Here is a 69,266-nt window from a genome sequence, read left to right as displayed (position 1 = left end):
ACAGTGAGAGGAATTATGGAGAAAAAGCAAAAAACAGAACAAAACCTCGGAACCTACCTGCTTCATTTTTCTATGTTAAAGTCAATCGCTTGTTTTAATGTGTTTAATGCAGAGCTTTTCCTGGACATTTTTTCATGTTTAAACTCTATAATACGACATTGTTGTAAAATAAGGTATAATAAAACATTAAATTATTTTTATCTGCCGAAATAGTAGAGCTAGTTATCAAACCATTGTCGTGATGTCAACAGAGGGAATACAAAAGTACAGATAGAGGTTATGAAACTGCGCCGAAATTAAGACTGCATTCCATGCACGGTTTTCTTAAGTCCAATAATGATGTTAGAGAAACTGGATCTAGTCTTTCTCATTCGCAAAATGAGCCCACCCCACTTAATTTTGCTCAGATTGCTTTCAAGTTTGGTGTATCGATGCAACTTTGAATTGTGATTACGATCAACCAATGAAATGGCTACATTCAGGTTTGTCAACCTCTTGTGTTTGTTAGGATTAACAGACTTCTGAAACGTTACATCTCGGTGGTTGTCGCGCAGAAAGATGGGTAACAAATACTACGTGTGCTTCAATAGAGTTTCCGCCTACCAAGTTCATCCACCAAGCCCTGATCGCCTCAGAGCTTTAGTAGAAGACACTTGTCTAGGGGGCCGCGCAGTGGGATTGGGCCTCAACCATGTGGCTGCGAAGCGAACTTCTTAACCAGCCACACCTCTGTTTTCATATCTTTTCTAATACAGGCACAAAGCCTGGAATTTGTTGGGGAAACGAACTGGTCGATTGCATTGATACAGGACGTAGCTGATATTTTTATCGACCGCGAAAGGATGAAAGGCAAAGTCGACCTCGGCGGAATTTAAACTCAGAACGTCAAAATGGATGAAATGCCAGCGTACTAATGACTGCCAGCTCGCAGCTTTCTGGTTATTTTCATATCGGAATATGATTTTGTGGAATATTCTGTAAAGAACAGTGTTATTCCCAAGAACATTGTTGTTAACTTGTCTTGTTTTGTGCTGTATGGTATAGAGTATATTAAGATGGCCAGCGTCTGACGCGTTTTCATTTGGAGTCGTGCAAAGAAAATGTTGAAAACAACTACGATAAAGCAAACTATCTGTGTGAGTTATTTAAAGGAGTGTAGGAGATTAACGGCAACAGATTACAATTATTTCCTTTCAGATTTCACAAAATATTTATAGCTATGGGATGCAAGTTTATACTTTCTAAATCATTTGACACGAGTCGTGTTTATTTTTTTTGCATTTGTCTCATAATGCTTAACGAAATAGTTTTCTAAAGTTGATAAAGGACTCTGCCTAAATCATCTTTCCTCCCCACTCGCAGCAAAGATATCTCTAAAAAGGCTTGTCAGTCCCCCTCATGGCTTGAACCGACAAATTAGAAAAGGTGTTGAATCGGAGGATGGCAAGGGAGATGAGCTGGAGTAGCCACTCCGATTCACAATTTACAGTAAGAAGATGGGGTGAGGAAGCAACGAAATTAACCAGTAAATTGTTGGCACTCCGTCGCTTACGACGTCGAGGGTTCCTGTCGATCTGATCAACAGAACAGCCTGCACATGAAATTAGCGTGCAAGTGGCTGAGCACTCCACAGACACGTGTACCCTTAACGTAGTTCTCGGGGATATTCAGCGTGACACAGTGTGACAAGGCTGGCCCTTTGAAATACAGGCACAACAGAAACAGGAAGTAAGAGTGAGAGAAAGTTGTGGTGAAAGAGTACAGCAGGGTTCGCCACCATCCCCTGCCGGAGCCTCGTGGAGCTTTAGGTGTTTTCGCTCAATAAACACTCACAACGCCCAGCCTGGGAATCGAAACCGCGAGTCCGCTGCCCTAACCACTGGGTCATTGCGCCTCCACTTAACCAGTAAATAACTAAAATAAAAAGGCGTGTACACTCCTTTATTTATAGATCATGCCAGAGGACACTGGTGTTACCCTCTAAAAATTGTTGAGACCACACCATCATTATCGTGGATGATTGTGAGGCTGAGGCACTGTAATTACCGAGGAACTTTCCGAGTATCAACTAATACTTCAGTGAAATGGTGCGCTAACGAAGTTAAAAAACAACCTTCCTTGTAAGCGGTCCATCTTCCTTGAACATCTCAAAAGCCACAGGTTAGAAAATGTAATTTTTGTACATACCAAGAGAAAACAGAACTCTTTCAGTTTTTCTAATAAAATAATGCAGTGATGATGGTTTCAAATTTTAGCACAAGGCTAGCAATTTTAGAGCAAGCGTTAAGTCAACACCTGAAATAAATAATGCAGTAATAATAATAATAATAATAATTAATTAATTAATTCTTGTTTTATTAAGGGCTAATATAAAACAAAAACATGTAAGGACAAAGACAAGACGAAGGGTACAAAGAGTTTTGTCCAAAAAGAAAACGTTCGTGTAAACAATAATAACGGCGAAAATATAACAAATAAAAACTCCCAATAGGGGGAGGCCCTTTGAAAGGTTACACGTGGAAAAACCCATAAAAGCCACGGGAGCCTGGTCAGGAGGGGTAGAGATCCCCTTCTCCTTCTATATTACCTTTTTTTTATAGGTGTAACCTCAGAATTGGTCCGTTCATACTTGCCATTTTTCCAACAGTCACCCACCTTTCAACAGATTTACTACGAGACAGCACTTCCCTCTCTACTCTCACCTTCCTTTTCAAATGGAACTTGAAAAAGTTGATGAGGCCTTAGCCAAAGAGGAAAGTGTCTGACTTTAGTCCTTTCAAACGGGTCCACCATACCACCTCTTTCGTTACAGCTACTAGACAAAGGAAAATTGCCTTGCCCTCCCGGTTAAAGAAGGTCGGCGAGTCAATCTTTACTATGGATTCAGCTGATAGCCGGATCCGTTCTACACGTGACAGTAGACGTTCGACATAAACCCGCAGGTCAGCAATACTCGGGCACTGGACGAGTGCGTGCAGAACGGTTTCGTCGTCCTGAGCGCACCTCGGGTAGGCCCGGCTGACGACACTTCCGTGCCGGTAGAGTTTATCTCGAACAGGCAGCGCCCCTCGGTAGCACTGCCAGGCGAGGGACCTTTGGAAGTTATCCATGGGCCCCGGCCCGAAAGTTCTTCCGAACAGACTGTTTAGCTGATTATCGTCGACGCCTAGAGTTTCCCCGAGAACGTCGTCGTACTTTTCCTCCACTCACTCTCTATAGAACGCGAGAATGGAACTACTACCGATCGCATTGCCCGCCTAGCTGAAGGCGGTGAGAGCTTGGCGGCACTCGAGGCGAGCTAGCAGAATCGTTAGCATTTCGTCCGTTTTCACTGGGGTCGCTGTAATCGACTTGCCTCCCCTCCCGAACTTTCTGATCTTGTGCCAAAATTTGAAACCAATATACAAAATCAGTCAAGTCAAAACCGAAACCAATATGTCAGTGGTCGAATAGAGTCAGAGGACATCTAAGTTTGGATGAGGATGGCATAAAGAGCAGTGACCTAGCTAATAGAGGAATAAGGACAGTGAGTGACCACCGCCCTCCTGGAGCACATTTTTCAAAATTGGCGCCTTTTCAACAATTAAAAAAAAAATCTTTAGTTCACTTTTGCGATAAAAGTCGAATCTCTTTTTTTGTTTTCAGTTGCACGGCTTTGGAAGAACTTTCTGGGGTCATTGCTTTATTTGACTAACCCCATGTGTTTTTTAACCGTCTTCTCAATCTCCTGTCACGTGTTGGAGGCTGCTTGGACGATCCCTTGGAGTTTCATCTTTTTCACGTCACACCTATGTCAGTAGTTGTAAGTTTCACACATGACAATATTACTGAAACATGGAATTAATGAACGTAGAATACAATTACGTATATTATAACTAATGAAATATTTCGCATAATATAAAAGAAATGAGTTTAAAATTGTTTAGTATGTGTCACAGTGCCTTTTTTGTGTGCTCGCTGCTAACTGTAGAACATTGCTACACATCACATACGGAGTTCTTTACAGGTGGGAAGACCGTTGAAGAAATTGTATTAGGAATTCGAAAACAATAAAATTGCTTTGTTCACATTAGTTATTGATGCGTAATTCTTTATTTCTGCAATCGCATGCTTATTTTCATTTATTGTCTGCTTAAGATTTTAGCTAGAAAGTAATGAAAGAGACAATAATGGGGTCAAAGGAATTTTTTCTTAATAATGCTTAACTGTTTCTTTTTTTGCTTTCTACCAATTAATAATGAATCATTTTGGAGTGACAGAAATAGTAAAGTGCCAGACAAAATGCCTTGGAGTGGCATCTTCTTGTATTCTATATCCTTTATTTTTTCAGTTGTAATCCCATCCAGGTTAAATTTACAATTCATAGGATTGAAATGACTACATCATACCCCAAATTTATGATCTTCTACTCAAAAGCTATTATTATATTCATTCTGCGCTTGTTTACGAACTGATGGTTTGCACTGGCGCCATGGAGTTAAATACAATCGCTGAAAATTTTTTCTCGTATTTTCTTTGTCAAGATAAGATAATTACATAACTCCTTTCGTTTATTTATTTTTTTCCGTACTCTGTATTTTGTATTCCATATAAATACATGCGATTAAACCTGCTCGTGCTTATTTGCCTTTCTACTGATATATATATATATATATATATATATATATATATGTGTGTGTAGCAGAAGCAACAGAGTGACTCAAGTGCTGAGAGTTCCGTATATTAGCACTTATCAAGCTATTTTTCCTGATTGCATCGCCAAACACACACACTATAACATCTAAAGAGCACATCAGCCAAAAACTTTGAGTTTGGTGTATACCTAAATAATTCATAGTACTGTATACGAGAATTCATTTTTGTTATTTGAATATTAAAATATTCGTTAATTCGAAGCAGGTATATTTTTGCCGATTCCAGTAAAAAAGAATGATTGAAATATTCATAGTAAGTTGAAGCAGTGTGAAAAATATTTTGTCTGGGTATTTTGCTAGCTCTTTTAATTAACGATTGCATAGAGTAAGCTACAATTTATCAAAATGTTAATGAAATAAATTAAATGATAGATAAGAAAAGACTTAAGGCGACAAAGTTTTCCGTTTATCTACATCTTATTTAGACTCTTGCATACAGATCCAACATTTGTGTACTTGGATAAAATTAAGTTTGCTTTTTAAATAAAATGGTGCAGGCGATAACACCTTTATCTAGTTCCATTTCCATTAATATCAACACGAACATTATGCTAACTATATGCTAAAGTGAATTGGTTCATTCCCATTGTGAATAAGATGGTAGAATTCAAGATGTTGATCTAAATGATGTTTCTTTCATATCCAATAAGCAAATCATGATTTGGAATTAAAGCGAATCATTTTTCACTGAAATTAGTTCCTTCGGTTACTGAATTCTAGAAAACTCATACATTTTATTAAAAGCAATTTAACAATCCAGTATTTAAAGGTGGAATAATGTTTGTCCATTTTAGGATGATAGTTTTCGTTATTCTTTTCTACACTAGGCACAAGGCTCGAAATTTTCGGGGAGGGGGCCAGTCGATTAGATCGACCCCAGTGCGCAACTGATACTTAATTTATCGCCCCTGAAAGAATGAAAGGCAAAGTCGATCTCAGCAGAATTTGAACTCAGAACGTAAGGACAGACGAAATACCGCTAAGTATTTCGCCTGGCGTGCTAACGTTTCTTATTTCTTTATTGCCCATAAGGGGCTAAACATAGAGGAGACAAACAAGGACAGACAGAGGGATTAAGTCGATTACATCGACCCCCGTGCGTAACTGGTACTTAATTTATCGACCCCGAAAGGATGAAAGGCAAAGTCGACCTCGGCGGGATTTGAACTCAGAACGTAGCGGCAGACGAAATACTGCTAAACATTTCGCCTGGCGTGCTAACGTTTCTGCCAGCTCGCCGTCTTTTCAGTGAGTAATTATGCAATATTCTTCCACTAATTCCATTAACTTCCAATCTAGCTGGAAGATTGTGCTTCGAATCGCGAAATACAGGATCGATTTCTCTTCGTGGTAGCTAGGGCAAATATTTTTCCATGGGGGTCAATTCAAGCTTCGTGATAGTAATTGGGTAACAGAGTGTTACCCTCTAAAACCTAGTGCATTGAGTTTCTCGGGGCCCTATAAGGCTACGAAGACAATTTTGACTTTATTGCTCCGTCATATGTAGCTTTTTTCTTTTATCCTTCGTGAAATTAAAAGTATTAAAAAAAATTGTTAAACACCGAATTTCAGTTTGCCTGCGACACCAGGAACTGTAGAGTTGGTCCTGTGTATTTGTATGGTGTAACGCTGTTTGCAACTGGGAATTATGCTGAAGGCAAGACGTGTTTCCGGAATAATCAGTCACTTCCAAGTCTATTCAATGAACGGGTAGTTCAGTTAATCGAACAACCAAATATTCATTGTAGAAACCGACAGGGATCCATTTTATGAGAAATGTAAATTGTGAATACTGGACTCAAAGCTTCATATTTTTATCTCCTTACATTTTGAGTCAATGGTTCGATGTTGGTTTTTTCCAAATTTCTTGATTGTATATTTTCTCTACAACCTTGGACGTCGTGCCTTTAGTTCGATGTCAATGTCTTTTCTAATAAAAAATTAACATCACAAGTGTATCTTACAGTTTCAGTCGTGCACCTGAAATAAGTCTTCTCTAGGCCTGTTCATCTTTAAGGTATTCAAGTGCAATATTTGCTCCAACTAGGGCAGGACATTTTACAGGCGAATTACCGGGTACCTGGTACCCACTCATAGAGCAGTAAAGTGTATTAAATTAGTATCACCATCCCGCTTGAGGTTCAGTAAATAAATAAAACGGATAATGAGTAACAATGGAGTGGATTAAGAGAAATATTTGGAACATAATTGACAGATGGTTTTTGTTGACACAGGCTTGTCTCCTCCAATCCTAGGGTTTATATGTGGTCTTGTTGATGAAACTAAGAGGGTAAAAAATGTCACTTGAACCAATTATGGTCAACCTCCCAAGAGAACAGCACGTCTAACGTAAAATTACTTCGAATTTTTTAATAGTGCGCCCTGTTTCTCAAAAACGGTTACCCATGTCTGCTATAAACTATATGTGGTAGTAAGACATTACTTTTGAAATAAGGATGATAGATATGGATTTCTAGGTAAAAACAGATTGAATTCTATCAATCTAAGGTAGAATTTGTGCAAGCCAACGAAGGATTCCTTGTTCGGTAGCCGTGGATGCTAGAAATAGCAGCCAATTCTCTAACTTAATTTAACTTACAGTCTTAAAATTGGTTGAATTAATATGCTAAAAAAGAAGGTAGAACGGTCGTAATTAGAATGCCGGACCGACGAAAATTTCACCCGCCAACTATCAGCGGTGGAGAATTTGGACAAGCAAATTTCATCTGGCTGCAACAGATGGGTAAACAAAAAAAAGCTTAAAAGTTTTAAATATGACAAAACTCAATGAAGAGAGGAAGTTTCTTCTGTCTCTATGCGACGTTTGGTATTTTAGGTATATTTTAGTTAAGTTTAATTAGTAAAATATACTTCTTAAAAATGAAGATGAACTAATCAAACATTACTTAATTTAAAGAAATTATGTGTAAAACAAAACGTTTCCTTAAAATGAACGATGTTTTATTTGTTTACACATAAATACGAATTGAGAGAGTTAACGTGATTTAAATAGGAAGTTGTTTTTACTGAGAACCGGTTAGAAACATTGTAACGCGCGCTTTTTCCATACTGAAATATAAACGGCGAAAACTTCATATTTTACTTAATAAGTAGCTTTGACAGGTCGCAAAAGACCCCAAAAAACATTGAGCACAAACAGAAAACATTTTACTGAGCAAACAGAATACCTCAAAACTATATACATTCATATTTGTATGTATGAACGAAAATTTCGTACACTGCCTTGTGAGCTTCTGTGTGTGTACACACACACACACATATATATTCTTACACACTCACAGAACAGTGTACAGAGTTTTTGTCAATCATAGTGAGTGCATAAATAAATTGATGAAATATTAAGCCGAGAATTAACTTTTGTGAACAGTTTACGAAGAGAAACTATAATATCAGTAGAAACGCGGGAACTCGTAACTCGAGTTGTTCAGCTTTTAGTAAGAGACGTAACTTTGTTAAAACTTTACAAAGAAAGTAAAATGGGGATAAAGAAATCTTTGCTAGATGCATAATTAGTTTAGAATGTATTTTCTTTGAATGAATGGTGAAAGAAAAAGTTAATATAATCTGAATTCTCAAAACGCTCTGAAGATACCCAAATGCTTACAACCGGTGTATGGGTCAACACAAGTTCCTACTAACTTTTGGTGACTTAGTGTAGTTAGGGGGTATATACATTCGATACTTACAAAATAAAGTAATTTAATTTTTTTATGGGGCTAATATGTAAATTTATGCAAATGAGCTTACGTCATACATAAATTATGCTAATGAGACCCGGAAGTGGTCGCTGTCACGTGATCGCACAACCTTCAAAGTTGAAGACGCCATATTTCACATCATAAACGGTGTGGAGAAAAAAGGGGAAAGGCCGAAGTCGTGAGGTAGGAAACAGTTAGAAGATCTATGTACACTATTGTGGTAGGAACAACAATGATATGCGAGAGAGCGCTTGTGCTTAGGCACAAATACTGAATCATTTATCGAACAGCTTACGCCGACATTTATACATATATATACACACACACACACATCGCAGTGCACGAGTTGTGTGTGTGTCTGTGTGTGTGAGTGTTTGTTGGCTTGAACAGACAAGAAACAACAGGAATTCGGTTTAGTAACACGAAGCAAACAACAACAAATAGAGAGGAAATCTAAACCCAAACAGAAATCAGGTATAGTATTGTATTGTTTGATGTATTCGATCGTTGTTTTTCTGTGTTGGATATTTTATGGAGACAAAAAAAAAAAAAATACAGAAAGAGAAATAGTGATGAATTTTTTTGGCAATTGGAGTTGGTCCACTTTTGACGATGTCTCTGTCTCTCTTTCTCCCCGGTCTCTCTACCCCCCTCTCATGCCAACTGGCTGCCTTTTCTCAGCAACTTGCTCTATTGCTTAATTGCTTGCTATTTCATTTTCCTTGCACTTTTGATTTCTTTGCGTTATACATACGTATCCCCTCCCCTCTCTTTCAATATATATATATATCTAGAGAGAGAGAGAGAGGGAGATACATATACATACACATACACACAATCTATACAATGCAAATTGGCTGGAACGAAAAAACCTTCACACAGACACATAAAGATACCAAATACAGTGGTAATCATGTTTGTATGTTCTCATGCCGTATAACTACTACCTCTGCATGTAGCATTCATTCATTGTAATCGTCGGCTTTATTCCTGCTACATATATATCTTCTACACTCTAGCCACATCAGCCTCACTCCACACTGACTTATGAATGAATTTTGCTGCTTTCCGTCTAATTTAGGATGTTAAAAGTGATAGGGATTCAGCTTTCTGTTCCACAGATTCTAAAACCATTCAGTGATGGAGACTTAGTGAGGAGACAGGGATGAAGTAGATAGAATATTCAGAAAAGTTTTCACAATTGATCTTTTCAGAAATGTTGTTAAAAGTGTTTATTTACTGACCACGTTGTCTGCCTGGTGCTAATTATACATTATTATATATCAATTGTTTATTTAGCGAACCATAGAAAAGCATTACTGCTGGGTCTGATGGAGTTTTTGCTGTTTGTTTTTTTGTGTTACAACATGCATTAGTGACCTTACCTGTATTTTCCCCCGATCCTGTATAATATAAATACATCTCTAATTTAGATTTCCTGTTTAAATTTAATCCCTTGTTAACCAACTTTTCAGTATTTCTATAAATCCTGCTCTCCCTAAATAGTCAAATTCATTCTTCTATCTTCCCTATTACTTGGATATTCTTAAGGTATCTCTTGTATATTCGGACAAAAGGAGACGAGAAAATTACCATTTTCTTTACTTCTGCCTCTTTGTTGTTCATCACAATATCAATATTTCGTCTTCGCAATCTCTTTGACAAAAACTTAAGATATCAATTATTTGCAAATTAAACTGATGATCATTGTCACCATTTTCAAATGTTTACAGTCATCATTCTCTCTCTCCTTTACCATCAAGTACAAGTTCGTCCCTGACGAATCTTCAACTTTAATAATCCCTTATTATTTTCACGAAACATTATCCATTGCTTATTTCTCTTTAATTGGTGGTAAAATGCCTTTTCTGAACTTACAAACACAAAGATTACGATAGTCTAAAGATATTAAGATTTGTTTTAGTGGGTCAATCAATCAGCCTAGACATTTTACAGCCAGTCCACCACCATTCTACAGCCTTCGTAAGACAAACTCTCTCTTCCTTGCCCAGAAGCCATGAGACAGCCATGCCGAGAATTATAGATTTTACAGAACTTTTAGCTCATCAAAACACAACAGTAATCATATAGTGATTAGTAAATAACATTGAGTCTATTTAATTAGATTGACTACCAAAAACTTTATAACTTCCTCCTTTTTTATCGGTTCAGTTAATTGATCACCAAATCTTTGTTCTATTAAAAAAGAAAAAGAAAAATTCTCACCGCGCCATATTTTGTTGTTTTTTTTTTAATCGCTGTTTTCTTTGGTGAACTAGATTATTATTATTATCACTATTATACACAAAGGAGATTATTATTGCTCGTAGTTCGGTGAATGCGATTTAGAGGAGACAATAAACGGAAGCATCGCAATGAATCCTTTTTGCGATTTGCGGCTAAAGAAAACAATTATATAAATTAATAAAAAAAAAGAAGGAGCTTCTGACTCTGATATTTGTATGTAATAAGAAACCCCTGACTGAGTGGGCAAGGAGAGGAATTTACTGGATAAAGGGAAATATATATTACTACTTGCATGAAGGCGAAGAAAGAATAAAGAAGACAATGCATAAGCGAGACCATATTCAGGTCGTGTTATATTAATGACCAAGAACGTATTTTAGTACTAAATTTACCAAGACATAATGTGTTTGTACTCTGGTATATGTAACTGAATCTGTCGTTTCATTATTCTTTCTTTCTTTTTTTGTTTATTGGAAAGATTTTTAATAAGAAGAAACAATTTTTAATATTGTCTCTTATTAGATATTAACGATATTTTATAAGTTTCAACGAAAGGTTATTTCGATGGATTGACCAAGTTATTAGTTATGAAATATGGTAGTCTGCATCAGCAGAGGTGGTGTTTTTTTTTCTTCTTTCTGTGGCAATGCCAGTGTTGAGTTTATAAATTTTCTCTGTGACTGTGATGTGAGGTGCAAAATGTGACTTCTTCTTCATTCAAGACTTCAGTATTTCTGATCACTGCCAACTATCATCATCAGAAGATGTAGGAAGCTGAACTCAGCATATCTCTCCGTGGAACACTGCTACTCCGGCATTTATTCATTTAAGCGGGGATTTTTTTTACCCCCACTTCAACTTTTCTCTTATGCTTTTTTTTTTTTTTTCGTGAGGTCTTTGGAATTAAGTTTTGAATATTGGAGAATCAGAATCTGCAAATTTTCTTTTGAAACAAAATTAAACGTATTTTATGAAAAAAAAAAAAGAAAAGAAAAAAAAGATCAAGGAATTTCAATCCGCTGCTTTATAAATGTATTTCTATATTAATTACATAGATAAAGAACAGGAATATTTGAATATTTTGTAATAGCCATTCGTCAAAGAGATCTTCGTGAAACTCCACCAGGTACGAATCTAGTAGAATTTTTTGCTGTCCTTGCCTGCTTCTTGTTGCATCTCTTTTGCAGAATTCCAGGCTGCCTTTCTGTGTGATTGTGCATTCGGCGGGAGTGTCAGGATCGACGAAATTAATGTTTAGTTGACATTGAAGTGTTTGTTGATATTCTAACGGCTGAGCAGACACTACCCAAAGATCGAGTATAACTCTCATCCCTGGCAGGACATAATGTTGCTGTACAAGTCTCGCAATCTCTGGCGATGTCTGGAATCCACTTCGATCAGAAAGCACCGCCCTGGCACCACCAAACACTCACCATGTTCTTAACACGTGTCCAATATATTTTCGTTTAGCGAAAGTAGATTCATCAATTTCAAAGAACTGCCCGACTCTAGCCAGTTGCATTGGATTCAACGAAAATAAAATGTTTTCCACGAACTTCCGGGACAGTAATTCTTTCAGTTACAAAATCGCATCGCCAACAATACGACAATCTCAACAACCTGACTGAAGTATTTTTACAAGATCCCCTAAATAGATCATATTTACCACTTTTATATCAGTAACAGCACAACTATCGAAAGGCATTTAGGTACGGACAACACTCGGATATTACAGGCCCACATGAAACGGTCGACATGTTTCTTCCTAGTGAAAGCTCCACAATCTTAACAAAACACAATGTTTTTATGTACCTGACCATGTGCAACCGATGGACAGCTTTTTGTGGTCTTTTTAATGGAGGGTGTGATGTCATTAATGCTGAAATCAGATACCAATGGATAAATTGAAAGAGTTATTAGTTTACAAAATGATTAGTGAAGCATTAAGTATTGTAGTTGTTTCATAGTGTGACAATTGAAAAATACTGTCTTAATTATTGACGATGAAAGTAAAAATGCAATTATAAATGAAAGCAAAATTTTTAACACACACACACACACATATATATATATATATATATGCATCTTACTCAGAAAAGTACTTTTAATATTCGTAAACTTCTTTTCACTTTAAAAGAAGCGCTTGACAATGTACTCCTAACTGGAATTAGTTTCTCATTAAAAAAAAGATAACGTTTTTGCAGATTCTGAATCTGATATTGAAAATTTAAAAAATAAACCCTACCGGTTTTATATATATATAAAAGCAAAATTAGGTTGTGTTTAAACACTCCGTGCTCAGAGGAATAATTGCCTCTACTGCTATATATCAATCTTACTTCCTTCTTTCATCACTTTATTTCCATTTCACTTGTATCCAGAGATGTTTTTTGTACGTCTTCTTTCTGATTTAAACCCAGTCTATATTTTCTTCCCACGTATATATATATACATACATATATATATTTACCGTACTTGTTACTCTTCAATCTCCCCCCTTCTATTTGTTGACACCAACCAAGTGTTATTATCTAGAATGTTCTAAATCTGTTCTCATTGATCACTTTTACCTGTGATTTTTTTTTACGTTTTGGAGATCTTAGGTGTGTTTATCTATATACTTACACCCCCTCTATGTATCACACACACACACGAATATACAAAGTTGTAAACGTACATTCATATGCTGACAAGCACACAAACAAAAGAATCGCCTCTACACACGAACACGCATTCGAACACACAGACACAGGACATGGATAGTCAGTGTATAAACACACACACACACACACACACGTGTGTATACAGTTGAAGTCCATCTGATGATATAATAACAGTGAAACGTTTCCCATACCATATCGTCTCTGTCATCATCATCATCATGTTTCTAAGCTACTGACCACCTCATTTATTAAATTTCATCCATATTTCACTCCGTGACCCCTTCCTTTTTTCCTTTTGTTATCACTTGTATTGTACCTTGTCTCTTTACACCAATCTTTGTATCATGATCGCTTCTATTGTCTCTCTCTCTCTCTTTCTCCATTCTCCCTCCATCGCATCTCGTCCTAGATAGACATTTCAGCTGACGCTCATTACTTAGCGAAGGCGTGAGCACCAACCATTGTCTTCCCCTCATATACATGACTTCATGCATTTATTAAATAAAAGCACTTGACAACCACAACCACCACCACTACTATTACTACTACTATCATTGCTTAGATGAGCATGTTTCTAAACTGAGTTGCTCGTATTGCCATGTTTTTCCAGTGTTAGTCACCTACTGCTGTCAAAAACACGCACGCAACATAAAAGTATTTATACACGCGTACCAAGCACACACCTCGTATATTCACTAATATCTGGAACTTTATTAACCAAAACCGCACACACACAAAAATCACCGTCTCTTTGTTAGTGATCGTTTGAATTCTCTGAAGAATCTTAAAGAAGACGCATACATACATGTTTTCGTCAAACTACCTTGTTAGAGAGTTGTTTTGTGGTACTGTGGTACATAAACAACATATGTAAAATGTACCAGTTTTCTTTCCAGTTGTGCAAACTATATAAAGTCCTCTGTTTGAGCTACATCCATATACATGCCCTTCTCATTGTAGCTGCTTGCTTTAGATCTTGCGACTACATGTTAATGAATCCATCATTCTGGAGCCACATTATGTTTGTGCATCCTATTACTGCCACGTGTTGTGCATGTGTAGACTTGTATTTGATGTTATGCATCCATCGATACTGAGGGTGGTGTCCGACAACCACCTGTGTAACCACACACACACACACACATAAGGGACGTAATTCGGTGTTTTGTTATCTGGAAGACGTGATTTGTTTTGTTCTGGGAGACCTTTTTGTTTAATTCATGTTTTACACCTGTTTTGAGAAGTGATTTCTTCTATTTTCCTAATCTACCCAGTAAAAGTAGATAGCTGTCATATAAATGTGCATAAGACTCAGTTTCAGTACATCCTTTTCATTTTGAAATAAATGTGTACCTGTATTTGAATGCGTTGCTGATATACGTGGTTTACCTGTGAGCGAAAAACGCAACAAAATGACAAGATGGGGGAAATAATATAACAGATAAAAGATGACTTGTTGCTGGTTTAAGTGTCAAATTCTATAGACAAATAGGAAGGTAGGCGGATGGTTGGATCAGATCTATAGATTCGTACCAATGTGCAATGTTATATATATATATACACACACACATATGTGTGGTAAATATTATTTATAGAAGCTTAACCACAGTGGACAGATGACTCCATCAGCCAAACTTGTATTCTGGTGCGAGTTGTAAACATGTAAACAATCTTGTGTATCATTAAGTAATTAGTGTTGTTGTTGTAGTTAATGACATAATTAAATTTCTGCTCATTATAAATATTTACTTGGGCGAAGATACTCTACAGTGTATGGAAGAAGAATATATTTTCAGCTGTTAGAGCTGTAGCCAGATTTGTTGGAATTTGTCCAGATAGCTTTTTTTTTATCTAAATAGAAAGCACCCACACTCACACACGTACACAGATTTATAGCGAATGTTTATAAATCTGAAATTTCATTCATTTTTCTTATTTTTAGCTTGAACTTAACCCTTTAATGCATAGTGTCCCAGAATTCAGGCCTGTGAGAAAATTATACAATGCAAACTAATATTGTGGAATGAAAATTCAATGTTACACATTAATTACTCGATGAATGGTAGGAACATCAGGTGTGATTGAATTTATAACATACTGCAGGTGTAGCTGTGAAGTAACTGGAGTAATATACCTCAGGTGTGACTGAACTAACATCAGGTGTTAATATATAATTGCTAGATAACACCATACTCAGATTAATTAATGTGAATTATTCAATGTTTCAGACAGCTATTAACCGAGTGGTAGTGATGATGATGATCATCATCATCATCGTTTAACGTCTGCCTTCCATGCTAGCATGGGTTGGACGATTTGAGTGAGGACTGGCGAACCAAATGGCTGCACCAGGCTCCAATCTGATTTGGCAGAGTATGTACAGCTGGATGCCCTTCCTAACACCGACCACTCCGAGAGTGTAGTGGGTGCTTTTACGTGAAGGCCAGTCTGGCGGTACTGGCAGTAGATACAAACTCTTTAGGATAGTAGTTCTTAATCTTTTTAATATCCAGGCCAGATCCAAAATGTAGATTTATATTTTTTAGAGGGACATACCAAAAAAAAAAAAAAAAATGTAAAACAAGTCAATTGAAGGGAATGCCTTCAAGAAATTCAGTCAAACAAATTGACCCCATTACTTGTATCTTTTTTTAAACTTGGTACTTATTTTGTCAATATCCTTTGCTGGACTGTTAAGTTATGGGAATGCAAACATACCAACACCAGTTGTCAGGTGGTGGTGGTGGGGGACAAATGGATACAAAGACACATACACATATATATGTATATACAATGGGCTTCTTTTCAGTTTATGTCTTTGTGTGAGATGTAGCTGGGGTGCTGCTATACATCAGTTACTCTTTGTATGATATGTGTGCATATCCTAGAATCCAACAGAGATGTTGCATGGTACGAGACCAGAGTGATATTAATTAAACCTGTCATCTAATCAATAACTGGCACTATTTCCACAAATGGCCTTTATATGAGCCACTGGTGGAACCGCTACATTGTCACCTGATGGACTAGGAATAGCCAAATCTTCAAATAACATTCCATTGTTTTAGAAAAAGGAAGGATTTGTTAGATAATATCTAAATAAAAAGTTTTGAATATGTTTGTTGTAGCAGTTCTGGCCATGATAAACCATATAAAATCTCATTTGTTTGGATTTAGTATTTTCAGTACCTGTTGATGGAGTATCTTCCATACTCATCATTTTAACGTCTACTTTTTCATGCTTGCATGGATCAGACAGAGTTTATTGAAGCATGTTTTCCACAGCCAGATTCCCTTCCTATCGTCAACCCTCACCTGTTCCCCGTGGCCAGACATGTTTTTGCAGAATATTGAATATTGGGGACGAACCCTACTACTTGTATGCCAGTGACACTCATTTACAAGTATAACACGATGTCAAGACTGGGAGATACAAACATACACTCACACACATGTGATGGGCTTTCAGTTTCCATCTACCTAATCCTCTCAAGGCTTTGCTCAACCCGGAGCTATGGTAGAAGACACTTGTGCAAGGTACATGCAGTGCATCTGAAACCATGTGGTTGAGACACAAACTGTTTAATCATCCAGCCACACCTGTGTTTACCATAATCTGAAATTGGTCTTTGAGAGAGAATTGCTGCTGATTGCATTGACTTCTCTTGGGTTTCCTTTCCTTTATTAATCCACCATTTTACTGACATTGTCTCCCACCTTAGAGCATGGGCCCATAGTTGCAAACATTCAAAGTGTTACACACATACACACACACTTTCTCTCTCTCTTTCTCTGTGTAAATTTCAGAGATTAAAACCACTTACAATCATCATCATCATCATTTAATGTCTCCATTCCCACATGGAAAAATGGAGGTTAAGACAATGGTAATGTTCCATGTTTGCATGGGTCATATGGAATTTGTTGAGGAAGATTTTCTTCAGCTTTGTTCCCTTCCTATTGCTAACTCTTACCTTTTTACAAGCAAAGTAATAGTTCTCTATGACCAGACATGTTTTTCATGAAACAAATATTGTTTGTATGATGATGCTCATTTACAACCATCGCATGATAGACACAAACACTTACATGCACGTGGTAGGCTTCTTTCAGTTTCTGTCTACCAAATCCACTCTAACTAGTCTTCAATTGTCCTGAGGCTATATTATCAACATTTGGTGTTTGTTTTCCATGCTGTCATGGGTTGGATGGTTTGACAGGAGCTGGCAAGGCCAGGGGCTGCACCAAGTTTCATAGTCTTGTTTTGGCATGGTTTCTACGGCTCCCAAAGGTGCTGCACTGCGGGATTGAACCCAAGGCTACATTACTTGGAAGCAAGCTTCTCATCTGCATGGCTGTGTCTGTCCCTACAATCTGCTTTAATAATAATCCTTTCTATAGACAAAGGCCTGAAATTTGGCGGGATGGAACTAGTTGATTACATCAACCCCACTGATTGACTTGTGCTTCATTTATCAACCCTGAAAGGATGAAAGGCAAAGTTGACCTAAGTGGAATTTGAACTCAGAACATAAAGGACAAAATCCTGCCAAACATTTTGCCCTGTATGATAATGATTCTGCTAGCTCGCCACCTTTCTACTTTAATGCTAATAATAATAATAATAATAATAATAACAACAATGGTTTCTTATTGTGGTACATGGCCTTAAATTTTTGGGGAAGGGTTGGTCAGTCATATTAACTTGAGTTCTTAACTAGTCTTTCATTTTATCAACCCTGGAGAAATGAGCAACAAACAGCTGAACTTGGTGGGACTTGAACTCAGAAGGCAAAGAGCCAAAACAAATAATAATGCTCTAACAATTCTGCCAGCATGACTCCTTTATTGACACACTCTTCTAGTTTAAAAACTCCCTTCAGCAAATAAATCAAATATGATTCTAAACTTTCTGAATAGTTTTGGTGAGAAGATAAGTTTGCATATGTGTACACCATTGTAAGTTTCTATTATTTGAGTGGCTCATTCAATTAATGCCATCATTATTCCACTTGATGTTCTTGACAGTAAAGTGATTTATAGAGATACAGTTATCATATGATTCTGCAGTTTTTATGATAGTGTAATGCTATCATTAATCCAATATGTAATATATAAACATGGCAAAATTAAATGAATGGTTCTGCATTTTATTGTTCCTAATAGATTTGTCTTCACAAATATGCTGAATGAAGTTCTGTTGGAAGATTAGTAATTTATCTCCATATTACCGCTACTTAGTGTTTGTCTTTCCTGGAAATGTTGCTCTTCCTGTTTATCTCCCCATTAAAACATCAAAGTTTCCTAAAGTAGGATTTTTAAAAGCAATTTTAATTTTATGTTAATAATCCCAGCTCCCCTAGTTATTGTTGTTGAGCTTCAGTTCACCCTAGATCAGATAGTTTTATGATGAAATACATTCTCACAGGATTGACCATCCTGTTACATGGTAGGCATATGTCTCAGACACCATCCAGCATGTCTTTTTCTCAATTAAAAGGATAGGGAGGATTAGGCTGTTATTTCAAGCAGGTTGATGTTTCTTTAGGTGTATATAACTTAAGGTCACACATTTAAAATATTTTTTGTGGCCTGTGCAGCTTCTCCCAACAGACTTGTGGGTAATATAGTTACAATTCCTCTTAAATATTCACCATTTGATGGCTGCAGGAAATAGAAGTATGAGAGGAATTCCAGAAAGCTGGGGCTCTTGAGGAAGCACTGAATACAATGGTTAATGCTGGGTCTGAAGTAATAAACATTTGTTGAAGAGGAGAGATGACGCAAGAGTGCCTGAGTGAAATTTGTTTAAAATCAGTCAGCTCTTAGTAGAAGTGTAATGGTAGAGAAGCAAGAGAGAGGAGACAGAAGAATGTTTGTGGATCAGACATTGGAGTATGTTGTTGGTAATTTTTTTGACTGAAATATTTTCTGACTCTGAAGAGGGAGGCCAATCTTTACTATGCAGGTGTGTAACGACAGAGAGATGTTCAGTGATGATTGGGTTTGACATTTGTAGTGATTTCAAGGGTTCCAGCTGCTTGTTTCTTGTAAGTGGGTTACAAAATTGGGATCTTTCTGATTTGGCGGACACCATTTGTTTTCTAACGAAACACTTTCAAACTTGGGATACTGGTAGAATGTGTCATATAAAACATCTTTTTCTCTTAGCCTTGTTAAGAAAAGTTTCTATATTCCAAGTTATTTCATGTTAAAAAGTTGTCGTATTTCAGTAATTTCAACCAATCACTGACGTCTATTGAGGTGAAAACAATTACTGCTGTGGATTGTCAACAACACGTTCTGGTGGTGTAATGGGATCTTTTCCCTTGAATAAAATTACTGCCGTTTTGTCAACAACTATTGGCGGTACTGTTATTTATGACATCGTTTGTACTGGTTTTAAGGTCAGGGTTAGGGTTTTAGATAATCTCGTTTCAAACCACTCACCCAATGAGTATTTTTGCCAAATTTGGTGAAAATCTGTTCAACAATTTTTCAGTAATTTTCTATGTACTGTGTACTCAGTAGCACATTTTCTAAAAGATGGTAGAGTTTGATTTGAGGAAGATTTGGCTGCTATTTCTTGGAAATGAAGCAACTGTTTGGAAGCCCTAACTGGTGCTTAATTCAAAAGGATTACCAGGGACTAACAATATATACACCGCCACAAATTATTGTTGACAAAGAACAGCAGTAACTGTATTCAGCTGAATAGACATCAGTGATTGGTTGAAATTACCGAAATACGACAATTTTTAACATGAAATAACTTCGAATATGAAAATTTTTCTCTGTTCTATAAGACAAAATATACAAGTATACGAAGTTTTAAAGTGTTTCGGTAGAAAACACACTAAATAAAAAATGGTGTCCGCCAAATCAGAAAGATCCCCAAATTGTTTTCATGATATATATGTTGTAACTTGGAAGTCTTCTGTATTGAAATACTGCTTGTCTGATATTATGTACATTTGAGAGAATATCCAAAGCATGTCTCTTATGTTCTTCTTTACTTGTTTCAGTCATTAGACTGTGGCCATGCTGGGTCAATGCCATGAAAAATTTTTTCGTTGAACAAATCAACCTCAATACTTAATTTTTTAAAGCCTGGTACTTATTCCATCAGTGACTTTTGCCAAACCGCGAAGTCATGGGGACATAAACACCAAACTGGTTGTCAAGTGGTGGTAGGGGATAATGACATAAACACATGGGCTTCCTTTCAGTTTCCATCTATCGAATCCACTCACGAGGCTTTGGTTGGCTCGAGGCTATAGTAGACGACATTTGCCCAAAGTGCCACACAGTGGGACTGAACTTGGAGCCATGTGGTTGGGAACCAGATTTGTAGAGGAATTGCAAAGATCTGCTTGTGAACAAATGGTGAACATTACTAGAAATGTTAGGAAAGCTTGGATGGGAAGGATTCTGAACAGTCTTTAATCAGTAATGTTGTTGAAGCACCAGGTCATCATTCATTGTCTAGATCAGTGGTTCTCAACCTTTTTGCTTCCAAGGACCCCTTTTATTTAAATGAGTTTTCCCATGGACCCCTTTTATTTAAATGAGTTTTCCCATGGACCCCTTTTATTTAAATGAGTTTTCCCATGGACCCCTTTCAATATGTTTATCCTTATGTGTGTATATTCTTTTTTTCTTATATTTGTTTCAGTCATTTGACCATGGCCATACTGGAGCACTGCCGTTAGTCAAACAAAATGACCCCAAGACTTATTCTTTGTAAGCCTAGTACTTATACTATCGGTCTCTTTTGCCGAACGTCTAAGTCATGGGGACATAAACACACCAGCATCGGTTGTCAAGTGATGGTGCGGGGACAAACACACACACAAACATACACACACCCACACACACACATATATATATATATATATATGACAGTCTTTTTTCAGTTTCCGTCTACCAAATCCACTCACAAGGCTTTGGTTGGCCCGAGGATATAGTAGAAGACACTTGCCCAAGGTGCCACGCAGTGGAACTGAACCCGGAACCATGTTGTTGGTAATCAAGCTACTTACCACATGGCCACTCCTGCGCCTATATATATGAAATTTTGAATTTAGTTCATGGACCCCCAGTACTACCTTTGCAGACCCCAGGTTGGGAACTACTGGTCTAGATCTATGATCATAAATATTCCAGCTGTTACAATTTGTCTTTTTTTCCTCTTGAAACATAAATAGATCACAATAGCCAATATGCCCTCCTTTTAAGACATTAAAAATATTGACTGATATTTCTAGCAAGTTGTATGGTTATAAACAATCTCCCTCATTAACTGTAATCAGTTTTGTATTTATATTGTGATTAATCAAATTCTTGTTCTTGTAATAACACTGGCAAATTTACTGTGTAAAGTAACATTATAAGCTACAAATGTTTTTGTTTACTCTAATTTTGTTAAGATAACTTATAGAAAGCCTCATTTGATATATGTTTTAAACTTTTATATATTCCATCAAAGCCTTCTTTCATTTTTTACATATAAAATACAGAAGCAAATTGTTCATAGGCTTGTGGAATATATGTTATTGAATTTTTATTTCCCTCTTATACTATATAATTGTCAACAATAGTTGGGACTACACCATAGATCTTATTTTAAGGTTAGCTGATATTTTTAGCATCTCATTGTCCACATAGTCTCTTTTATTGGTTTCGGTATATTAAAGGAATTATAGGCTATGATGGTACAATCGTTTGAATCATATCTTTCTCTTATACTGATGGTCAGTTATAATTTAATGGTGGGCAAATTCTTTGTGCTTGTTTATCAAACAGTCCTCTTTCATTCTAAGAATTACAGTTTGCAGTGTATTTTTAATTGTCCTACCTATTGTTTAATTACTTATTAGTTTTATAGGTTTGCTTCTCATTACATTGTCAGTATTTCGTCTTCATATTTAATTTGTTCTAAATTACTGTGTTCCCTTTTCTACAAAGTAACTAGTGTCTTAACCCTTTCGTTACCAATTTGGCTGAAACCGGCTCTGGCTCTGAGCACAAATGTCTTGTTTTCATAAGATTTGAATTAAAACCTTCCACCAAACCTTAGTTATAATTTATGTTCCTAACACTAGCTTAATGATAACTAAGTTATTTTTACTAAATTCTTTGTTATATTTAAAGTAATTGAAAGAAACACAGAACCCCTCAAAATAAATACAGTAACGAAAGGGTTAAGTCATCTGTTGTTACAAACATTTCCAGATGTCCTTAGTTTCTTTTTGAAGCTCAAGTGATTTTGCCTTCACCTAGAGACATAATCAAAAGTGTTCAGGTTGATTTCATGTAGTGTTGGAAGTTACTGACAAGCCAGATGTTATGAATATTAACTAGGACAGTTCTTTGCAAGATATTTTTCTTTATTGGTGAAGAAAGGACCTCTTTGCATAAATGCAGGTAGAAGGGTATGTTACATGTAATTAATGGTTTAAGTACTGAAGATATTGGGTAAACATCTAGTGTTGTGAGGAAAATGATGATGGCAATATTATATCAAGAAGAAAGTTGGTGGAATGTTGGATGCATTCAGTTGCTGTGAGGGGTGGAAAGTCTAATGTTTCAGACTTGTGCCATGAGCAGAGAGTAGAAGATTGCAAAAGAATCATTTACTTGGACAGCACTAATAGGAAATGGTCTTCTGCTGTCTGATAATGGGTTAGAACCTGAGACATTCAACTTTCTATTCCTCAAGGCAATTGAATTTACTAAAAGATGTGAATAAGTACTTTTGTTATTAGGAGTTAAGTGTGAAAGTGGGGCTAAGTTATGTGATTGTTTATTTTTAGAATGACAATTTTTAGGGTAAGCCTGAGAGGCTGGATCTGGCCATTTGAACATAAAACAGGGAGAATATTTGGACCAAATTATAGCAGGTTTAAATGCTAAAGGCTTAAAGAACTATCTCTCAGTCATCATCATCATCATCATCATCATCCAACATTCGTTTTCCATGTTGGCATGAGTTGGGGAGCTTGACCGGAGCTGGCCAGCCAGAGAGCCGCATCAGTCTCCAGTTGTCTGTTTTGGCATGGTTTCTATTTCTTAATGCCAGTCACTTTACAGAGTGCACTCGGTGCTTTTCATGTGGCACCGGCATGGGTGCTTTTCATGTGATGCTCTCTACATGGAACCAGCACTGGTACTTTTTATGTGGCTCTAGCACCCACAAGCTTCATGGCATTTAAACAATAATAATACATGAGAAAACTAAACCTTACATATAGGAGAACATGGAATTGAAAAGAATGAAAATTTCATGTAATGCATTCTCAAGATGATGTGAGTTTTGAACTGATGCTGGTGATAATAATATAACTTACTTTGTACAATTTACTGATCTCAGCAGTTAACTAATTTTGTATTCTTCAAATTCTAATGTTCTGGCTTTTGTTTTATAAAAGATAAAAATATAAATATCATTGTCAAATATAAAATATCCGTTCTGTATCAAGATGCAAAGCCTCATAAAGCAGATGACAAAAGATCTGCCCAGCCTATGCAAACATAGCAAGAATGAATGTGAAATGATGACGTAGTTATATTTGTTGATGAAATCATCAATTATGCATAAAGTGTGCACATGCACATAAATGATTAATTTGTATAACAGCTACATCAAGGGTGTCAGATTTCTTTGTCATTGCAGGCTGGATTGAAGCATAAATAAGACTATGGGTTGGGTAGAGACAATTATTTCTAAAAGATCCTATTCGTAATCTAGGCCAAAATAAATAGGCATAAGGGTCGATGTGAATTAATAAATTTATTAGCAGTAAATAAAAGAAAGAATAGGTGTTAGCAAAGTTTATATCCAGAGATGTGTAGGGGCAAATTTATTGACTTGTGTAATATATATATTGTCCTGTTTAGTCTTTAGAGCAGTGGTTCTTCTCTCAAGGATACATGTGGCCCTCAAGCATCCTTCCAACAGCCCTTGATGGTCTTCCCTCTTATCATCGCCATTTAATGTCTGTTTTCCATGCTGGCATGGGTTGGACAGTTTGACAAGCACTGAAGGGCTGTTCAGACTCCATGTCTTGTTTTGGCATGGTTTCTACAGCTGGATGCCTTGCTTTACACAGCACTGGCATGGGTTCTTTTTACCTGGCACCTGCACTTACGAGTCTGCAAGATTAAAGATGCTCAGCCGGAGAGGGTTGCAAGGGCAACCACACTTTTACTTCGTTTGACATGTCTTTTCGAGCGCAGCAAACCACCAGGAGTCTTGGTCCCCTGTCATCCCACCCCCTCCGAGTCTCAGTATAATAAATTTTTCCCTTAATTGACTTGTGTTTTACTTTTTATGGGTATAGTCTCTAAAAACATCCAGGTTTTGGATCTGGTCTGGATATTGAAAAGGTTAAGAACCACTGCTTTAGAGTGTGGATGAAAATAGAAATTTTGGAAATGAATGCATACAGATCTTGAGAAAACCATTGATTGATAGAAAACTTGCACTGTTTCCGCTGCAAATCTTTTCAATATCATTCGTATTAAGGTGGTGAGCTGGCAGAAATGTTAGCTTGCCAGGCAAAATGCTTAGCAGTATTTCGATGTCTCCTCGGGCTAAATTACAGCAACATTCGTCCTAAACCAGGACTACCATATTATGTTGGCAAACAATCTTTACTCCAAAATACTGTTGCCGAATATCTCGCGTTGTGAGATTTACAAATAGTAATTTTCTAAAACGATACAGTTCAGAAGTGAATGTTTAGTAGATTCAAACTGCTGGGAGCAGATCGAACTGCTTTGTCCCAATCTCTTAAAGATGATCTAGCTCAGAGTGTCAAACAGCAATCTTGTAAATGCAAGAGTATGAGAAACAATTCTCCTGGGGCTAAATTACAGCAACATTCGTCTTAAACCAGGACTGTCATGTTATGTTGGCAAACAATCTATACTGTATAGTTTTAGTTTAACACACAGAAATATAAAATGAAGATTATTGAGGAAATTTTCTACCTTGTTTTTAGAATGCCAGACATTGCCAATGTATAGATTTATTCTGCTTCTTCCTTCAGTTTTGTATTCTTTTGTTTATCTGAGTATTTGACTAACCTTTTTCTTATATTTCTGCTGAAATACATTATCTTTCAATGAATTTGAAAATAATGATAAAGTTAGTACGTAAAATAACCTTGTCATTATTAAGCCTGAGTTTAGAATTAAAATCAATGCTGGGCAAAATATTTAATGGCATTTCATCTGTCTTAATGTTCTGAGTTCAAATTCTGCTGAGGTCAACTCTACCTTTTATGCTTTCAGGGTTGATAAAATGAGTACCAGTTGAGTACTAGGTTGGAGTAATTGACTGACACCCACCTTCTAACTTTGCTGGCTTTGTGCCACAGTTTGAAACCAATAATGGAAGGTAGATTAGTTTAAGAAAAAGTGTGATACAAACTTTTGAACTTTTAAAAAGTTTGTATCACAGAACTAAGAGCATTTTCAGGTGGGTTGGTATCAAAAAGGGTAATAAAGGAATAAATGTTAATTTGAAGATATAGAAATATTCTATAAGCATGCAGTAATTATGTATCATTTAAAAGTTTATCAAGTATCCACACACTGAAATAATACTTTCACATTAACTAATTTTTACTATATTATGGCAGTTAATTTTAAAAAATCAAGTATTTGTAGAGGGTTAGTTTGTAAAAAAAGAAAAGAATGCTGGTGTTTGGAAAATAAAATCCAAAAGGAACAATTTTGTATCATAGTCCAGGTGCAGTTTCAAGTAGGATAATGTCAAAAGGGTTTCATAGTTACTTTGATGTCTGGACATACAGCGATATGCTTTCTTTAGTGTCATCATCTGTAATAATTCTAATTTGTTTTACTTAATATCTTAGTAAAAATTCATCCCAAGGCTTTTGATGCTATAAATCCTCTTCATTTAGCATGTATTTGATATAAACGAACTGCTGTTTGTAATTGCCATAATGTCCATATTTCTGTGCTTGCGTGGCTCAGGCAGAATTCATTGAAGCAGATTTTTCTGTGGCCAGATAATCATCTTCTTGCAGAAGATAGAAAACAAAGGACACTGCTTGTATTGCAATGATGCTCAAACTGTTGTGTGATGTCAAGACATGTACACACAAATGCACATATAACCACATGCATACACATGTGGTCTTCTTTCAGTTTTTGTCTACCAAATCCATTCAAAAGGATTTAGTTGGCTTCAGTCCCACATAGTAGAAAGTACTTACCCAAAGTGCTGTACAAGATTACTGATCTTGAAACTACATGTTAGGAAGTGAATTCCTTCAGCACACAGCTATTCCTGTGCCTCGTGTGAATCAAAAAATTAATCTCTGGTGGATAAATTCACTCTACATTTTAAGCTACATTATAACAACCATTTTATCATTTCTTCCATTTCATCCGATCATTTTAAGTGTGTATTGAGATTGCCCCACTTCTATATAATTTCTTTACATGCTAATCCTTCCTCCCAGCTATTAAATCGTCAGTCACCAAGGTTTTATTCTTAAAATGATCATTGTTGAAACAACACACATATTTAGTTACTGAACATTGAATTTTACATGATTAATCCAAACTGTTCTGTGCAGTAGTTCAATATTTTACCCCACAAAATAATATATGACGTATATATATTTGTTTAAATAATCTAGCCGTCTCCGAACAGCTTGCTCACTGAATCCAACTTAATACTTAATTTAAAAAAAGCCCATTAATGTAATGAAAGTATTGTTAAAACTGTTAAATTTTTAATATTTAACAGTTTCATTGATAGGTAATGCAATAAACCATTAAGTTTTTCATTTTAAAAAAATCATGTTTTCATCTCTCAAAGCAAGCACACATGCACATGAAGAGACATGCATGCATGTATGCACACACATGCAAGTGAGCACACATGCACATAGTTATTCTATTCTTTTCCTTTCTCTCTCCAGGTGTTATCCGTCTCCATGGTTGGACTGTGGATAACATAGATTCTTACATTAACAACTTCAAGTACTTCTAACTAGTACTTAAAGATGTCAACTGCTGTAAGTATCTTTTAGAATTGTTTCTCACACTCTTGCATTGTCTCCAGTGCTTCCAAAGATTTTCTTACTAACATCTGTTAATGACTAACTTTCAGTTCAGTGAGTTGTTAATTCCATTCCGGCTTTATAAATATGTCTTCAGTTATTCCAAATCACTTGGAACAATTTTCTTAATGGTACTGAAAATTTGTACAGAGAGAGAGAACTTTATAGGCTTTAGATATTGGTGTTTTGTATGGTTGTCAGGAAAACAACTTTAGCATTAATCAGTAAAAAAAAAAAAAGTCTGTTTATATATATTTGTGATACAATATGCTGAAAGTTTGTTCATTAGTCTGTTAACAATATGATTTTTTTTCTATATAAATACTTTTGATAAGAACTAAAACATATCTTTAGAGCACAATGATATTTTAGTTTTTAGGATAGCATTTTGATTGAACATTAAAGTATTTTTTAGCTAAAGTTTAGTCACATGTCTACTCGATAATAACTACAATAAAACTAACAAAGGCTTTTAAAATTAGGAAAGCATAGCAAAATTAACCTGTGGTGACTAGTGATGGTAAATAGAGGATGGTGGTGAGATTTTAATGGAAATATTTTGAAGGTTCTTTTTACTTATCTTTACATTTTACAATATTGGATGGTTTCTAAAATGGTTCCTCTATTACACTTCAGTACAAATAAATTTCACATTAAGAAATTTCATGATGAATTTTTATGCACATCTAATGTGGCAATATTGTTTTGGTACAACACTAAACCCTGCCATTTTGTCTAGAGTCACTGTTGACCAAATTCATCACTTCTCATTCAACATGTCTTTACATTGCATTATATTTTTGTTTTAACACTTCTGTTAGCTGTTGAATTCCTCATCCCAAACTTGAAGTGAAACAATGGGCTGTTATTAGTGTGAAATACCTTCCACAATTTAGTTTGTAATTGTTTTAATAAACATTATTTAAGATGTAGCATAAGATTCATGGTCTGAGAACTTTATTGTTTTCTATAATGTTTTGTAGTGAGAGAAATAAACTTTATCCTTGCTGGTTTCATTGAGCAAATGTTTTTACATTTTAATTTACCTATATCTTTAATATCCATATGGTTGTTTCTATTTTAATACAAAATATAGTTTTTCTTAGTTTTATTAATGATCAGTAAGTCTTATCTAAGTGATTTCTTAAACGTTTTGCTCATACCAATATACCTTATTTTATGAAAAACTTTCGGCTAATAGGATTGTCTGCAATTAACTGAGACTTGTGCTGGCGTTCTGATTATCAGTAGACTTCACTGTTGAGAGTTTGGTAGTTATAAACTGTATCTTATCCCTAAGTATATTAAAACTTTTTCACTGTTCCCCTTGTCTCTTTTAGAAATATTTTGAAATGTTGAATTTTATTCTTCTTTCACCAATTCTCTTGAACACTTTGCCAAGAAACAATACTTTGATTCTATTTCTTCAGCAGGTTTTTTTCCTGCTCCTTTTTTCTGATATTTTTTTGCTGTGGTTTAGAATTTATTTATTTCTTTATTCTTAGAATATCTGTGATTCTACTTGGACTAATTGATTCATGGTTTTACAAAAATAAATTAATATTTTTAAAAAAATAGTTTGGGGCCCTTATTAGTAACGAGTAATATGCATATTTTTATTTCTGGAATAATTTTTTGGTTAAACAATCCATTTGCTTCTATTATTACATATAATTTCTTTAGTATTAATGTTTTCTTCTTCATATTTTTTCCCTTTCTCACCTACTAACTATTTTAATAAACTACTCTTTCATATTTTAGTTCTTCTATTTCTTCACTTCTTTTGGTCTTTTTCATTGTTTTGGAACTTCTAATCCTAATATATTGTTTCCTTTTTACTTTTTTAGAGTACGAGTAAAGATCGGAAAGGCACCTCTAGGAGGTAATTTGATTTCCTCATTCTTACTCCCTTCTCTAAATGTCTAATTCCCAGTTCTCACAATCCCGTCCTTTGCTTTGTCGTTCACGACCTAAGTGTACCTTATCTCGTGAAGCATTTCTTCCAGTTTACCTCCGAAACCTCTAATCTCCCATTGTTATTATTGTTCAGGCAAAAGACTTATCCAAATTCTATTAATGATTGTTATCAATAATTAACAAGAATAGTATATTTTTATAAATTATCTAGCCTGTGAGTTATATCTACATATTTGACATCACACATCCTAAGTTGCTTGTATAGCTACATCAAAATGATATGCCGAGAGTATCTTTTTATATTACCTCTCTACCACAATATTATTATAGGGTTGAAAATTAAGACAATTAGATTTAAAAAAAAAAAAAAAAAAAAAAAAAAAAAAGCTATTACTCGCTCAGTTAATAAATAACATAAAAACTATTTTTTTATCTACTATCTCATTTTTTAAATTCTGTTTTCTTGAATCATGGCAGTAGAAGAAGTTTCTTGAATAATGGTAGTAGAAGATGAATATCATACTGTTTGCTCTTTAGACAAGAGCTTCTCTCTGATTGGTGTTTTTGAAATCATAATGTTAAATTCAAGTTCTTGTCTTTTGAAACTCGTACATAAAATCTCATTGCCATTGTAAAATCAAGAACTTGCTGTATGTATGTTTGAGAACATAAATTGAATAAACTGAAGGTGAACATAAATTATTCCTTTTTGTAGCTTAAATATCACGGATTAAATACATGTAGTTATGGTAAAGTATCTGTATGAACTTGTATATAAATATTGTAAGTCAGACTAAATGTATCTGTATTTTTTGCACAAGTACTGGTCTGCAGGAAGCCTATTTTATTAGAAGTTGTGTATATAATTTCTTTTATGCTTAGCATGTAAATATGCTATTTAGATCGATGACTTCCTGAGACACAAATAATGCAGCATGTACACTATAAATGTAAATTTATGTACAATATAAATCTAAATTTATTTACCAACATCAAACTGTTAAATTATGTTATAGTTGTGTGATGAAAATGAATGTTGACAACTAAGTTACAATTAAGAGAGACTTTTAAATAAAGTAGTCACAAGAAATTATAAGAACTTCCTAAAGATGGAGAAGGTTGGGTAGAAGCCATGTTACATCCAATTTCTGTCAGCTTGATAGATACATGTTGGTGATCACTTGTGACAATCTGTTCATTTTGTATTTTACAATTTGAAATTAATATCAATGTAATTAATACCAAGGCAGCTGTTAATACACTCTTAACTAGAATTTACATGTATATAGTTTCATGTTATATTTATTTCTTTTTCTTGAACAACTTTGTATAGAAAGGCACAATATTGTTTATTTTCAGTAATTGTTCTTCTTTGGATAAGAAACCACTGGCTAATAGAAAGTCACAGGCATCATCGTCTGCAGAAGAATCTGGAGGAGATTCCAGTGCAGAAATAGATGCTGCAGGGAGTACAAAAGATTCAGAAGCTTCCAGAGAGCCAGAGTTGAATCCTGGAGATAGTGATGATGAACGTTGTCGTTCACATTCACCTGAAGGTAAAACTTAGTTACTATGCGACTAAATTGCGCATTACACTTTGTTCTTCCAATGCTGATTATCTGTATATCTTAGACAAATGTTAATATATTTCACTTGTTTCACTCACTTCTGTCTGAGTTCTGCATTACTTTTCTTCTTCATAATATTTTTTTTTGCTTTGTTGAAGGTTCGCTCGAAAAATCCAATCCACTTGATGAAAACAAGAACTCAGAAATTCCTTCTAAACGCCGAACTAATCTGAAAACATCTTGTAAGTAGTGTTATTCTTAGACAAAAGTTTGTTACAGTGAAAATGAGAATTTATTCTCAAGTCCCTTTTCTCACTTTCTGTTAGAATGGGTTGGGTGGGTCTACTTAATTTATTATATTTTAACTAGGCTGTGTTTTCTAGCATACAAGTTGACAGTATATAGTGCAAAAATTTCGTATAAACATTCAAAAATCGTCATTATCTTTCCAAATCCTGCTGCATTTCAAAAATCATCTTGGGGTATCAGCTGACTTTTTTTTTTTTTTTTTTTTTTTTTGCAGTAAAATTTGACTTGTATGCCGGAAAGTATGGCATAGAGAGTTGCATCTGTTGTATGGCATACAGAGTTGCATCTGTTGTATGGCATACAGAATTGCTTCTGTTTCATTTACTCTTTAATTGATTGATTTGATATTTTAGTTGTAGGAAAATCAATTGGCACGATTGTAACATGTACAGCTTGTGGCAAACAGTTAAACCCTTCCAAAAAGGGAGCTGTGAAAAGGCATCCCAAATTAAAAGTGCTGATTTGTAAGGTACGTTATTTATCTTCTCTGGATAATCTTCTTTCTTTATGTTCAGATTTGTCTGTGTTGGCAATAAATTAGCTCTCTGACAGCATCTCGTCTGGCACAGAAAAAACAGCTTTGTTATAGTGTGTATGTGTGTTTGGTTTCTTTTGTTTCCCTGCATGGTTTTGCAACTGAATGTCCTTCCAATCATCATCCACTTCACTGCATTGGCAGGTTGTATTTTATTGTGCTATTAAAAAAAAAATTTTTTTTGCATTTTGTAAATCACAATATCTTTATAAAAAAAACTGAAACATTTTACTGCAATAGTCTTCCTTATTCCCGTTCTTGTTGTTTTATAATAAAACCATAAATTTTAACTCCAGCAGTTTTAAATATGTGGTGATGAAATGAGAGCTTGGAAATTCTTTATTTTAATTTCAATATTGAAATATATTAAGCTTCTGGTTTGTCATATAGACATATTAGTTCTTTGTACATTGCTACTGTTAATTATTAAATTGTGATGATGTTACCTTGTTTTCTCTCCAACAGAAGTGTTATAAATATTATACAAGTGGTGAAATTTCTCGGGACGCTGATGGTCTAGATGAACAGTGCCGATGGTGTGGTGAAGGTGGTCGCTTACTAGGCTGTGATTTCTGTCACAATGCATTTTGCAAAGGCTGCATCCTAAGGAATTTAGGGCGGTCAGAGTTATTCATTATAACAGATGGGGGTAAGATTATTTTTATCTTTTTGCTTATTATACTCAAATGCTTTTTCTCTTTGTAGTTTGCATTGAGGGGGGAAATATTTTATATCAAAGGTTGAACTTAATTCTCGCGGCAATACAATTAGCATGGATCTGATTTTTATCTTTTATTTGTTTCAGCTGTAGGCCTTTGAAGGGTTTTGTTGAAACAGAATTGAACCCTGTACTTAGTTTTGAAATCTGGTACTTATTCTGTTGGTCTAATTTGCCAAATCACTAAGATACTGGGGCATAAGCAAACTGACACCAGTTATCACGTGGTAGTGGGATACAAACACGCACACGCATGCACACACACACACACACACACAGATAAGATACTGTCCCTTAGTGGGTTGAACCCCCAACCCCTAACTCTCTCATGTTATATATATATATATATATATATAAAGAGCGGGCTTCTATATGTTTTCTGTCTACCAGATATACTCACAAGGCATTGGTTGGCTTGGCCCAGAGCTATGGTAAAAGACACATGCCCCAAGGTGCCATAGAATCATGTGGTTGCAAAGTAAGTTTCTTAACCACACAGCCGTTCCTCTGTCTATCTTTATGTTTAACCTTTCAGCATTCAGATTACTCTATCAGCGGTAATATTTATTTGTGCACATTGTTTTGAATTAAGTGTGCATTATCTTGTAACTTTGACATTTCGCTGATATAAATCTTTATTTTGTAAATGACATGGTAGGGTTGGTTTGAGGGGCCAGATCTGGTTGGTTTGAATATAAAGCAGATTGAATATTTGGGCCGGATACGGTCAGTTTAAATGCTAAAGGGTTAATATCTTTGCAGTAAACCATTAATTTGCTTTTTCTTCTTTTGTTGCAGGTTCTGAAAAGTGGAAATGTTATGTTTGTGATCCTCCCAAAATAAAAGCACTAGTTGTACAGTGTAATGAAGTTTATGAATTATTGGAGGAAGAACGCAAGCGAGATAACCTAATGCAGATCAAACAAGTCAAAGCTGAAGAGAAGCAGGCATCTTCCAGTAAAAAAATTGCTGCTACACCTGTTATTCCAATTTGTGATGAAAGGATGAACATCACTGCAAAAACCCTTGACACTGTTATTGAAAAGCTACTGGTGGCCACAACTTCTATGACTTTGATGCTAAACACATTAAAATGTGATCTTAAAGAAGCAGAAAATGTCTCAGACACTACTGCTGCTGCTGCTGCTGCTGCTGCTGCTGCCACCACTGGTGAGAAGCAGACTGAAAGAGACCAGGGTGTGGTGAAACTAAAGAAAGGTCTTGTGAAATATTTCCTGGCTCTAAAAGAGACTCTCTTTGCCTCTGAGGTGAAGGATGAGAAAGTGGAGAAGAAATCCAATACCTCACTGGGGTCAGATAGGAAATCGGGGACGAAGAATCTGAGTGGCAAAGAAAGGGGAAAGGTTGAGAAGAGACAGTCTAAAAGTAAAACTTATTCCAGCGATGAAGATTTCAAGAGCTTGAAAGGAGAAAACGAAACTGAGAAAAACAAAGATTTGTCATCTCAAAGTAAAGGGAAAAATGCTTCTAAAGTAAATAATATTTCCAACTCAGTTATCTCTGTCTCGAATGATGAAGATGACGACGATGATGATGATGATGATATTGAATATCTTGGTGAGAGCAAGTTGAGCAATGTGTCTGATAATGACAAAGACAGCAAGGAAAAATCTGTTAAAAGAGAAAAATCCGAAGACCAGAATTCAGAAAAAGATTGGAATCTTTTGAAACAAGAAAATAAGGTCTCGCCTCAAAAGAATTCCAATAATCTTGCCGAGAAGTTCTTGGAAGATCAAGATTTATCTGATGATGGAACGAAAGCAATGGAGGAGGATGAAGAGGAGGAGAAGGTGAAGAAGAAGGACAGTAGAGAAGAAGAAAGAACTCCCAAGAAAAGAGAGAAAACTGAAGAGCGGAGTGGGAAGAAGAAAGAAAAAGAATCAGAAAGATTGTCAAAGAAAAAATCGAATGATAAATCAGAAAGAAGTGTTAGAAAGAGAGATGAAGAGAAAGTTTCTTCGAAAGACAAGGCTAATGAAAAATCACCAAGGAAATCTGAGAAAAATGAAGTGAAATTTTCCAAATCAAACAATAAAGTAGATGGGGTATCGGTGAAAAAAGAGGAAGATGACGATAGTGACTTGTCTGTTGATGATATTCCATTGATTAAGCGCTCCCAGAAAACAGAGAAGAAAAGTCCAGATGTGAAAGTGGAACGCAAGAAAAAATCAGGTAAAGATGTTAAAAGTGATGCAGAGAAGAAATCAAGTGTCAGTATTAAAAGTGAGAGAACTGCAGGTAAAATGGACATTGACAGTGACGACACTGCCGAACCTGTCAGTAACCATTCTGACAGTTTCCTCAGCACCAAACAGATACCTGATCCTGAGAATGCTGCTGCACAACTGTCTCTTTTGATGGAAATGGCAAATGAAATATCAAAGAATCAGGGCAATGACTCCGATGACAATGACAACAACAACAACGACGGTGACGATCATGATGAAGAGGATAATGGATTTACTAATAGCAACGAAGAAGATGATAATGATGAGGATAGTTCTATTGCTGCTCAAAAAGTAGATTCCGAAAACATAAAATCTGCTACAGATGGGAACCAATTCCATGAGAGTGATAATGCCAGTTTTGCAAATGGTAACAGCATTGATGTTTCCAAGAAAACTGCATCAAGTAAAAATACCCCCAAAAAACAGAGTAATACCGGTGCTACAGAGTCTGACCATGAACCTTGTGAATCTGCAGGTGAGAAGAAACGAAGGCGGTCAGACAGGAAGAAAACTTCAGATGGGAAAGACAAGAATAACGAGAAGGAGCGTAATAACGAGTCAGATGAAAACAATCCTTTGGATGACAGAAATGAGTCTGATAGTAACAGGAATCAGCCAAATGACCAGAAGAAAGACGACAGCTCTGAATCTGAGAAAGAAAAGGAGAAGACCGACAATGATGATGACAGCGACAGTAAGTTGACTATTAAAGCTAAGAAACAGAAGGAAGCGAAGAAGCAAAAAGAAATGAAAAAACTGAAAGATAAAAAGACCGTCAAACAAGAAAAAGATGTCAAGGTAAATGAGATGGATGAGTCTAATGATGAAGACGATAGTAAGATAGGTAAAGAGAAATGTAAGGAAGCTACTGATGAGGACAAGCAGTTAGCTGCTGTAAATAGTGCTTCTGACAGTGATTCATCAGATTCCAGCGATGACAGTGATCTTTACACTCGCAAAAAACGCCGAAATAGGAAAACCAAGATCAAAAAAGGTTAGTCAGTTTCTACATGGTCATTTTGCAGTTTTTTTATTACTGACACTATTGCAAACAAACTTTCTATTTTGATTTTTACTGTTTGGCTTTTTTTTTATATCAGTTTTACAACACTGATTTATAGAATATTGGCAGACTTAAAAGTTTGAAGAACACAGAAGAACATCTTTATTTTTGTACTGTTAATTTAAACACTGATTTTAGTGGGGCTGGTGTATCCTATGTAAACAATATCCTAAGACCAAAGTTCTATGTAAAAAGAATTGGTGTTTGTGCTGGTGCGATGTAAAAAGCACCCACTACACTCTGTAAAGTGGTTGACGTTAGGAGAGGCATCCAGATGTAGAAACCAAGCCAAAACAGGCTATGGAACCTGGTGTGGCCTCTAGCCTATTAATTCTTGTCAAGCTGTCCAACCCATGCCAGCATGTAAATCAGGCATCAAATGATAACGATGGTATGGCACAAATAAACTGTAGATGAACAAGTCGAAACTTTCAACAATATTTAGTGCTGAACTTGGTCAGCTTCTCAATCTAAGCCAAATTGATGATGGCACATTGTCCAGCTTGTTGATCATTTAGAAAGAGAGCCATAAGAAAAATGGTTCCATACATAAATCTACCTTTATTGAATTTGGTGCTGATATATTTGGTGAGAAAAGATGTCAGGTCACCAATTTTATTGTTGATGTAGTCATTAAACTTAAAATATTGTGATACAGATCACTAATGAATACAAACAAGTTGATGTAACAAAAGATATCTCCAACATCAAAATTCTTTTATAATTGCTGATAATTAACTGTATTTGAATGTACCCAGAGAAATGTATAATGAAATAGAGAATTTAAAGATAGCATAGTCAAACAGCTATAGGCATAAATCTAAGTTTGTCATCACATAATGTTATGACTGGGTATGTGTCTGTGTGAACAACTAAATTATATGTATTTATATGAATTATATATCCTTTAACTGCTTATGTATGACAGTGTTACATAGATTAATGTATGTGTAAGAGTGAAAGAAATTTGAGAGAATCTTAGATAATATGGACTAGACTGAATTGTCTGCAACCACAATCGAACCAAAAGCTTATATTACCTCACAGTGAAACAGAATATTCCTTTAGTAATTTCGTGCGAAAGCTGAAACAGTTCCTTTGAGGTTTGCCAATTTCTATCACAGCCTTTATCAAATGTGATTGGCTGTAATATATGTCAGTGTGTTGGTTAACTGTGTGGGTGTTTATTGCTAACCACTATGAAATTTACCAAATATTGTTATATCAATGAAATGCAGATTAAAATTCAAACAGAGATGCAGTAAGATCAAGTCTGGGAGAGCAATCAATGTAATTATGTAGTAATTTGATCCAAGTGTAATTTGTCCTGAGTGTGGGTATGATAAAGCTGGTATTGTGTATTTTTTATGTCTTACCTCTGACTTATTTTATCTAATGCCTCATAACCTTATTGGACTCTGTAGCAACAACTTTCTGTTTGGTGTTTATGTGGTAAAAACTAGTTCCTGCTTTCTCTTTAAAAGAAAAAGAATCTCCAGTGAAGGGACAAAAGAAAACCAGGGAATCGTCTACTAATGAGAAAAACAAGAACGGAGATGAAGTAAAGAAACGAGTCACTCGGAGTCGATCAGGGGCATCAGCAAACAAAGATACCAAAGCGAAAGAGAAAGGACAGCATTCAGATTCCTCTAACTATGATTCTGAGCTGGAGAAAGAAATCAATAAATTGTCTCAAAAAGTTATTATAAAGAAGTCAGGAGATAGAAGAAAGAGAGGAACAGACAAATCAAAGAGAAACAAAAGTAAAAAGAAAGGTTTGTATTGATGTAGTTCAACCTTTTGTTTGTGTAGTGTGGTGTGCATTGATTGTGGGTGTTGTGTTAGCATGTGCTGTATTCCTTTATTGACTTCATTGTTTTGTTGTTTTTTTTGCAGCTAATGCTGGAGAAAACAATGCAGATGTATCATTTTCTGATTCCTCTCAAGAGTCTGAGCAATCTTCAGAGGAAGAAAAGTCTATCAAAGAAGTTAGTAATTAACTTTATTTAAATGTCTTTTTAGAATAGTTAGAAAATTATATTATTTTGAAAGAAATTCTTGTCAGATTTCAAAATGGAAAGAAACAATTGTCTTTTGATATATTTACCCTTTTGATACTCAACCACCCAAGGCCACCCTTAATTTAGAGACTTTAGTGTTTAAAGTGATCTAAGTTGAAACTTTCTGTTAAAATTTCATTTTATATTCTGCTTCAAGCATAAACTTAATATTGAAGTTATTTTACTATATTCCTCATTATTTAAAAATTTAATTGGAAGAAAATTTCTGTATTTTAACAGAATTTCACCTCATAATTGATAATCTTCTCTATTTAACAAATTGTTGACCCCTTTAGTATTAAATTCTTCAGGTTTTGAAGCAAAAAAAAAAACCACTCAGTATCATTTTTAACAATTAATAAACTGTTTTCCTTCGAAATAATGTTGCAGCAATCTGAAAAGATGGCATTCAGGTGGAACAACGTCAGGAAAGTAAGGTGGACAAGAGAAAACATATTTACTGCCATAATCATTTCCTGAGTGAATTGAGCAATATCACCATTATTCATCATCATTTAACATCCGCCTTCCATTCTGGGATGGTTTGACAGGGAATTTTGAGCCTCCTTTACATGTTTCTTTCACATTAAATATTTTATGACAAAGAAGTTTATTTGTCATAAAATAACTCACGACTGGATATAGTTTCATTTTGTAAAAACTTAATTCTGGGATACAAAAGATATTTTACCAAAACAAAAAGAAAATTTATTGGAGTATGTTTTTTTTATTTTGTATGTGTGTACTAATTTGCTAATTATAACTACATTATTTGTGTGACTTCAATTACTGCAGGAAGTTGATCAGAAAATAAAGGAGGAGGAAGAGAAAGCCATGACTTTAAATATGATGGATAAAGAAGGAGAGGAGGAAGACGATGATGATAGCTCCGATACTGATAGCAGTGATTCAGGTATCTCATTGTTTTTCTTCATTTCGCTTTATTTTTTCCTCTACTTCCTCTGCTTTTTGTCTTGATACACACAATGAAGTTGGTTGTAACTGTTGAAATCTGTTTTATTCCCCCACCAGAAATCATTACTAACAAGAAGCGGAAGCGATCAGATAAGAACAAAAAAGACGAATCAGATTCCCATCCAAAGAAGAAACAGAAAAGCAATCGTCTTTTACGTGCAAAACTGTCAGAATCTGGATCTGATAAATCTGGAGATGAATCCGAAAGGTAAGTTGGATTTACTTATTTTCAGCCCATTTGGTGATGGCATTTATTAAAATGCCTTTGTGGTCTTTTAGTAATTAAAATGTGAAGATAAGTGGCCTTGAGGTTAGAATGTTGGCCTCATGATGAGAAAGTCATAAACTTGATTCATGGATCCGTCAGCAGATTGTATCCTTGGGCAAGGCATGTCATTCCAGTCTATTTAGCTAAAATGTGACAGCTGGAAGGCATGATAGATGCACTAGCACTTAAAAATTAAAAAAAGAATGTTCTGATTATCATGATGATGTTTTAGCTGTCAAATAATCTTTCAAATGGTGCTCTTAATATGTGGAGAAAGGCGAGCAGAGTTTTAATTTTGTTTAATTACTAGACAGGAGACGAATCAGATTGACTACACAAAATAATGTTAATTGCTTTTCTACACCTAAAATGTACATGTCATTTAATTAGCATGACGCTCTTTTTTTTTTTTTTGCTCATTCTCTATTTTCACCATTGTTATCTGTGTGTGTTGGTGTTAGAAAGGGCATCCTTTTGTAGAAGCCATCCCGAAGCTGACACTGGACCACTATGCAGATCCTAGCAAACTGTCCAACTTATATCAGCATGAAACTGGGATGTTAAATGATGATGATGTGTGTGTGTGTGAAATATTGACATTGTTTCACCATCATTTCTCTTATATGTAAACATTATTATAACTGAGCCATACATGTTTATATAGTTAATTAATGTGTGCCTGGGTCTCCTAGCATTGCAACACCCTTAGTATGTACCTTGGGCATTTAAACCTGCCAAAGCCTGTCTCTCTCCAGGTCTAATCTAAGCTGATTTCTCCCAGAGAGCATTGAGGGGAAGGGAGGTATAGAGAAGAAATGAGTGGTACTTTATTTATCCTAAAGGTAGAGTTGAGTACATGGCTACTGTAAGGCTTTCGATCTGATACTCGGATAACCCATTCAATTCACCTATAGATACATAGAAAGAGAGAGAGAGAGAGAGAGAGAGGAAAATAGTGGTAACTTCTGGAATCAACTGTGTGTGACAGTCAAATAGATATGTTTTTTAAATTAGATGACATTCTAAGAGAGAAAATACCATTTATCTTCTCTCTTCAGTCAGATTATTGATTTTTGTAATGGATTAAGTTGATCTGATAATCAGTTTATTTCTGTATTATTTAGGAAGAAAAATAAAAACAGTGATGATGATGATGATGAAGATGCAGAGATAGATGAAGACGAGGAAGAGGAAGAAGATAGTGGCAGTGGTAGTGCAGTTACTAGTTCTGAATCTTCAGAAGAAGAGGAGGAGGAGGACTCTGATGAGAGGTCGAAGAAGAAAAAGAAAAAGAAGAAGAAAGGCAAAAATGACTCTGATTCTGACAGCAAACCTCGGTCATATAACAAGAAAGGGAAGAAGGGAAAACGTCGGAAACGTATTAAAGCACCAAGGAATTCATCAGATTCTGATGTAAGTGGAGGCATTTTGGCTTGTTCTTATGTCCAATGTATTTCTGTTGTTAGCTGCTGGTCAATCTGATTCTGTAGTGACCATCCCTATGTAATTTTTTTTCTTCTGTGATTTACATTGTATTCCATGTCTTCCTTTTTTTTTAAAGAAGATAGGGTTTAATTTGAGGGCATTTTGGTTGCTATTTCTAGTGGGCTGATGAACTTGTAGAGAAGTTTACTCTACATATACACACACACACTGAACTGAAATTAATTCCTGTGATTAATGCATTTGGTTTTTATTGAACTATTAAGTTGTTTTCCTAACAATACTGTTGTATTTGCAGGGAGAGAGTGGCGACGATAAAAATTCCCGTGGACCAAGTAAAAGAAAGAAAATTCGTAAACTTATTTCTGATAAGAAGTTGACCGATAGTACAAAAGCTGCAGCTAAAGCAGAAGAGGAAAGACGTAAACGTGTCAATGAACGACAAAAGAAAGTAAGCTTTTGATCTTCTAACTTGATCTCCCCCATTAGTTCTGTTACTGTTCTGCCTGTTCTTATATCTGTGGCAATACATTTCTGTAGTTACATTTGCTGATATCTCTATTGTTACATGTTGTACTCTGTATTGTCACATGAGCTATAGTCTCAACACTGTTGTTCTTTTTTGCCTTTAGTTCAACCGAGTGATAGCTGACACTAATGTTCCAGCTAAATGCCCAGTGACCAAAAGGTTGGTTCTTGCCTTTGACAAAGAAGAGAAACCCATTTTAGAAGTTGCCAGTAATCTAATTACAAAACTGAAACCCCACCAAGTTGAAGGTAAAAATATTTGTACTTCACTAATTACAGTGTAATGTAGAAATGTTGTTTATTAGCATAATTTCAATAATTCATCCTTAATTTCTATTTTTTACTTGAGATCATATTTCTTGTTATCATCTTTTACAGGTGTCCAGTTTATGTTTGATTGTTGTGTTGAAACCCTGTCTCAGCTGAAGAAAGAGGAAGGTGGCGGTTGTATATTGGCTCATTGTATGGGTCTTGGGAAAACTTTATCTGTAAGTTGTTTTAATTTACTGAGAGATTAATTTTCTCTGTTGGATACTATTCAATCAATATTTATTGCTGTATTCTTCATTTTTTTTTTCTTTCAAGCTAATTACATTTGTGCACACCCTCATGGTGAATGGGAACAAAACCAAAATGAGTACCTGTCTTGTCGTCTGTCCATTGAATACAGTTCTTAATTGGAAAGATGAGTGGGAGAAGTGGGATGAAAATGAGGATTTAATGGTGAATCAAAATGTTTTTTTTTTTTTTTTACTTTTTTCAACATCACCTTATTGAAAAGTACCTCTGTTGCCCTTTTAGCATTCAAACTGTTTGAATAAATTATATGTTGTATCATAGCTTCAAGATTTTGATGAGATGTTAATGTCCAAATGTTACGGGTGTTGACTTTACCGTTCATTCTTTCTGGGTTGATAAAATAAGCACCAGTTGAGCATTGGGATGGGTGTAATTAACTAGCCCCCTCCCCCAAAATCTGAGGCCTTGCACCCTAGAGTAGAAAGAATTAGTGACAGAAGTAAACATTAATTTTAATATTTAGTAAATATAAATATGAATGAAAATCTAAGAAATGAAGAGGAAAACTGAAATAGAAATTTGATAGCTTTAAATAAAATATTGTTTCTTGGCAGTATGGTAAAATTTGTTGGGTGTAATATTAAAGTGAGATTTTTACACAGTATTACTGAAAATGTGAATTAAATGGAAGTTGATTCTCTTTGACTTATCCCTTAGTTTTTATATATAAGCCATTTGTTTTATTTCATAAAATTGATCTGTGATGTGTATTTTCTTTGGCATCTTTTAGGTATACGAAATGACAAATATCAAGAACAATTCTCATCGTACCGATGTTTTGAAGAATTGGCATGAAAATGGCGGTATTATGATCATAGGTTATGAAATGTACAGAAATCTTAGTCAAGGTCATCATGTGAAAAATAAGAAACTTAGAAAGATTTTTGAAGATTGTCTTGTTAATCCTGGTAAGTCAGCTTACTAATTCTTGTATACAATAGCTTTTTTTATGTGTTAAATTTTGTTAACCGTTTTAACCTTTTTAGATGTTTGTTGCATTAAAAAAACTAAGCAGGTGTAACTCATATATGTGAAATAACAGTTTGACTCTGCTCCATTTGTCCAAGTGTCTTCTACTTCAGCACCAGGCTGAGCCAAACCTTGTAAGTGGATTTGTTTGACACAGACTGAAAGGAACCCATTGTGTGTGTGTGCAATTTCACAGTTGCTTGTTTCCAGTTTTTCACATAGGCGTGTCCAGGCTATTTGTTGCTCAATAAACTGGGAAATTATTATCCTCCCTTAGACACAGGTTGGGGTTGGGGACAGGAAAGGCATTTGGCTGTAGAAAATTCTGCTCCAGCATACTCTCATTTGACCCTTGCAAACGTGAAAAAATAGTCATTAATGCAATGATGTTGATCTCCATCCTACAATTTGTACTAATTAAAAGGTCAATGTGTAAAAGCAATACTTTGTCTTGGGTTATAACTATATAAAATCTTTTCTTAAAATATTTACTTTTTAAATTATCATAAATGATTAGAAATCTTCCAGATAGAACGTAAAGTAATTGACCATAGATATATTTATATTTGTTGGTTGTTTTGTTAAAAGTGAGGTACTAAGGATTTGATATTCAGCTTTAGTGCAGAAACTCACTGTCTTCTTGTCTCACATTATTGAATTTTCCATTTGTTGGATCTTTCTTTTATCTTTTCTTTTATTTTTATTTTCAGGTCCAGATTTAGTGGTGTGTGATGAAGGTCATGTTCTTAAAAATGATTCTTCAGGAGTGTCAAAAGCAATGAATAGAATTCACACAAAACGTCGTATTGTTCTCACTGGAACTCCATTACAGAATAATTTAGTAGAATGTAAGTGTTTATTTCTATTGTGTCCCTATCTCTTTCTTGTAGACTGTTGTAAAATATGCATTTGTTCCTATTGAAATCAATACAACTGCTGCCATTACCAACTTGCCAATTCTTTAATGACCAACAACAATTGTATGAATAATATGAGCAATTCCATCTAAAATATTAAGACAATGACACGAGATAATGCAGCACCTCATTGTATTTTGGAAGTTGCATAAAATGTCTTTGATCTTGGGTCAGTGAAGATTTGTTTTGAGACTAAACAGTAAGGATAATACAATTAACAAGAACAATATGACCTCCACCAAAACCAATACACCCAACACCGCTGCAACCAAATCAGTAACTTTTGAATAACCAACTAGCATAATTGTATGATTTGCAGTAAAAAGAAGGTAGAACTTTCTAATAGAAAGCCTTTTCTGGTTAGTAATGAATTTCACTTTGTCCCATGGGATGAAGTGAAATTCTTGATTTTGAATGGTGCTTGGAAAATACATGGATCCAGGACTTTTGCCAACCCTTACCTGTTTTTCATGTATTTATACCCAGAGGAATCTCTAAGTGCAAAGATAGCAGACAATTTATTAGCAAGTAATATCAACATACTTCATTGGCAGCAGACCAAACAATGACATCACCTTCTGTAGTAGAGCTGGAAAGGGGGGATGCACACACACACACACACACACACAGTAAAATTCCAAGAAGTACAAAGAATATGTTACAACACAAACTTTGGTGTTTGAAATAAGGCTTTTGTGCAGATTTACCATGATTCTTATACAAATTAACTGCAAACCAAGTTCTTTATTTCCCTGGCAGTGCCAGGTATCCTTTTACTAACTTTTAAAGTGTGTTTTGTTTTTACTTTCAGATCATTGTATGGTTAGTTTTGTGAAGCCTAATTTACTTGGAACACGTAAAGAATTTTGTAACAGATTTGTAAATCCCATAACAAATGGGCAGTGTTCCGATTCCACTTCATATGATGTAAAAGTTATGAAAAGACGTGCCCACATATTGCATGATCTCTTGGATGGCTGTGTACAGGTAAGAATGCAATTCATTTACCCATGATGAACTCAAAAGAGTTAACTGTTTTCAGATATTTCTAAGTGGAATGCATTTCCAAGAAATTTCTAAAATATTTGTGTATTTAGACTTCTTTAATGTCAACTGTAATTTTCCTGTTTATTGGTATATTTAACATGGTATTTGGAATAAAAAATTTAACAAAGGCTCTTGCATTAGGCTCAAAACTATTCTAAATTTAGGTAAACTCAGGTGGAATCTTATTTTGTATTAGGTTGTAATTTTCTTCATAGTATTGCAGTGTGCTACTAGTGATAGCTTATCTGTTGGTTTTTGCGATGAATATTCAGTTAATTGATCAGCTAAACTACATATTCATTAACTCTGCATTTAAACTGGTCGTATCTGGCCCAAATAATTTTAACTGTTTTATGTTCAAACCAGCCAGATCTGATCTTTCACACCTACCCTACAATGTCATTCTAAAAATGAAACAATCACATTATTGAACTTTCAAAGCTACAAGATAATGCATGAATAATTTAAAACATGTGGACAAAAATGCATTACATTTGACTGTAATCTGGATGCTAAAGGGTTAAATTAAAATACAGGTGACTGAGTATTCCACTGACTATAGAAACCATGTTAAAACAGACGACTGGTACCTGGTGCCACCTTCTGGCTTGCCAGCTCCTGTCAAACTGTCTATCTCATGCCAGTACAGAAAATGGATGTTAAATGATGAATGAAAAAAAAAAATCCTTCTGGTGGGCTTCTGCACAGTTTCTGTCTATCTATTTTCTCTCAGAAGACCCTACTGAACCTGAGGCTACTATTTGGTCATGAAAGGGTTAAATGTAGCTCGTTTTGTATCAGTGGAAGAAATTATTAACTCTAATGCTTTATTGAAAATAAATGACATTGAAATGTTTTTCTAATCACTTTGCCATCATCATTTTTTTTTTGTTTTGTATTTCAGAGGAGAGATTACAGTGTCTTAACAGACTTTCTGCCGCCTAAACTGGAATATGTTATTTTAGTAAGATTGTCTGATGTACAAATAGAATTATACCAGAAATATCTAGACAATTATTCACATGTTTCTGGTGCTGGGTCTGTAGACAAACGGCCAGTTGGATTATTTGCTGATTACCAGAACCTAATGAAGATCTGGAGTCATCCTTGGGTGCTAAAACTTAACGAAATTAGACAAGAAAATAAAGTAAGTTCATATTTTATTGCAGTATTAAGTTGCAGAAGCACATCACATCATCAAAATTTCAAAGCTATGAGATAATGCATGATTAATTCAAAACAATATAAGTAAATAAGCATTACATTTGGCAGATTACTCTGAATGCTAAATGGTTGGGGGAAAAAAATCCTATTATATTTTTACAATTAAATATTATTAAAGAATTGTATTGAAAAAAAATTAAAATATTTTGTGTATTGCAAAAGTATGACCAGTTTATTGCAGATAAATTTTAACAACAAAATCTTATATGGACCCCTAAGGGCCATATGGACCTTGGTTGAGGACCACAGCTCTGCACTGTTCTTTCCTTCTGACCTATCAAATAAAAAATAAAATGGAACAAATATTGTTGATATTTTAGAGGAAAACAATATAAAAAATGAGAAATGTTATTTGAAGTACGTGTTAATTAATATTTGATTATTTTTCAGAAACGTTATGACTCTGATGATGATATGGACTCTTTTATTGATGATGATACTGAAGAATCCGTCAGTGATGGATCGTCAAGTAATGAAAGCTTTGAGAACTCTGACAAGGAAGACGCTACGCCTCCCTCTGGTGGTAGCCGGCCTTCCACCAGTACCAGGGCAACGAGAGCTTCAAGACGACGCGGGTGAGGCTTTGTTTGTTTGTTCGTTTTAATTTATCTCCATGTTTTATTTGTCACAGTTTAATTACAAGGAAACAAAAAGAAAAAGAAAAAAAGGAGGAGGCATTACGGGAAGGGAGTGACGGGTTGCACACCCCCAAAATAAATGGCATGTTCAGGCGATTATGACCATGGAGCATGGCAGTGGCACTTGCTGGAGCAGCCCATTCCACCTTATGGGGCTCATTTCTCAGACAGGCCACTGTTGTCCTGATTTTGCAGCGGAAATTGGTAGTGCAGAGTCAGAGAACACCTGAGGTCTTAAAAGCAACTGACAGAAACTGATAGTGGCCGGTCAGGCCCCTATATTTATTTTCCCCTCTTCTGTGTTATCCCAGGTTTTGCAGCTGATGCAGTATTTTCTGAATTGTTTCTAGCTACCTACCACATAGTCCCCATAGACGGAGAGAACAGTAGGAGTGCTTTGCTTCAAATACCACAAATAGACATGTTTGACAAATGGCTTAAAGCAAATGTCTAAGTCTGCTGCTTGTTTTACTGCCAACGCAACACATCACATCACTGACTCATCCAAAACTTACTTCTAATTTTGCCAGTTTCACTACCACTTACACATTCATGCTAAAAGATCCTCTGTGTGGATACTCAGCATGCTAGAAATAGGAACCAAATATCTCTCTGTTCGTGCCTTACTACCATCTAAATTAAAAGAAGGATACTTTGGATAGTGTAATTTTAAGTAAACTAATAAAACGAAATGGTCACAACTGGAGCATCTTTCATCATTGGGACCATTGGTCTACATGATAAGTCATTCCTCCACAGATCAGCATCATCATCATCATCATCATTGTCGTCATTTAAATGTCTGTTTTCCATGCTGGCACCTGGCTCCATTGTCTGTATTGGCATGGACTGGATGCACTTCCTATTGCCAAACATTTTACAGAGGGTACTGGGTGCTTTTTATGTGGCACCAGAACTTCTTCCTGCCCACTCTTTTCTTGCAAACATTGAAACTGAATACAAACAACATCAATCTCAAGCATATTGGAGAATCTACATGGATCATTGATAACTGCTTCTTTCCTTTAATTATAAATTATGAGGGAAAAAAAAAAAATCAGAATAGAACCCCTATTTTCATCACATTTCTGACGTTGCAGTGATTGTTAAGTTACAATTCCCATATACATATGTTTTTCATTGTTTTTACTGTAAATGTTTCAGATCTGATGATGATAAAGCAGAAGTTGTCAAAGAATGGAAAACTAGATCTCGTGGTGGTGTTGAAGAAGGTGAGTGTTTTCTTAATTGTTTGATCCCGTCTCATACCAAGTCTTCTTACTTGACTTTCGATCTCGATTGTCTTGAGCTACACCTCCATCTCTAGGTTTAATTAATTAATTAATTAGGTTGAGTGATTATGGAGAAGTAAAGAAGCTTCTACATGGTCTTTCAACTTGTGAGAAATAGCAGCCAAAATCACTTAAATGCACACTGCCATCTTAAACAAAGGAAGGACACATTTGGCAATGTGGTTCTGTGTCTTCAGTCTTCTATAGATAGAACCCACCCCTGTGTGCACAGTGACAGTACCCAGAAGCTACTCCTGTATGTTATCTATTTACAATCCTGATGTTATCCTTTATGTTATCTATTTACAATTCTGATGTTATCCATTATGTTATCTATTTACAATTCTGATGTTATCCATTACAAATCCTGATTTTTCTTTTAACTATCTGCTTTTCATTGGTCTTTTATTCTGAACGTGTTAGTGCATTGAAAATGCGTCTGTTTGTTTATTTGCATTAGTGAACAATTTCCATATGTATAAACTTTCTTCTAATTATAGCGGATCCTGTAGTTGAAGAGAAAGAAGAGAAAGATTGTCCTGTCAGTTCAGAATGGTGGTCAGAATATTTAAGTGATTCAGATTGTCACAATTTAGAGCTTTCTGGAAAACTGAAATTAACATTTGACATCTTACAAATGTGTGAAGAAATTGGTGATAAAGTGTAAGTATATGATGTTTTATTGAAATATTACAAAACCCAGACCTTGTTTTGTTTATAAATAGGTTTTAAATTGTTATTCTTTCAATATATGTTTTGCTTTAAAAACAAGAAAAGTCTGTTGGAAATTTGTAACTGTCTCTGCAGTTGGTCCCAACTTAGTAGAGACAATTTTTTGTTATACTTTAATGTTTACTATTTTATTTAAAGATGTTTGTAACTTTCTAACTGCATTGATATGTTTTGGAAATGATATGGAAGATAATCTTTAAAAAATAAATGTAAAGGCAATGTATTTGCCATGAGAAACAGTAAAAATACATCAGTTTTGAGCAAATGTCCATTATGAAGATATTAGAGACAGGAAAAATGGGGGGAGGACCCCCAACTTTGTCATTCGATAATCAAGACAATAATTAATGAAGGATGTGGGTTAATGGCTATGTAGATTGTGGGCAGATGGATGAAGTGGGTAAGTAGATAAGCAGCTTTAAAGTAGTGGTGGTAGATGGTGGAAGGAAGTGGATAGCTTTCACTGGAGGATGCAGTTTATGTGGTGGGAAGATGTAAGAAGTGGGGAGATGGATGGTGGTTAGAAGTGTTGGACATTAGCTAAGTGTGAAACAGCTGCAGTTAGTGATGTGTGCTTATTGGTAGGCACAGCAGTGTATATACATATATAAACATGTTGGTGTGAGTGGAAGGGTCTTAGCTGGTATACGTCCCTATCCATCACAGGAGGGAGCAAAAGAAGGAAAGAAAGGAATTGGGACTGGACAATAAAGTTATGAATATCAAATGGAAAACATTTACCCATTTGAAAAGTTGTTTGCAAATTAGCTTAGTAACTGGGAGAGGTGTGGTTGGGTTAAACTGAAGATAGGAAAATGGCATTGGGGTAATTCATGGAGTTAAAATGGCATGTTACAGGTTTACGGAGCCCATGATTGTGAGGTATATCACGCAGGTGCTCTGTATTGGTCAGCCAAGCAACATGTCTTATCTATGTACAAAACATTGCAGAGTTGACATTTTTATACATAGACTTTACATTTGTTTTTATTCCTTTCTTCCATTGGATTATTTATTGCCTGACATGACCTACACAGCAGATGCCGTCCTTGGATCGTATATTTTAATGAAAATCAAGTTGAGTCTCTTTCCCCTCAACTTAAACACTATACCACATTACAAAAAATGTTGGATGTGGTTTAAATTGAAATCAACTAAATCGTCAACTTTGATTATAGAAACTGTTTTGTTTCTATTTTAGGTTAGTTTTCAGCCAAAGTTTGTTATCATTAGATTTATTAGAAGATTTCCTGGAATTCATTGATACTAATGCTCAGAAAGAACAAGAAGAAAAAGACAAAGAAAAAGAAAAAGAAACGTCTAGTAACAAGGTAAATGTATATATATATATATATGTATATATGTGTAGTAATTTTATTAACAGTTCCTCAATAGACTGAATGCTAATTATTCGGGGTATCTGGCTACCAAATCTCTTTCTTCAAAAAATGCAGGGCTCAAGAGTGTGAGCATAGGATATATAGTAGAAGCAGTTAGAGTAAAGTGAGAAAAGACACAGTTTTTGTGGTGATGGGATAATGTTTGAAGAGAATTGATGAACGTGGCTGGGTTTGTCAATCAGAAAGTCTGTAGAATTGTGTATGCTTGTCTGTAGTGAGTGCATAGTTGCAGACGAGTGTAAGGCATATTTTGCTTGTAGAGGGTTAGCAGCCATTTGGAACTAAGAATTTTATGTCCTTTGAAGCAGAAAACGCAACTTTGGTAATGCAATATTGAAAAGCTAGGTTTTCCAAGAGAAGTTAGAGATGGTCAGACCTAACAATTGTATAGAGTGTAACAGATTTGGTCGTGTTGTTGTTGTTGTTGCCTGCAATGTTGTTAAACTGTCCTTGGTCTGATGATGTATGATTTTATGTAAGTAACAACATTCAACAGAAAATATATAAACATTTTTCATTTTAGAAAAAGAAAGATAAAGACGAGAAAGAGACCTTTGGCAAATCTTGGATCAAAGGAGCTGATTACTTTCGACTCGATGGTTCTACACCTGCTCACTATCGTAAGAAATGGGCTGAAGTTTTCAATGATACAGAAAATTATAGGTAAAGTTCTGACAGTTTTTCGCCTTTTGTTGCCTACTCTCTGCTCACCTTTTCTTTCTTATATACTTTAACCTGTCTCCCTCTCTCATAACACCCCCCCCGTCTTGTAGTCTTGGCAATGCTGCATGGTGACCTTGCTACTGCAAGTGACAAGAAAAACGCACCCAGTACATACTGTGAATTGGTTGGTATTAGGAAAGGGCATCTAAGTGTAGAAACCACGCCTAAGCAGACACTGGAACACAGTGTGGTCCTTGGAACTTTTGGATATTGCCAAACCATCCAGCATGCAACATGGTTAAATGATGATGATGATGATGATATATGTGCAAACACCAATGGTGTATTTCTTCCTTGGTCTTCCTCTTTGGCAACTTCTTTCCACTTGATATTTCTTTACCCATGTCCTGCTCCACGCAAGTCTCGTGTCCATACCAACACAGTCTTCACTCTTGTACAATACTTCTGATTTGTCTTAAAACCCAGTCTTTCTCAAGCTCATTTGCAATTTTTCATTCATGCACACTAATATTACATATCTGCCAGCACTCTCCTCCCTCTTTTCTAGCCTTCTGTTTTCTGCATTTCATTCTCATGATTTCCTATCATGCAATATTGCACTTATTACTTATCATTACAATCTGCTCTGACAGAGAAGTAATAATTCCTTGAAATTTTTCAATCCCATTTTTATTCTGGCTGCTATACTTTCAAAACATTTGTGTTTTAAAAATATTTATTGCAATGTTTTCCTTCTTTGATATCAATGAAAATTCATTCTTTGCAGAGCTCGGCTGTTTTTAATTTCCACTAAAGCTGGATCCCTTGGTATTAATCTTGTAGCTGCCAATAGAGTAATTATTTTTGATGCTTCCTGGAATCCCTCACATGACATCCAGTCAATTTTCCGAGTATATCGTTTTGGTCAAACAAAACCAGTATATATTTATCGTCTTGTTGCACAGGTCAGTTAATAAGTATTTAGTACTTTTTATTGCTATTAGTAAATGTTAAATGAAATATATTACCGTGACCATTTTACCTTATTAGTCACTAAAATGCCTGTATTTGTACTATTATAGGGAACAATGGAAGAGAAAATCTATGACAGGCAGGTGATCAAACAAGCCTTGTCTCAACGTGTTGTTGATGAACATCAAATTGAACGACATTTCACGCAGGCAGATTTACAAGAGCTCTATGTATTTAAACCCGAGAAAGTGGATGATCCTAATGCACCAGAAAGACCGACTCCTATTTTACCGAAGGTAGGAACTATTCTCTTACATACAGTTCTATATTTAAGAGATGAGGAATTATGTACATTATTTGCATTTGATGGGCATATGGCGTAGTGGTTAAGAGTGCGGGCTACTAACCCCAAGATTCCGAGTTCGATTCCAGGCAGTGACCTGAATAATAATAATAACATCGAAAATACCTTAGGAATGAGAACCCATGTTCGAAATTTCCCCAAGACACCTGATGAAGGCTGGAAGGTATATCAGTCGAAACGTTAACAAGAAACAAGATGAGGGCAAATATCTGTCAAATGTAAATAATGTATTCTCTGACATTGGGAATTATAATTCTGTTTATCATTTATTCTTTCACTTGTTTCAGTCCTTTGACTGCATCCATGCACTTGAAGGATTTTAGTTGAACACATTGTATGAAGTTGGTGTGGATTATTGAAGCTGTGGGATTAGCTGAGTATTATAGGTGATCTTTTAGCATGAATTAAAACATTCAACTGTTTTCTCTGCAGGATCGTATGTTAGCTGAACTGTTACAAGAACAGAAGAAATGGATTGTGGCGTACCATGAACATGATTCTCTTTTGGAGGATCAAGAGGAAGAGAAGTTGACGGAAGAAGAACGAAAGACAGCTTGGGAAGAATTTGAAAATGAAAAGAAAGGCATCGTCCGAAGAAGTGAGTAACATTGTTAATAATTCCAATAGAGGCATCACAAGGCCTGAAATTTAGGGAGTGGATTGTTGATTATACCTGTCCTACGATTTGACTGGTGACTTATTTTATTAACCCTGAGAGGATGAAAGGCAAAGTTGGCCTTGGCTGGGTTTGAACTCAGAACATAAAGAGCTGAAAGAAATGCTGCTAACCATTTTAAATTGTTATTTTTCCCTGCCCAACGACTAGTGTGATGTTGTGTAAGGAGTGCATGGTTTCGCATGAGACAGCTTACATTGATATACAGTAATCCCTTGTCACATCGCAATTCACCTATCGTGGTTTATTACTTAAACTTGCATCAATTCCTCTGTGGTGTTGCTTTGCATTTATAATGAAATAACTATAAAAAAATTTTAAATACATACAGTACAGTATTGTTTCTACATTGCAGGTTTTTACCTATCACAGGGGGTTTTGAAACGTAACACTCGCGATAATTGAGGGATTACTGTATATTATAGTGTGACTTTTATGTCTGCTATAAACCATAACTTGCAGTAGTGGGATAAATATTCTTTTCTACTCTAGGCACAAAGCCTGAAAAGTTTTTGGGGGTGTGTGTGTGGGGTGGGGGTCAGTCAATTAGATCGATCCCCAGTACGCAACTGGTACTTATTGACCCCGAAAGGATGAAAGGCAAAGCCAAGTGGGATAAATACTGTGTCAGCCTTCCACCACAAATTGCCGAATATTTCAGATTGGTAGTAAAGATTGTTTGCCAACATAACATGGCAGTCCTGGTTTAGGATGAATGTTGCTGTAATTTAGGCCCAGGAGATATCATCTCCAGCTGGCTATATGACACGATCTGTGTCCTTATATTTTCAAACAAGAGAATCTAGCACCCCCACTCAGCTCAAAACGGTCTTTTCTACAAAGTACTGTTGCTGAATTTCTCTTGTGAGATTTAAAAATAGAAATTTTCTGGATCTTTTTTAAAACGGGGGCCACATTTTTCATTAATGAAACACTTTGAAACTTGGATCAGTGGTAGAATGTGTCATATAAAACATCTTTTTCTCTTAGTCTTCTTAAAAAAAAAAAAGAAATCCATAAATTATTCCATGTTAAAGTTGTCATATTTCTGTAATTTCAACCAATCACTGACGTCCATTCAGCCGATATACATTAAGTGCCGACTACATAAACAAACGATTCTGAAACAATTAACTCTAACCCTAACCCTAGGGTTAGAGTTAGGGTTAGGCTTAGGCTTAGGGTTAGGGTTAAAGCAAATTTAAAATGAAAAAAGCAAATAAAACGAAGAATCGTTTGTTTATGTCGTCGGCACTTAATGTATATCGGCTGAATGGACGTCAGTGATTGGTTGAAATTATCGAAATAAGACAATTTTTTACATGAAATAAATTCGAATACAAAAATATTTTTCTGTTCTATAACACAAAATAGATAAGTATACGTAGTTTGAAAGTCTTTCGGTACCAAAAGCACTACGTAAAACATTAATGAAAAATGTGGCCCCCGTTTTAAAAAAGATCCAATTTTCTACTTCTGATTGGTTCTCCTGCTGACATTTGAATATTCCTCTGACAATCATTATAGAATTCCCTCCCTTCATTAATGTCAACTAATCATATCACAAAAACTCTTTCTCGTAATCTTTTATCTCTTTTTTAAAAATTTTCCTTTCTAATTCGTGATTCAGATCCAATGCAAATGCAGTATGTGCAAGGTGTGAACTACGCAATGAACCAGCCTTATATGAACCAACAGTTTAACATGATGCAAAATATGTACATGATGCAACAACAGATGCAGAACCAGCCTATTATCAGTCTACGTTCACCAGATATACACAATATTGCACAAAGAGTTAAAGCATTAGTAAGTCTCTGTTTTTTGCTTTTTTTAACTTCATTTTTGACCTGGCTCTGTTTCTGGAAGTCTTGTTTCAGGCACAGTGTGCCAGATGCTGGACAGGGGTGTCATGTACTATAGGGTGTTCAAAAAGTTTCTCTGCAGTAAGTATTTTATTGCAAAGATGGTTATAAGACTATATTAGTCTTTACAAGATTAAAAAAAAACTTTATAAGGTGTTGAAAGCATCGTCCTTCATTTTCAACTTTTTTTACTGCCGGGTGAGCACTCCCTAGGCTGATTTCCTCAGGATGAAAAAATTCACTACGGAGAGACTTTTTGAACACCTTGCTTGTATTATATGGCATTGTGCCAGGTGCATTGTGCCAGGTGCATTGTGCCCATGGATGTGCAGTCAGGTTTTGTATCATGATTATATGGGTATTTTAAAAATTTTCATTCAATAAATAATAAATTACGTATACATTAATAGAATAAACTGTCGGTTTTCCAAATAGCAAATGAAAACTTAAAAGAGAAAGTGAGAGGCTTTACAAATGAGAATGAAATATTCTGCAGTGAATGCAATGAATATTGAAATTTGCGAGAAATTGGAGTTCGAAAAATTCAAGAAACTTGAGAAATCGATATTATAGGAAATTTCTTAGAACATGAATTTATAAAGATATTTCCAGCCAGTGCTGCCTGACTGGCTCGCGTGCCGATGGCATGTAAAAAGCACCGTTTGAGTATGGTCGATGCCAGTTTGTGCTGGTGGCACATAAAGCACCCAATACACTCTTGGAGTGGTTAGCATTAGGAAGGGCATCCAGCTGTAGAAACACTGCCAGATCAGATTGGAGCCTGGTGCAGCCTTCTGGGTTGCTAGCCCTCAGTCAAGCCATCCAACCCATGCCAGCATGGAAAGCAGACGTTAAACGACGACGATGGTGACTTCTCATTTGGAAGTTATAGATATAGTGTGGAGGCACGTAGTGCTACAGTTTAACCCTTTTGGTACCAATAGTCTGCAGACAGTCTCTGGTTCTATCATACAAACTTACTCTTTTAAAATGTTCCCAATAAAAACTTTCCATTAAAATTTAATTTATGTTCCTGACACCGGCTCGATAATGAAGTTATTATATACTAAACTGTTCATCATTTTCAAAATTGACAAAGTATTTTAACAGAAATATGGTAACAAAAGGTTTAAGCTGGAGTATTGTTGGATTTTATTAGGATGGGGCTTTTCTACATTTAACATTTTGATGTTCATAGCTGCCAATTATACTGTTACAGTACAATCCTGAATAAAAACTTCTGGTTGTGTTTGAAATGATCCTCTACAGCTTGTTTGTAAATGTCACAATGTTAAATTGTTTTATGAAGAATGCAATCAAGTGGAAGTGGTACATTACTTCAATGTTCTTTTTTCCTCAGTATCCAAATCTCACCCATGATCAGTTCCAAATGAAAGTTCATGAAGTCATGCGAGCCCAAATAAATCAACAAATAGACATGCAGCAAAGACAGGTAAGGCAAAGCACAATTTACTCTAAGATAATCAATACATTTGTATTGATGAATACCTGCTGTAATTACTACCAGTGTTTTATGTTATTGGTTGTAACTAATATCTTGTTTCTGGTGAATTGCAGGTCCAGGAACAGTTGAAGAGAGAAATGGCCAGAAACAGACAGATGAAGGCTCAAATAGCCCGTCAGTTTGATCAATATCAATCTCCACAAAGAATGATTTCACCTATGGTTCATGGTGCCAATATGATGCCAACACAGGGAGGGTCAATGGCTGGAGAAGCTGGAGTTCAGAATTCTGCTTCAGCAACTGCCAACCAACAACTGATGAATATGCTTCAGCAAGGTAGCATCCCTGGGTCTCAATAAACAAGATTTAGGTGGGGATTAGAGAATCAACTCTTGCTTTCTCCCCCCCGCAAGTTGAAGCAAATATCTTCAGTTTGTCGTAATCCTCCATTAATTGGTGACGATGATTCCATCATTTCACATATAGTTTTTAACCAGGTTTTCTTCAATGTCAAAAACCAATCTTGCTATACATTGCTTTTTGCATTTGTCTTATGTACATGTGACATCCACAAATGCTTGGTGTATGGTAGGTTGAAACACTGACCAAATTTAATATCTCTGGAAGTTCACTAAAAGGTGTACCAAACAAAAAAAAAAGACCTCAATATAAACTCACCTACTTCCATGGCATTTCTGCTCTACTCTTTGTTACCCCATGATAGAGTAGTGCTGATTTAGGAGTACAGTAACCAAAACACTGATAACAAGGAGAGAATATCCTACTTTTGCTTCTTCCATCTCATGACGCTTTTATGTTAGTTTTTTTTTTTTATATAGTTGACTTTCTCCCCCCCCCCACTTACATTAAATTTATTTTTCAAAACACCATTTTCACTGTTTTATATGAGATTACATAACTGTTTGTAGTTTCTAAGTCAGTTTGTCCCCTTTTAACTATCCTCACAAATCATCTTTTGCTAGTTTCTTCTTCCTTGTTTTCACATTTTGGTCATCTTGTGACCGGTATAGCGGAGGCTGGTTACCCGTCTCTACTATCCGGTCACTCTCAGATACTCTTTGGCTTTGAAGAAAGACACACATAAAAAAAAAAAAGTAAATAAAAAAAAAGGTACATTCTTGTGTTGTTTGCTCCTCTCCTGTTGAGGAGAAAGATTGAATTGTTTGGCCATGAATCTCCTCCCTTTGCTTTGTGACGGTGTTTTACTTACGCTGGCGACATTCATGAACATAATTATCCACTTGGTTTATGCTGTCAACATTCATGAACGTAACATTATTATTTAAAAGAAAAAAAGAAAATTATAATGGACTTATGGGGATACACTCACCCTCATCACAAGGAAAGTAATAATTAATTATATTGCAGCATCAAGGATTTATTCATTAAATTACTAAACTCTTCATCAAGAGACCATCGTGAATTTCCCTTGTATAAAATAATCCCGCTGTGACAGTTTGAAGGACCACTCAGCTTGTAATGCCACTTTTTAAACAAACTGACTGAGATTAGCTAACAATCACAACATCATGCCTAAACCAGCATGAGTTGAACATTTTTCAATTAGTTTTGTGTGTACAAATCTTCCTTAATCTGATGAAGAGGACATTAAAAAAAAAAAAAAAAGACAGTGGAACACTTCTTTGTCAATATTTGTTCACCATTTCCCCCCTTGAATTTAATGAAAAACCAATTTTCATCATCAAAGGGTTTGTCTTTTATTTCCTTTCATTGCCTGATTCCTCTAATTGGAAGTTTGTAATATGTACCGAGTGACTGACTTAGTATTAATTAGACACACTCACACTAAATTGCTACACAGGGCCAACAGGGCTTCTTCTACACAATACTATTTGCTTTTCAAGCCATCTTCTCTTTTAAACTAGAGATTATTTTTCTTAAAACATTTCTGGTTATATTTTAATTGTCTCGCCATCCTCTTCTCTCCAGGACCAAGTCTTAACACACTACAGACTTTTCCCACCTGGAGTATCTCATCACCCCCACCACACCCCCCACATAAGTAATATCCATGTATTTTTTAACTTTGTTTATAGTCTCAATAATTAAATGGTCCATTATTTATGAACATTTTGGAGATTCTAGTTTTGTCAAAGCAGTCAAACTTGCTAATATTTCACTTTGAGCTGACCTAATTGTTTTCACTCTATTGTAGATATTTCTACTGCTGGGCTTCATTCGTTACAGCAGTAGTGTTTACAGTTGGGTTAGCTTTGTACTGCTTCTGTATACTGTGCAGGTTGTTGGGTGTGAGCCATTGGTTGGGCCCAGTCCAGCACAAAGATGGCAGTTTCCATAGAGGCAGCCAGCCAGCCAGCCAACAAGGCAGAAACATAGAATCTATTTGGAAGCTGTTTGGAGAAATGAAAGCAAGAGAAAATACAGAATAAAATATTAGTTTTTTTTTTTTTAAATCTAGCTTTTGACTAAAGAAAAATTTGTTCTTTAATTTCTGTTGTCATTTTGTATAACATTGGTAATAAAAAAAAAAGTTTGTCCTGATCCTGAATTGTTAGTGGAATTGTATCAAGAAAACCTAATTCTTATGGCAACTGGGGTATTTTAATACAGTGCACAGTCATTAAATACGTAACAAATCTGTTATATGCATATATATATTTATATACATACATATGTATATATAATATTTAAATTTAGATTTGGCTGGTCAGTTTAAGGTGATGGCAAAAGAAGAGTATAACAGCTTTCCACCAAAATTGCTTGAGTACTCAGCCACCTCCTGACTCAGTGGGAAGATACTTCTGTTGAGTGAACAGCTGGAATATTCGTCTAGTGAAACCAACAGAGGAGGACCCATTTACTTTATATCATTGTATTTCTTCTGCTTTTCCTTTGTTGAGATGGGTTGGACGAGTCTATATGTTCTGTATCATCTTGCATGCAACAACAGGTGGGACCCAACCAGCTTTGGTATTGCTGCCAGCACATGAGAGGTTATTCGACTATGCAATGAAGCTCAATCTATTTCTTTCTAACCTGTTCCTAGCTCTGTAATAGAAAATTTCCTATTTTAAAGCTTTCTGTTCAAATTTCATGTCAGTTCACATGCCAACAACCAGCTTAACCCTTTAGCATTTGGATTATTCTATCAATTGAAATTATTCACATTGTCTTGAATTAATTGTAGATTACCTTGTAGCTTTGAGATTTTGATAAGGTGATTGTCTATTTTTAGCATGACATAATTGGGTAGGTATGATGGGCCAGATCTGGCCTGATTAGATATAAAACAGGTAGAATATTTGGTCTGTTTAAATGCCAAAGGGTTAATGATAATTATTTTGCTAAAGAAAAGGGTTACAGGCTTGTGTGTACTCTGTATCAATTCTTATTTGGAGCAACTGTTCTTAGTGTTTTCTGTGATGTGACTTGTGGAGTTGTCAATTTAATCACGTTATTAATTGAATGTCATCTTTTAGCTTTGTATGTCTCCTCCATCCATCCTGCCTTATTGCCATTCCTTCCTTCCTTCCATATAACATACTACTTCACACTGCTGGCATTACGTTGATTGCTCCCGAGAAAGCCTCATCACTCTGCACTGTCTCTCATTGTTCTATTCTCTTAGGCATGGTTTTTTTTTTCTTCTTCAGCTGGATGCAGTACATCACATACACACATGAAATGAAAGAAAATGAAGCAGTAAAACATTTTCATCCATTAATCCAAACTGATACAATTTTGACCCTGAGGATGCTCTTCCTGTCACCATACACTTTAGCGTAAACAAGGTGCATTATATTGTACTGCCAGTATTTAAAATCAAAATTTATTTATTTTCATGGTAACTGCTTTCTTAATTGGGTTGTTTCCATTGTGGTGTTCATGTTTTCTCAGTTCTACAGACTAGAACATTGGTTCCTGTGGGGTCTGCAAACTAAATTCAAAACATCATTGTATATGTATATTTATTTATACACACATAAGTATAAGCATATTGAAAGGGGTCCATGGGAAAACTCATTTAAATAAAAGGGTTGGGAACCACTGGACTAGAAGTTATATATATATATATATATATATAATGTACAACTAGGTTTGTCATAGTTGCCATCCTTCTAGACTAATTGCCTTCATTGTGGATGAATATATACAGCCTTATTGGATATGTGCAGACACATCCAATAAGCAATCACATCATCAAAATTACAAGATTCATTTGAAACTAAATAAATAAAACATTACATTTGACAAAGTAATCACCATCATCATTGAACGTCTGTTCTCCATGCTCACATGGATTGGACAGTTCGACTAGGGTCTGGGAAGCCAGGTGGCTGCACCAAGCCCCAATCTGATCTGGCAGTGTATCTACAGCTGGATGCCCTTCCTAACGCCAACTACTCCGAGAGTGTAGTGGGTACTTTTCATGTTCCACCGGCACAGGGGCCAGAGGAGATGGCATTGACCACAATTGGATGGTGCTTTTTACGTGCTACCAGCATGGGACTCACAACAATTTCCATTTGATTTGATTTTGGAGGCTTTACTATAATAAACAGATTTCTTTTTCTCTCCTGCTCATCTCTCTCCAGTAAGGAGCAACATAGAGATTTCAAAGCATAAAACATAAATCATTGGAAACAAGAATTCCTGTTGCCAGGATATGCTCCTCATATCTTTAACCCTTTCGTTACCAAACCGCCCAAAGCCGCCCGAAAAAAATTTTGGTTCATGTGACAAAGCCGCCCGTAATCACCTATTCATATTTAAATGAGAATATCTGAGCAAATCTCGTTAGTACATTCGTGAAAACGTGATTATTTGTGTAAACAGTTCAGCAATAGTTTTGTACGACGATCAACATGTTTTTTTAATTTTGTGAATTTTGGGAGATCTTTTTCCAAATTTGTTCCTGTTGTGTTTTCAAAATTTGTAATCCTGACAAAAAAATGGATACGAATTTTATTCTGTCAAGCAGCGAGTCAGAATTAGAAGGATTTTCCGTTGAAGACCTTGATAAATCTAACTCTGTAACCAAAAAAAAAAAAAGCACGTGGTATTTGATAATTAATCTGAGGTTTCATTTTCCGACAATGAAAGCAGTGAATCCAAGAGCTCCGATGATAGCGATAAAGAGAATGAATTAGTACCTGAATGGAGTGAAAATTTAAAAACTCCTTCTTTCAGTGATTTTTCTGAAGAAACTGGACCAAGACACAGTCTTACCCAGGAGAGTAAAGCTTTAGACTATTTCTTTTTTCCGATGTACCTATTTGAATTGATTACGGCGGAAACAAACCGTTACGCTAAATGTAAACAAAGCGTAAAAAAGGATAGTTTGAGGTTTCCCATAAACTTGAATGAAATTAGAGCATATTTTGCCATAAATATTATTATGGGCATTAGAAAGTTACCTAGAATAACAAATTACTGGAGTAGTGATGAACCCTTTGGCGATGAATGTCTCAAGTATAATGACGAGGATACGGTTTTTAAAATTGACTCAATATCTACATGTAAGAGACACGAGCAGTACACCAGTACGTGGAAAACCAGACTTTGATCCCTTATTTAAAATAAGACCCCTCATTGACTGTGTTCAAAGCACATATAAAACAGTTTATAGATAAGGATATGGTGGGCTATAAAGGCCGAGTGCGTTTTCAACAGTATATGCCAGGAAAGCGCACAAAATGGGGGATCAAAGTTTGGAAAAGATTTGTGAATCAAATACTGGGTACTGCTCTGGATTTTAATTTTATACTGGCAAAAGAGACAGTAATGTGCTCAACTCTTCTATAATAATATTTTGTTGTATACCCAATTGAATATTAGCTAATAACCCATTTTCTGTAGCGATGTTTGAACAAAAATTTTAATAATTTTACATTTTGTTGAATTTACCTGTAATTAAAGTCACTTTGTGACAAAAATTTTGGTATAGAATTGGTTGAGAGCCTTTCGTTAATTTTATCTTCCAAAAATCACATTAATATGTTGATAAATAAAAAAGTTAGAGTTGTTTAATGAAACCAGCCTAAATTTATGATTATGTTAGAAATTAATTGAAACACATAAGGGGTGTAATTTGGTTAGAAATATGGTAACGAAAGGGTTAAATGTGTGCAGCAATATCACTGCTTTATTGAAAAATGAGATCTTAGTCTCTAAACACATTTCATTAAAAAAAATTGCATAACACAGGCATGGCTGTGAGGTAAGAAGCTTGCTTTCCAATCACACGGTTTCAGGTTCAGTCCTGTTGCGTGGCTTCTACTATAGAGTACACAATGGATAGGTATCCTGCCCAGGGAGGAATATATGGGGCAGAGAAGTCTGGTCTTATGCTCCCTACAGATTGTTGACTAGCCATTACTCTGAAATGGGTGAAAGTTGATAAAAGGGCATCCAACCAAAGACAATCCACCATACAGTTCTGACCCCTTCAAACATAGAAGTGGATATTAAAAAAAAAACAGGATAATATAAGGATTCATTTAGTGAGAACGGTTGTAGTGGGATTGGCTAGGAGAATTGTCCAACCCATACCAGCATGGATAACAGACGTTAAATAAGTTGATAGATGTGGTAGTGAAAATAAATTCAAGATTTTATATTTAAAAAGCATCCTGGAAGATATCACGTCTGTTTTCCATATTGTCATGGATTGGACAGTCTGAAAAATGTCCATACTACAACTGTCTCTTGTGCCATGGTTTCTACAGCTGGGTACTTTTTATGTGCAACTGGTAGAAGTGCATATCATGTGGATACAATTGCTATCTGGTAGACAACAAAGATAAACTAGACATGACCTGCATGAATTTCAATATTATAGCTTCAATGAAGCTTTTGTTTTATCAAGTCAAATATGAAAACCTTGAAAAGTCAGCTGATATTTCCATTCATCCAGGTTTCCCATCTCTATTAGAAGTAGTGGCTCAACCTGAAGACTCTCTGATTCTTTAAAGGAACCTCATTTTGGCTGCTTGTATTAAAAATTGTACTCTTTCGGTCATTATCTAGTGACCGACCATAAGAAGTGTGAAAACCTAGTATTGGCAATGCATCAGGAAACCATGGTCAAAAGATGAAGAGAGTTTGCAGGCCAGCAAATTAGCATGGGAGAGCATGTCAGAGGGCAAGGGAGTGAAATAGGGAATTAAGACAAAGAACACACTAAACAATGAATGAAGAAACCAAATTTCCAGTAGTTGATCCAATATTGTTTCTAAGAGAACAAACACTGGTGACACATGGACTGACAATGATCAAGGGAATATTAATGCTATTGTGCAATTTGAAATTCTCAGTGCATGAAATCATGCAAGCTATTTCAGCAGTTCTTGGTTGATGCACATTTCAAAGTTTGAAGGATGTCACTATTTTATAAGAAACAACTGAACTGAAAACTGCTCTTCTTTCAATAGCCCCACCAATCATTCAAACACCATGACCACTATCTACTGTAGCCCCTGGTCAACCAGTCTTGTCAGTGAATTTGGTAGGTGGAAAGCCAGCAGATGTGGTTGACAACCAGTGTTGGTTTGTATCCATCCCTGTAACTTAGTAGTTCTGCATAATAGACCGATAGGAAAAGTACCACTCTTAAAATATACGATATAGAGCCAAGAGGAAAAAATAAAAGTTCAACATGGAATTGCCACACAAACAACAGAAGACATTTTAAACTCTTCCAAATCGTTTATTTATCCATAAAATCAGCTTTTGGAGCCCACCTGGAAGAGACAAGAAATACACATCAGTCACAATATTGTAATCAATGTCAGAAAATACAAATGATATAAAACTAAAGAAAGAAATCAAGACTGACTTTATGATGAAACTGGGGGAGCTTCTGCAGGTGGTTTAACTCCTTTATGTTCACTGTATGGGGTCTGTACTATTACTTCTTCTTTTGGTTCAACAATACTAACATGATCTGGTAGAGGACGTTTAGGTCCTATCTTGCCATTGGGATCAAATGGTAACATAATCTTCACTTTAATTCCCAACACACCTGGTAGCAGAGGGAGGAAAAAAATATAATATATTAGAATACAGTGTTTATTTATACAATGGTAGAGAGGAGAAACAATGGAATGAAAAGACACATCATCAAAAAGTACTTCAACGTAATTAAATCACCAACTTTCTGGGCACAATAAGAAGAGAAACAAATTGTTTGAAAAGGATCCACTGACCTTGCCGAAGTAACACATGTCTGACTGCTGTGTCGATGTAGTCATTTACTGGGTCACCACTGTGGATCATCAAACCATCAACAAATTTCATAGATTTGGCTCTCTGACCCCGCAATTTACCAGACACGACAATCTCACAGCCTTTAGCTCCAGACTCCATGATAAAACGAAGGACACCATAGCAAGCTCTGTAAGGATACAACATTAAACATGAGAGTCAACATCATAACACCACCACCACCACCACAATGAAGTATATTTAGACAGAATATAAACACCACTTCTACTCACCTTCTTACTGGTAGCTGACCAATTAATTTGTATCGTAATGATTCACACTGAGCTATGGCACACAAACCACGGGTGGCCACTTTTTCAGCATACAGCTGCAACAAAAAATAAACTTGGGGTTAGCTTTATTACCACTATTTCCAGTTTTTCTCATAATACTGCTAGTAAATACCAGAAACCTACTCATATTACAAGGAGTATGAGCTCATTCAAATAGAGATGCAACAATACCTGATGCATCAGAGGACAAGTCGTCCAAGATATTTCCTCCTGTTCACAATATTCTATAACATAACATCACTGAAGTGAACTCATCAACTATACATAGTCCACTAACTTATAGAGAATAAAAGTATTGGGCAGACAAGTCTATTTTGAGCAATACAGTAGTCTCCAAGAAACTCAAATGTTGGCAGTTGGTTATTTAATATGATAAATAAAGTTGTTCAAAACTATTAATATAAAAAAAATAATTTAATAAAATGCAGAATTATCAATTTCCATCTTGAATAACAAAAACAAAAATAGAAAAACTTACCTCAACTGAACCTACTGGGAAACGAAACCGTTTCTGTACAACAGATGTCAATTCTCTGATCCGTCGTCCTTTCTCTCCAAGAACATTCTGGGTTCTGGTGGCCAAAATAATGATCTCAGTTCTGGTGGGAGTTACACGGACTTCAACACCACTGTAGCCATCTTCTGACAATTCCTTCATGAGGAAATTGTTCAGTTCGGCACGGAACACACCGTCAGCGACAAACTAGAAAGAAAATTAGTGACAAAATACTACATTTTAGAATTTATCATAACCACACACAAATTACATAGAGAAGAGAGAACTCCAAGATGAGCAACTCTCAACAAATTAAAACTGTACAAAACTAAGTTTTTTCCCAATCCTATACGCTTGACTTGATAAAGCAACGCCTCTGTTACATTACTGTTTTCTCACTACTTTGGACTAGACAAGCTCCTCTTGTACCATCTAACCTTTTAGTTCAGTGATAGAATCAAATGAATGAATAACCCATGCAATATTCATACTGCACCAAGTTATTCCAACAAATGCCACATCAAAGAATACCTAAGAACTAACGTCACGATGGGAACACTAGGACTGCTTATCATAGTATTCTACAACTGATATTGGCAATTGTATTACATACCTCTAACAGGTTAGGATGGGAATGTCATCTCAGTAACACCGACATCCATTTCTTCTTCATACATCAACTATTGAACTGATAACAGACATAACTCACCCTCCAAGCAAGAGGTGATAGTTTAACATCTTAATTACATCAAACAGAACAAGAGGATCTTTTTTAAAACGGGGGCCACATTTTTCATTAATGAAACACTTTGAAACTTGGAACACTGGTAGAATGTGTCATATAAAACATCTTTTTCTCTTAGTCTTCTTAAAAAAAAAGAAGAAATCCCTAAGTTATTCCATGTTAAAGTTGTCGTATTTCTGTAATTTCAACCAATCACTGACGTCCATTCAGCCGATATACATTAAGTGCCGACTACATAAACAAACGATTCTGAAACAATTCTATCGGTGATAGGGTTAGGGTTAGGGTAAAACAGCAAATTTAAAAAGAAAAAAGCAAATAAAACGAAGAAAAAAAAAAAAGAAAATGAAAAAAGCAAATAAAACGAAGCTATGGCTTAATCAGCCAAAGGAGTAAATGTAAACAACTGAATACTCGTCAGTGATTGGTTGAAATTATCGAAATAAGACAATTATTTACATGAAATAAATTCGAATACAAAAATATTTTTCTGTTCTATAACACAAAATAGATAAGTATACGAAGTTTGAAAGTCTTTCGCTACCAAAAACACTACGTAAAACATTAATGAAAAATGTGGCCCCCGTTTTAAAAAAGATCCATTTACACTTCTTTTTATGTACTGTGTCTACTAACCATATAATTTTCATGTGTATAGAGGGTAGGTTATTCAAGGAACCTGATTAAACCCTGCAGCAGTAATGAACCATTACTGACATATTTTAAAGGCATCAACACATTCAGGTGTGGTCAAACACGTAAAGATTTCGACATTTCAGCTGCGACCATCTCGTAGTTTTGTATATCTAGGAGTACATTGTGTAACGTGTTCTTATGAAGAGGGACATTTCTAGCAGGCGAACGACCACTCCTCTGAAGTAAAGTTGCTTGAAGACATGCAGCGGTCAGTGTTCATTGGAACTATCTATAGTGATCTAGCAACACAGTTGAAGGCTTTGAAAGACTTTCTCCAGGTGCACCCCACTCATAAACAATATAGTTGATTTAGTACACACACACACCAATGACAATGAAGTTAGATCTATAAAAGTCATCGGTGGCGGTAAAGAATACGCACATCACCAGTTTTCGGTATAACCCTAAAACCCCGGGTGTGCGTACTCTTTACCTTCGCCAAAGTCATCTGCACGACAGCCAGTTATAAACATATCGTAATCACAATATTAACCTCATCGACTCCTTCACATCAGTTTGAGAAATTCATGCGACACAGAAGTTAATCTAAGAGATGCTTCGGTATAAGCCAAATTATGTGTAGGAGGTAGCCACGTGAAAGATGAATTATAGTGAGAAATGGCTACAGGGCCACAGTTGCTCATTTAGGTTGACGAGTGACGAGGAGTGAGGTAGGAACTAGCAAGTTCAGTAAATATTACTCAATATTACTCAAACGGGCACTTGAGATATAAACAGCGGCTCCCATATTCAACTAACGTTGGATATCATTCGAAAATACGGTTTAAAATAGTCAGGTTCTTTCGCTTTCAATACTGTTTAAATCTAACACAAACAGCTAATGTCTTGTTATACACGAAATTTCTCAGTAACCAAAGTAATATAGATGCTTAGAACCGCAGTGGACAGTAAACCGCCATTTACTGTGTATATTTACAAAGTCTATCTTGAAAGATTTAAACAGCAGCGAAATAGAACAAGGTTTATTTCACTGAGACATGTTTTATAGTTGAGGGATTTAGTTAGGGGTGGAAGAATTTATAAATGATGGGTTTAATGTAGGTTTCATTCAATTCTTACGAAACTGAGATAAACAAACATTTATATATTATACTCAGAGATGAATTAGACGGAAATAAATGAACTATAGCGAAGTATCAGATAATTATATGCCATTGCCATGTGAGAAAGGATGCAGTAATGAATAACCTAGCGAGAAAATCTGTAAACATCCGAATAATATCGAAGCAAAAAATGCATTAAACATATCAAACGCAATCACAAATCTATAGTGAATGAATCAAGAGTGAAATTTTTATAAAAACAAAAGTATTTAAATAGTAAATTAAAGATACCTTTCGCTTCTTGGAGATTTGCTTGACGTTCATCTTTAATGTAAAGACTAAAAGACCTAGCCTCGCATGGAATTCCACTTCCTGTTTGTCGAAATTTATCAATCAAATAATGAATAATTAAAATTCGTAAATTTTCTTTTTATTTATTTAATCAATTTATAAACAATTTTATTGTTTATAAAATGAAAAGAAATATGAAATATTATTTTAATTAAAATTTTTATTTGTTCTGCAAGTTTTATTATAATACAGTTCCGGTTCATGTCAAAGTTCATATAATATAGATATTGTTGATCGAAGCGAGTATTTTCATTTTCCAGTAAGATCAGTCTGGAGAGGTGACGCCTTGTCTCGAAGAGTGTTTGAAAAAAGATGGACAAATGTCGTAAGGAAGTTGAGAGCAAATGGGACCACACTAGCGTGGCCGGTCTGAACGGAAAAGAAGGAAATATCGGAAGAAAATTTTTTTTTAAAAAGTGGGTATTTTAAAAGTTATAATAAAAAAAGGAAAAAAACCGGTGGGTCGAACACGAACCCCGTAATTATATCTAAACACAATCTAAAAATTTTTATCTCGATTCCATTATATGGTGTACTTCATTCGATTTCATTATATTTGATTTTTAACTAAAGCATGACCCCTGCCCCTAAATGCTATTTTTGTGGTGTCCTGTGCTGTCCCCTCTGTGTCATGGCCTGTGTGCCAAATAAAAGAAATTTGAGTATTTTCATTTGAATATCGACACAGATAGCAATATGGACCACACGGCAGAGATGTAAACGGAACCCTACCTCACTTGAAATTTTTTTTTTTTACGGAATCCCATGTTTTAGGCTATAGAAATTCCGATTCTGAAAAAAAAATTTCAAAAATCGGAACTTCAAAATTTCAATTCACCCCACCCACCCCCATTTCTTCATTTTTTTTTTTTTTTTCACTTTTTACGGAAATTCTTTTTTGAGAAATACGTACAAAAATACGGAGATTATGTTTCTGAAAAAAAAATTGTTTGTAAAATTTCAATTTCTCAAAATAAAAAATAAAAAATTTACACCCCCCCCCCTCCTCTCCCGATTCTACGGCCTTGGCTTTCAAGCAGGCTATTCACATGTTAGAAATAACAGCCAAATCTCTCAAAACTGCGATGACAGAATGAAAGAAATATGCAATCAATCTACTCACCTTTCTGCAAAGATTTCTTTCAGAGTAATTTCCCGCAGTAATATGACAAAGTGAAATGAGATTTCTGCTCCTGAGGAATTCTTGGAATTCTTGGAATGAAGACGTCATCATTTTTTTCTACATCCAGAAAGAATGATAGCCTCGATAACCTTTGACATCATTTTCTTTATCACCAGTCGTGTCCCATTGCAAAGTCTTGGTGGTTCCAGATTGCGGAGTAGCATTACAGGAGTTCCAACTTTAAGTGCTAATATGTTGGGAGGTAGTCCAGGAGGCTCCAACGAATTGAGAAATTCAGGAGGATAGTTCACCACTTTATTTTTATCTGGAATTGTATCAACAGACTTGTAAGTGTGGAGAGTGCCGGGA

General features: G+C 35.5%; 3 protein-coding genes across 9 annotated transcripts in view; 2 read left to right on the top strand and 1 right to left on the bottom strand.

Moving 5' to 3' along the window:
- Window positions 1–8,532: 8,532 nt before the first annotated feature.
- Window positions 8,533–58,405, top strand: LOC106867548 (uncharacterized). 7 transcript variants are annotated; one of them, XM_014912453.3, is made up of 33 exons: window positions 8,533–8,887; window positions 11,716–11,786; window positions 27,285–27,380; window positions 29,273–29,307; window positions 30,702–30,898; window positions 31,069–31,152; window positions 31,573–31,688; window positions 32,220–32,403; window positions 33,271–35,715; window positions 37,269–37,559; window positions 37,681–37,772; window positions 38,640–38,757; window positions 38,877–39,027; window positions 40,212–40,500; window positions 40,829–40,981; window positions 41,163–41,307; window positions 41,437–41,546; window positions 41,644–41,781; window positions 42,368–42,545; window positions 43,317–43,454; window positions 44,335–44,510; window positions 45,475–45,717; window positions 46,185–46,369; window positions 47,597–47,664; window positions 48,225–48,387; window positions 49,658–49,787; window positions 50,380–50,519; window positions 51,307–51,484; window positions 51,602–51,787; window positions 52,288–52,453; window positions 54,162–54,340; window positions 55,757–55,849; window positions 55,975–58,405. In XM_014912453.3, the coding sequence occupies exons 3-33, from the start codon at window positions 27,369–27,371 to the stop codon at window positions 56,218–56,220; spliced, it is 7,029 nt and encodes a 2,342-aa protein (XP_014767939.1). In that variant the 5' UTR covers window positions 8,533–8,887; window positions 11,716–11,786; window positions 27,285–27,368; the 3' UTR covers window positions 56,221–58,405. The 7 variants fall into 7 exon arrangements, with proteins under 7 accessions (XP_014767939.1, XP_014767938.1, XP_089217943.1 ...); XM_014912452.3 differs by lacking the exon at window positions 11,716–11,786; XM_089361817.1 differs by lacking the exon at window positions 27,285–27,380.
- A 5,146-nt stretch (window positions 58,406–63,551) lies between these two features.
- LOC106867562 (small ribosomal subunit protein uS3B-like) overlaps window positions 63,552–69,266 on the bottom strand; it is a 7,355-nt gene continuing 1,640 nt past the window's right edge. The window contains exons 1-7 of the mRNA XM_089361821.1: window positions 68,898–69,266; window positions 67,715–67,795; window positions 64,901–65,125; window positions 64,363–64,457; window positions 64,072–64,259; window positions 63,702–63,887; window positions 63,552–63,606 (exon numbers count right to left, since the gene is read on the bottom strand). The exon at window positions 68,898–69,266 is cut by the window's right edge and continues 1,640 nt beyond it. Of these exons, the coding sequence (XP_089217947.1) occupies window positions 63,703–63,887; window positions 64,072–64,259; window positions 64,363–64,457; window positions 64,901–65,125; window positions 67,715–67,795; window positions 68,898–69,008 (885 nt within the window). The 5' untranslated portion in view covers window positions 69,009–69,266 and the 3' untranslated portion in view covers window positions 63,552–63,606; window position 63,702. The remainder of the gene's footprint in view (window positions 63,607–63,701; window positions 63,888–64,071; window positions 64,260–64,362; window positions 64,458–64,900; window positions 65,126–67,714; window positions 67,796–68,897) is intronic.
- LOC106867549 (uncharacterized) overlaps window positions 67,988–69,266 on the top strand; it is a 7,502-nt gene continuing 6,223 nt past the window's right edge. Inside the window, exon 1 of the mRNA XM_089361822.1 lies at window positions 67,988–68,190. The gene's annotated coding sequence lies outside the window, so the exon portion shown is untranslated. The remainder of the gene's footprint in view (window positions 68,191–69,266) is intronic.

Source organism: Octopus bimaculoides, chromosome 13, assembly GCF_046866305.1.
Source record: "Octopus bimaculoides isolate indiv1 chromosome 13, ASM4686630v1, whole genome shotgun sequence".
NCBI classification, from domain to species: domain Eukaryota; kingdom Metazoa; phylum Mollusca; class Cephalopoda; order Octopoda; family Octopodidae; genus Octopus; species Octopus bimaculoides.
The sequence above is the reverse complement of the archived record's forward strand: the minus strand, read 5'-3'. Positions and strand labels throughout refer to the sequence as shown.

What these genes read in the sequence shown, in the direction of transcription:
- LOC106867548 (XM_014912452.3), top strand. An exon ending in CGGAAAGGCACCTCTAGGAG is followed by an intron (nt 29,308 to 30,701) that starts GTAATTTGATTT and finishes GTTTATTTTCAG; the next exon opens with TAATTGTTCTTCTTTGGATA. An exon ending in CACAAAGAGTTAAAGCATTA is followed by an intron (nt 54,341 to 55,756) that starts GTAAGTCTCTGT and finishes TTTTTTCCTCAG; the next exon opens with TATCCAAATCTCACCCATGA.